The sequence below is a fragment of the Papilio machaon genome, chromosome 14, assembly GCF_912999745.1.
Source record: "Papilio machaon chromosome 14, ilPapMach1.1, whole genome shotgun sequence".
NCBI classification, from domain to species: domain Eukaryota; kingdom Metazoa; phylum Arthropoda; class Insecta; order Lepidoptera; family Papilionidae; genus Papilio; species Papilio machaon.
This window is the reverse complement of record NC_059999.1, coordinates 3,606,577-3,678,665: the sequence shown is the minus strand read 5'-3', so window position 1 is coordinate 3,678,665 and position 72,089 is coordinate 3,606,577. Positions and strand designations below refer to the sequence as shown.

Sequence of the window (72,089 nt, the reverse complement as noted above, 5' to 3'; positions counted from 1 at the left end):
GTCACTTCACATTGACAAATCCCATTCAGGGTTTGGTAGTATTGCGTGGACCCCATCACTTATGAGCACCAAACCGGCTCTTATCAAAGAGAATATTATTTCAAACGCCCCTGTCAACCCCGATGGGCTTTTCGAACCCCAAATCCAGTTTGTTATGAATGAAATTACAGAAATCGAATAAGGTAAACACAACTGAGAGCCAACAAAAGCTTGCTCGGAAAAAAAACCTAAATTGAATTCAAATTGGTTTCGTCGGGTATTAGGGACAGCCGGGGGAGGTTTTCAAGACGCGTATAGGAACGTGTAGCTCGGCAATAATTTAAAGTAGCTTTTTTGTTGCAAGGCGACAGTCCGTTGAACCAGATAAACCTGATGGTGATTCATAAAAAAAGGATGTAAGCCTTACAATTGAAATTGTTCAAAAGCAGTTATCGAACATGTTTAGCAAAAGGGTGCAAAATTTTTTGATATGTGTCATAAGACGGTACGGTTACGGTCATAATTATTTAATAGAAAAAAAAAAGAATTTTTTTGAGGTAAATCATTCAATTATTAAATAGTTATAAAATATGCAAAAACACAGTGTTATTCAAACTATTTAAGCTTAGGCTAAAAGCTCTTGTATTAAATAATATCAACGTTTGTGGTGAATCTAATTTAGAAGACTAGTTTTATTGCACTCAAGATTATATTCAAAAACAGTTTTAGTTCCAAATATTTTAAATTGAGCTATAGTTCGTTCAACAGGTTTTGACATAGTGTGTCTAAATGTTCACTGGCGTTGCATTATTGGAAATATTGAAGGATTGCAAGCAACAACTCGGAGCGTAAACTTTCAAATGCATGGTTTAGCTGACAGACAGCGCAGCGCTGCGGCTAACCGCGCAAAACGATTTCACTTTGTTGCCTCCAGCTTATTTTATAACGGTTTGTTGAATTGAATTTTGCGGTTATTTATTTAACTTGATGTAAGGACAAAATGACGCGATCCAATTTTGTCGATTCTATTGAGAAAGTTTTTCAACCACCTAGATATAACTCAATGTGTTTTATAAATTGTATTTTTATTGAAATTGAAAATATCATTTTATATTATGCAATATCGACTCTTCTGGACAATTATACGTTGAAAATGTTTGATTTTTCTACATTTTTATTTCGAGAAGTGAAATAACTTGCTACAAAAGATTTTATGTTAAACACGCCTGGACAGGTAATTAAAATGACCCTACACTCGCCAATATTATTGTGTGAGTAGCAGTAGATAATCCATCGAACAAGTAGAATTATTTATGATTCATTGTTTTATCATGTGAGTAAGACTGCTCCCTTTCCATCTAATACTCTCTTCTTTTCTAAACAAAAGATAGCTTCCTTATATGATAAAAGATTTGCTCCACTATAAAAAAAAAGAATCCTTAGAAAAAGCAATAAAAGGATTATCCTTTTAAAATAAATTACATCGAAAGTAATAAATAAAACATTGCATTAAGACCATAATGAGTAAATGAGCGGTAAAATTTCAAAGGCGCATTCAATTCGCATGGGATCCTCGACAGAGTAACCGAGTGAGGGCCACGTCTTAATGGTCATAAATTAAATCGTATCTCTTTTATAGTCGATTCCGAAAGCTGAAATAACCTTAAAATGTTGGATCCATTAACGTAATCATTCGGGAGCCATAACGTCATACAAACATGCAAGCGAAGTGACCCCACCAACTACCAACAATTTATGACTGATTTTAAGTATTATTATGTTGAAAAAAGAATTATTTTTACACCAACGCGTTAAACTTTGGCGTCAACAGAAATGGCAGAGCCTTGTCTGGTAACAATCGACGATTTGTTTTTCAAAACAGCGTGCGCTTTCTACTGCTTTATTCATTAACTGTGGTAATACTTTAGACTAAATGTCTCTTATGGCCTGTAATAAAAAATTCTTCTTCCTCCATACAGTCACAAAGCTTTTCTAGTTGTTTTTTTATCAGATCAAGCAGCCATCATACTCGTACCTATGTAACTTTTATTACTATAAAATTGTTTTTAGTTTATTTATTCATTTGCCATAGGATTTATTTGACTACTAGTTCTTATTGATATTGCCATTAAATATAGATTATAGCTTTCGATTAAAACTCTTTAAGCAGCCTATGTGTTCTACATCTAAACCAAATTTCATCTAGATCCATGTAGCCGTTATGGGTGCCTTCTAATAAACATACATACATACATCCATCTAAACTTTCTTATATATCTAATATTAGTAAGATTTTGTAATGACTATAGATCGTAAATAGCTATTATTGGTTTTTATTAGTTATTTACCGAATGGCAGCTGCACACGGCCGCGGTCGTTCCCGAAGCCGAGCGCAGTGTACGTGACGTCACGTCGGCTGCGCATCGTTCGCCCGTAACTGACATGCGTCCGATACAAACCATTTTCATTTATACGCTTTTCAATATAATTACATTACTACTAAAATAAAAATGTTCACTATAAAATAGCCATTTACTAGGAAAATTGCTTCCTCCTTAAGAGATATGAGAGGAAATGTAGATATAGAAGTAATAAACGCTTTGAAAGTAGAAATTCTATATCACAAGTTAAATAGAAACCAAATTAATTTAACTCAAAATACCCAGAACTAACTTACAATATAAGTTCGCTAGCTTTGTTCACTTTCAAATTCCAATTTCATACTACATGTACTAAAATTATTTAATACATTTATTTCACAGTTATCTTTGCAATATTATGTCACGAACCGTATCGTGTTTTATTACAAAATTCTAAGACGTATTGATTACTTCGCTAAGCGAAGATCTACTGTTTATAACCTTAATATTGCCTAAAGAATTATAATAACAAAACTTTTGTTTTCAAATAAAGGAATTTAAAACAAAGTTAAAAGGCAATTTCGTAAAAAAATGATTTTAAATGTAATAACTTTCAATCTTCTTTCGCTCCAAGCAAAGGTCGAAAGTCCAAAGGGGATTAATTTTGTGTTCTTGATAAACAATTCTCATTTGCTCTCAGTAAGCAGATTTGAATTAAATTTTGGAAAAGTATTATGTTAATAAATTTTAATCGCTAGCACTTTAAAGGCTTAGGCCATTAAAGTAAGCTCGCTTAAGCTTTAAGTCTTAAGTTTCATTGAATCATAAAATTTTCTATTTACTTTGAAATAACTTTGTCATTAAGCTATAATTGCCCTGACTTTAACGAGGCAATGTGAGCTTTCTTAATGAAGAAATTGGATACATAAATTTTGTGAAAACAGTTATTAATGTTACTGAACAAGGCGCAATAAATTGGCCGTTATATATTTTCAAACTTTCAAACATTAATTAACTTTAAATTGCTTCCAAATTTATATTACAAAACTTAGAAATCTTACATCAATCAATTAAGAAGTAAATAAATAGTTAATGTAAAATGATTCTGATGATAAGCATAATATTTTAAGGGACACTATTTCCTTTAATGTGTCTTAAAGAAAATTTTGTTATACAATAGTTTTTTTTTTTTAATTCAAAAGGACGATATCAAAGGGAAATGCGGTATGGATATGTTATGCAAAGATAAAGTGTACAGAATAAAGAAGTGATACGAATGCTGATGTCTACGACGACGATAACTTAGTTTAAAAGAATTTATCATAATTAAGTTTACTATTAACTATTAAATTATTAATAGGAAATTAATTAATTTTTTTTAAGAATATATAGTTGATAAATAAGCTGTATAAATAATTCAACAAGTAAGCATACATTTGTGGATTTAGAAAGCAAATTGTAATCGCTTCCTCGACTATTACGCTACATTTGTAAATGTGAATTCCAGAAACACGTGAGCAAAATCGAGCTGATATCTTCATAAATAACATCCGATTGATTCTATTCCAAGAAAATGTACATATATTTTCCTTTGTCGTGATTCCACCTGATTTAGAGCAATTAGTATAATTTAACATTTCAAGTCACGATATATTTGTGAATAGTTAACGTTTTGCACACAAATTGAACGAATTTAAATTAATTTTTCTAACAAAATGTAATATTGAAAAAATATAATATTGTCTTACCACTCGTTCTCTATAAAACAGAGATTAACTAAATATTTTAAATCGGCTTGTAAAAAATGTATTAAAACTTGCGATAATCTTTGATTTAAATATCTCTTTTCATTTGTAAGGCTCTTCGCCTACGCCTTGCAGACGGAGACGCGATTAAAAATAAATTTTACTAATATTATAAATGGAAATGTTTAGATGGATGTTTGTTTGAAGGTATGACCAGAATGGCTCAACGGAACTTGCTGAAATTTGGCATAGATGTAGAACATAGTCTGGAAGAACACATAGGCTATTAATTAAGTTTTTTATTATATCCCCGCGAACGGAGTCGCGGGTGACAGCTAGTATTTAATAGAACGCAATATAGAGATGACATATTTATTTACGAATAGATGTGATTGCGTTGGCGTACAAATGTACTCGAAATATATTAAAACATTTTCTTTCAAAATACCTGGCGAGGTCATACTGTTGGCAAACGGCCAGTATTTCTAGTAATGCAGTTCTTGGTTGCAAGGTAACTACTCTAAGATAGGAACTGAATGTCAGAATGTAGATGTTATGTCATATTATTATCTTACTCTCTTACATAATACTCGTATACAAATTGATATCTGTAACCGTAGAATTAACTGCCATGACACCTTTTGCCAGAGAAAATGAAAGGAGTGACAATACTGTCAAACCTGGAAAAGCAAGAAATCTCTGTAAATTAGTGTCCGATCCCTTAGATTCTCGCTTATCCAGGTTTGACTGTATTATTTATGATAAGTATCACAAAAATAGTATTACTTTAGGTTTTTAATTTTATATTTGATGTTTTGTAAATTAATTTAGTTTATCAAATTGGCATTAAATTCGATAAACACGATAGCTATGAATAACTTACTTTCCTACTAATTATAATTGCGAATGTTTAGATGGATGGATGGATGGATATATCTTTGAAGGTATCTCCGCAACGTATAAACGGATCTTGATGAAATTTGGTACAGATGTAGAACACAGTCTGGAAGAACACATAGGCTTTATTTTAATTCAGCGCGGACGGAGTCGCGAGCGACAGCTAGTTATCAAATAAAATTACATTCGTTTATTATCATGCAAGTAGCAGTTCTTAGAAAATATTATTAGAAACGTAGTAACATTATAGCTTCAGATATGAAAGTCATTTAATAGAGATTAACTAAGTACAATACAACTCTGCGTGGGATTCATTATGAAAGAATTAAAGCTAACACTTATCTTTTAACTTATAAAATACACGATAGTCTGTGTAATAACATTTAAATACATTTGATTAGACAAACAATATCTATAACTAGTTCCATAATTACAAGAAATTATTATATTATTAGGAATAGAGGGACTGTTGAGGGTAGTCTCACAAAAGGTTTTATAAGGAAGCATGCGCTGCTTTCGGGGCAGTCTCTTTCCATCCGTCATTGCGGAACGTCTGGCATTTTTGTTTACGTTCGATTTGAGTTTATATTAATGCGAGGATTATTTATAAGTAGAGTAAAATTCATTATTTCGCTGTTAGTTTATTTCTTTTAAAATACTTTTGTATCAAGTATCTAATAATATAATCTAACCTATTGACAATAATATTTTGTCCTAATATGTTGTGTAAAGTGTCCTTTTTATTTGTCCCTTAATGGTATAATCTAAACAGCAAATTAGTAATATATTATTTACTTATTTTCCAGTCGATTCCTAGTAAATTATTTTAATTACTAAATTCCAATAACAAAATTATCGTTCAACTAAATGCTTTAACCTTCAACTAAGTGTTTGCTTCACATGAAATGTTTATAGTAAATTGTTTATTTTCATTATTATTATTATGTTTATGTGTATACTTTGTAAGCACAACATTCTGAACAAAACATTCCATTCAGCCCGCATCGGTTAACCGCATTGACGAGGCCGACGTGCATATAAATGTGTATGCTAAGAATTTAGCAGTATTATGATGTGGATGAGAATTATAACACATGATCTACGTCTTGCTTGCTGTCGTAAAAGTTATATGTGAGTATCTAGTATTCTTTTATAGAGTGGGAACTGATACTTCATTCAGTAATAACTTTTGTACTTACTATGTTTTGACGATCATTTTGTACGTGGCCTTCGATTAGGCTATGTACACCAGAACAATGTTGGTATTATCTTACTTCTTACTAATATTATAAATGCGAATGTTTAGATGGATGTATGGATGTTTGTTTGAAGGTATCTTCGGAACGGCTTAACGGATCTTGATGAAATTTGGCACAGATGTAGTACATAGTCTGTAAGAACACGTAGGCTACTAATTAAGTTTTATTTTTAATTCCGCGCGGAAGAAGTCGCGGGCAGCAGCTAGTTAATAAATAAAAATCAAGTTAAATTAACTTTACGATTTCTAAGCTTTGAGATGAGGGCAGCTAGTAAGGATCTGATTTATGTTTTAAAATACATACTACTTAAGTGTTGATACTTACAAATTACGTCAAACCACTTTTATTGACCACGTACTAAAGTTTTGTGTTCGTAACAATTGGTCGATTTTTGTTCTTCCAGAGAAATAATGTCGAAACTAAATGAACGTATTAACGAAGTTCTTTCTCCCAAATTTGATTCAGATCGGCTAACAAGGCTTGCCTACCCCGCTACGTGACCGTGATCAGCAGACGAGTAATGAGATTTTCTCCAAATTCCAGAGTTGAGTTTTTACAGTAAATAACATTTTCAAGAATTCTAATGGAATTGCAAAAAAATACTAAGGATCCTTTTTGAAATTAATTCGATGCCCTAAAATCACTATTTATTTTTTTGAGTACGAAACTCAACATTTTCGAATAAATTCTTTTTTCAAAGTTTTTTCTAAATTGTTGAAATAACATTCAACAACAATTTTTCTTTGCTCTCAGCTTCCAGGAACTTGATAGCACATTATACTTAAGTTATGCGTCCTTTTCTATATATTGTCTAAGTTAAAAATAAATTCCAAGAGAACTTTTGTCAAAATATTCAGACTATTTTGCTCATTGCTATTATTAAAAGACTAGGTGTGAAATTATTAAAATAAAATTAGATCGTCTTAGCAATTAAATCAATTAGAAAGTTGTGTTATTCTGTTAATTGTGTTCTATATTAAAATTATTATAAAGGCAACGACACCAAAGAGAATTAACAATAAATACGACTACAAAGTAGTCCGCAGCCTTCGCTCAGGCGAATAGAATACAGACTTAAAGCCAATAATAATATAAATAAATTACATCGTTTTCTATAATTGAAGGCCGTTGTGGAGGACAGAAGGTTTACTGTTGTCCTTACCTGTGTTTATTCTGTAATTTTCATAGCAAATTGTAGGTGAACAAATGGCCCCTTATCTTAAATAACGTTCGTTATGGCCCCCTCTCTTTTAAGAGTTATTGCCTCTAGAAGTTCTTCAAATAACATGTTTATAAATTTACATCCGATTTAATTTGTCTAAATTTTAACGTAAAAAGGAATTTGTGCTACGTCTTACTTTTACACTTAGAAAGAAAAATATGATAAAATTTAACTAAAGTGATGCCCTGATTTACGGACTAAAAGATTTTAATCTTCTATAGTTTTTTAAAATAAATCGTCATTGCTTCACAAGTAGTTCCTTTAAATGCTTCCTTTTTGATTATTAGGTCACATAAAATATTTATTACCAAAATCTTTAATTTTATTCTTATAATTTTAATCTTAAAAGTTTAATATAATGTTATCTAAGAACATGATCACGCTGTCACATATATAGAATTCGATTCCGTGGTCCATAACAAAGCGCGACATGGCGTCCACACATTACCATTATCATTTGCCTCACAATGAAAAGCTTGTCCTGATCCGATTCACAAGAGACACATTTCGTTCCAATAAAGTTAGACATAAAGAAACAGCGGGGAGTATCACTGTCACCCTTTCATACGAGTTCGCCTGTGATCAATGCATCACTGATATTAAATCTACCGAGCGCTGGTGTTTAATAATCTGACGTTTAAGTCACCACGCGAATGTGAACTCCGTTGATTTAAAATCGGACTAGACATTTAAAAACGGCAATATGATGATTTGATTTCGACAATTTTGCATTCGATTTTTAAAATACTATGACATTTCTATTTAATTTTGTGGGTTTGATTGAGTGACACATCTTGTCATACCTCATATTTAAAAAAAATCAGAGACAGCAATGTGTCAACACAAAATTCACAACAGTCGAAACCCGCAGTACACTCGTAGTCTAATAAGGATTTGTAGCATGATGATGCGGCGCAGTTGTCGGTTGGTTCTGTAAAAAAATATGTTAAATCTAAATGGAAATAAAGAAATAAAGACACGACAACTACAGTACTTAAAGGATCTTGTGACACTTTTTTGCAATTACAGGAGCACTAGTGATGTATCATAATTTAGTTTAAGTTAATCCTACCGGGTCAAATAAGAAGTCGGTCTATGACTATCAATGATTTTCCTTCGCTACTTGCTTACAGTTTTTAATAAGCTTGGACCGATTATAAACTGGCCATGTTGAAAATCTTTCGGTGTCTTTCGGAGATTCATTTTTTTTTTTTGTTTTATATTGATACTCATAAAATTTAATAAGCTGTGATTATGATTAAAATTTTCTCTCATCCTCGATACAATCTTTATTTCTTTACGGGATTTTATCAGATTTATGTATTTCAATGATTGCCACTTTTACGCTCATTTGTATATTTCATCGATGTATAAAATTTGTTGAAAATTGAATTTATTATCTTGAAAATTTTGGCAACTTAGAACTTAAAGTTGCCAAAATTTTCAAGATAATCCCTAAAGTAACCTATTTTACTATTGTTTTTGTTTTGTACAGTTTGTGAAAATATTTGTTTATTCCGATATGCTTAATATAGACAAAAGATCTTTAAATATAAATTCCGGGAAATATCAGTTTATATATTTCATTAATCAACCTATAAATCAAAATATAAAGTTTCATAATAATTACGTATACAAAAAATTGTTTAATTCATTCGTGTTTATTGAATTAGCGTACTGTATACAAATACTTACCTAAAATTAGATATTCCCAAAATTATACAATCCAAAGGGACAATGGACTCGGTTGAAATTCTGAAATTCAAATTAGTTAGAAGCTTACTTGTAAACACCACCGCATTTAAGCACGAACCAAACTTTGTATACAAAGACGTATTTTTAAAAGTTTATCACTCAATTGGATGTAAATATACTATGATATAATAGTATGCGATGAAATTAGTTGGTCGTTAAAGAACGCTACACAGCGTGTTTTTATTGTAGTGTTTACAATAATCATAACACTATTTAAAATTTCAATACATCCGTAAAGAATTTCACAGTAGGGCCAGAAGTCAAGGAACATGACCAATGGTTATGGAAATAGTAGAATGGAAATAATGGAATTCTATTTATTTTTGAATATGTTATCTAATCAAAATATGACAAATAAATGACACATAGTGATAATTTTGTCTGTTGACAAGACAAATTTTTAGCATATTTTTTCCCCTAAGATTCAGTCTCGATGACGGCTTGATGTTGCTTGGTGTATCAATTATATCAAATGCACTCCTGGTGGAAGCAGTAACAATATTTTAGAATATAAAGTGATGTTACTAAGGGACGTTTAACAATTATGCAAAAAGCTCGAGGCAGTATCGGATGAAACTTGATCAATAACCACTTATTAAGATATCGAAGTCACATCGACGATTACGCACTGGGGCTGGCGGTAATTTCTTCGCGCCTTAATGGCCGGCTTCAAATTTACCGTGACAATCGCCATTATAATTTTCGTTCCTTTCTTCGACCTTGTACAAGAAATTATAATAACCTTAATTATAACAGAATTTTGAGGTATAAAATGGGGGCTATGAAACTGTTGTTTTTTAATTACAATAATTTTTTTTCATGACTCTTTAATTATAGGTATGTATCAAATTGCTCTATCATTCATATATATGCTGAATTTTAAATTAGTTATGTAATAGTCAATTAATGAAACCTGACCATTACCATATTTCATGGTCATGTTTGATATAATTTTTACCTTTAAAAACATTTTCGCTCTTTTAATGATATGATAAAAAATCTGTGTGACATTAATCACGTCAGAATTAAACTATAGTTAGGTAACAATTTCATAGTTGACATGTTGCGTGGCGCACTGCCGTCCGCTTCGGTCAATTTACATCAAATTACATCAAGCATCATTAACGTGCTTCAACAAACTTATATTACGATTGCTCAAACATATAATGTTCTTTATTCTTCACAATTTAAAATCCAATTTAAGCCGAAACATGTTCTGTAGCCAACGCAGTATCTGGAAATGGTGCACACCAAAAACTGCAGCAAAAACCTGGTCACACGAAAATGGACATCGCAGATGACACCGAGGTGGCTTTAATGACAATTTAATAGCAGTACTCCGCTCGCAGGGGACCGTAATAAGCGAAATGATAACGCCTCCGTGCATCACGATCCTGGTTTTTGTTAATACAACAGATTGAAGTTTCTTAGAATTTCCATCCGGCTTATAATTGTATAAAATATTATAAACCATCTGTCCTTCATAATTCAATCTATAAAAACTTTAGCTGGAACACTCAAAAAATAAATTCAACGTTTCTTTGCAAAGATAAGAGGTTTTTTTGGTGCCTTACGTCATTTACGTGCCGCATCATTTTTATGCCTTAAGAGGTCTGATAAAGGATTTTAGAATAGATACCGGACGCTTTATATTCACTGCGAGTCTTACTTACCATGCACAAGATATCTCTTTAGTATGCGGCTCCCTCGACGACACTTATTAGTCTCAAAAATTCCACGAATCTCCCTACTTTTGGATCTCGAGAGGTTTCAAAGTAAAACGTCCTCGCTCCGGTCGCATTTAAAAGTTAGGTGGGTATCTAATGTTTAATACATAGACGATATTGCTCTTGATAAAGCGATTTAAGCGAATCTAAAATTTAAAGCGCGATCGAATAATGCTTCAAGGTTTTGTTTGTACATCGGTCATAAATATTAACTTAAACAGTGGTCCAGGTGAAAATTTATTTAAGTTTATTCAAGGAACACCGTTTTAATATTCCAGATAGCACAATGCTCTCATTGTTTTGTTACAACTTACAACTTTTAACCATTCCAGATAAAATTCACAATAAAACACGTGAATGTTCGTATCGAATCAGAACAAATTATTCACATCGTACTCATTGTTCTATCATGACTTATCATTTTTAAACACGTCAATAGCCATGTTATTTATTCGAGAACGTTCGAAGTTAATCAATCTTGTCACATTGTTGTACTATTTTTGAATCGAATGATAAAACCTTTATTATGTCTGCATTTTTTTATTTATTTTCAAACGGAAACCAACAAGTCAAATGGTGCTTGTAAACTTGTTTAAAACGTTTCGTAGTTTGAATTGATTGCAGCGTCTACGAACTCTTGAATCCCTCATCAATTGTATTAAGTTTGTCTTAAATGTCGAACGTGCTATTTCTGTAACAATCGTTTCTTGGCTGCCAGGGTTTAGCCAGAAATTACTGGCAGCTACACGTCTGTTCTTTTATAATAATTTTAGCCGATAATGCGAAAAATACGTGCCGTTCAGCGCCTTGATCCTACGTGAGTGGGACTTTATTGCGGCTTATTGCTTTCGAATGAAGCGAAATTATAATCTTAATGTCGGATTATTCCTTTTCATTTCTTTATGCGAAAACGATACCTCAGCAAATGAACCGGTTTAAACGAATAATGGAGTCGCAGAAACTACTAAAATTTAATGTAGTTTTTAATAAAGACTCTTGGGACAATGGAACTGGATATAAATCAAATTAATGCTTTAGATTATGTTGATGTTTTTATGCACATGCTAGAGTTACATCATAGAATGGGATGTAAATAGAAATATAATTGCCAACAACATGATAATGATCTTACCTAATGCACTTGTCTGAATGAAGTCTAGAAAAAACTTAATCGATCACTGTCCGTATTCCGGATTACCTCATACATTATCGTGAATCTGATAAATTTTTTGCATATGTAATTCACTATAAAGCTTCTATAAGAAGCTTCCTTGAGCGTAATCAGTTAAAGATTTAAATCGTAGATTCAATCGAGTTTGAAAAGTATGCGTCGTGATTGACTTCCCCAACCGACACGCAGAAGCGTCGACCTAGCGATATATCAATGATAAATGATGACTTCGATAAGCTACTCACAAAGAACTTACTGCGGAGGCACGGGAAATATCGTATTTCAATAATATCTACTGCAACTTTATTTCAAATATTGACATGTATGCAATCATTGCTTCTCATAAATAATTTCTTTTCGTATGTACAAACAACTCCAAAGGATCAGAATAATATTAAATGGTCGTTATTTATAACAACTTACTCCGCTGGCGCTGCCATCCAAAGTGGGTCTTGGCTTGGCTTATAACACAAGAGATAGCCAGCATTGCGTGTCCTGCGCTGTCACATACCGTTCAATCGCTTACAGTTCAACAACATATTCTATGAAAATTTTAAGTTTTTCAATGTTTCAATATCTCTCAAAGAATAGTAGAACATTAGAAAGAAAGAACATTAAAACAATATATTGAAAGAAACCGCGTAGTCAAGGTAACCTTAGGAATTCGATTGAATAATTAAGTGATATAAAAATGCCTTACAAAATTATAATACTACTGTAGAATGGATTACCTAATGAGAAATATGATGGTAATCTACATAGATATAACTTCTGTGACATAATACGAGTGCGCATCCAATATTCCTTATGCATAAAATATGAGTCGTATCTTTGAATTTGTCATATCGTATAAAATGATAGCGGTCGATCCTGCATCGGGACGTTACACCTACTTCTATTTTTACAAAGTTGTTCCCTCGTATCTGGTTATTACTTTTCAATCGTTATGACAAGCCAACTTCGTGGAATGCACATCATGTTTTATTATATCTTCAGCTTGAATGACTGAATTAATGAAGCTTTGTTCAACTGTATATATTAAATTGATTGGTTGAGGCAATGCTGGTTAAGCTTTCAATTAAATATTGAGTAGCATCTTGAAAATTATTGCGAGGCCACGTTTTTAAGTACGTTGCATTGTTTCTCATGGCATAAAATATGTGGCATGTTGATGTCTGTTATGAAAACCTATGACAGTATGATAGAAGATGCCATTGTTTATTATTTTATACAAAAGGCATCTTACCTTACCTATTAGTACTCATGCAATTTTTTTTTGTTTCTTTCATCTTATATCTATTAGCATTAACACACAATTGTAATGACAGGGTCTATCGCGAATACTCATGAGAAAGTTTTCGTAACGTCATTACAAAATTTGTATTAGAATTTTGAGTACACCAACAAGAGAACACCAACAAATCTATATATATAAAAGAAAGTTGTGTTAGTTACACTTTTTATAACTCAAGATCGGTTAAACTGATTTAGCTGAAAATTGATGGTACGGTAGCTTAGCACTAGGAGACGGACATAGGAACTTTTTTATCTAGTGTGTATTTTTTTATTCCGCGCGGACGAAGTCGCGGGTAAAAGCTAGTATTATATAATCTCATATAAATTTTGTTGTTGAAGTAACGAATACGTTCTCGCTACTGTCACGCAAATATTCGTGATAGACTTTCAGTTATAATTATAAAATCAATTGGAATGTCATAAATCGATTTAAACCTTTATTGCTGATTCATTGCACCCGGGAATTGAATATCCAATGGTAATGACCTTTGTTTGTGCATAACGCCACGTCCGAAAGTGGCAGCCGTTTGGCTTCTTATTGCGTTAAATGTGACACACAGCTGCAGAGATTGCATAAAAATCTGTAATATATATCTTTGCAGTTTGAAATGAAATTATAAGAATAACGAGTAGTGTAACACAAAGTATGTATCAATATATAATTTTACCATAATGTTTTGTCGCTGGTTTATTTCTCTATCCTTATTTCACTGATGTAACATCATACTAAATGAAATGTCTAAAGGCACTCCTTTTAATGGTATATTTTAGTTATTATCTTATATTTTTTTAAGATATTTAGTTTTAGGCTCTTTAGTCATATACAGTTAAAGTAAAATAGTTTATGTAACATAAGTACTAGGATTAAATGAAACATATTAAGTACACATACATAAGTACATTTGATATTTCTACAGAGAAATGTTATTTGAACGGTAAAGCAGTGTGTCTCGAGTATAAGTTTAGTGAAGTTTCACGCATCGGTAACTATCCAATTTCGAGCTCACCGAATACCTGCCGCCCAATCTTTTGTCGTGCCGTCACGTGTTCTCCAGCATATCGACATCTTAACATAACCCTTCCTATGTTGCGTTCTTTAAACTTAAAGCCAGGAAAATACTAGGTATTCACTATTTTACTATCTGTATTCTCTACATACACTTTTTTTCATATTTATATAAACAAAAATAATGAAAAAAATATGTTTCGTTGTTTCATTACAAAACACAGTCGATCCTAAACTAAGAAACTTCAACTAAAAATTTAATATGCAATTCATAGTTCACGATGAAAGCTTTTAAAGCCTACAATTAAGCTGTTCTGCAATACCCATTCGGCATGCCAGCTCCGGCGAAATCCCCACTAACTTCGCCGGACTGACCCTAATCCGCTAGCTGTATCTAAAATGTTGTGTACAACGAAATAGTTTTCAACTCGGATGAGTTTCCCCTCAACGCTGACAAACTATATTCATACATTTGGTATAGAATTATTTTACTTTCATCTTCTTTTAAATTTGCTATTGTATTTTTTATTGCATCTATCTTCATGGTTATGTTCTGGTAGATACTGAAAGAAATGAATTTTATTAAAATTATGCTGCACTCTCAATAAAATAAAAAATTCTCAATTCCATTAAACAACCGAACACTAGTTTTTTTTTAAATTATAATTAAAAAAGGGGCAAGCGGTGAACACCGACAGTTCAGAACAGTAACCTCAATTTCAAAATAAATTGGTTTATAACTGAAAATTCTAACGTGCAAGTGATAACAAAATACAAATTCAATTACGTATAAAATGTTAGTAAAAAACCGGTTGTATATAACAAATTAAAAGCGGCAACTAACAGCGCAGCCGTCAATCGTAGTGAATCTAGATCAGATCATGTTACCGATAAAGCCGGTCCAAGAGTTCTCATCAATGCATAGATAGCCTTAGCCATTTAATTCGATTAGAATTTCATGCGGAGGATAAAGTCACACGTCAATCAGCTTAATAAGCAATTCAAATTCTGTTAATCCTATCGACGCGATGCATAATGAACAGTTTGTAACAGTTAAGCTCTCGCCGACGGATTCCATTTACAGTAAATACATGAGCAATAAACATAATTATTTAACATATACGTTATATCTACGCGTAATACCGTAAATGTACGCGTGATTTCTAATCAGAATTTGCGTTATTAAGTTATGCAAGATTGAATATTGTGAAATACTTCCGCTCTATAAATTGCAATCGGAAATGTGAACATTATAACTGAATTATATTAAATACTAGCTTTTACCCGCGACTCCGTCCGCGTGGAATAAAAAATAGAAAACGGGGTAAAAATTATCCTATGTCCGTTTCCTGGTTCTAAGCTACCTGCTCACCAATTTTCAGTCAAATCGATTCAGCCGTTCTTGAGTTATAAATAGTGTAACTAACACGACTTTCTTTTATATATATAGATATGTATGATCATGAAACGTTTTTTAACACTTCTGTTTACTGGAGCTAAAATTCAATTTCGCGACATATTTCTTAAATTTAGTCAATTTTCTTACATCGGCAAATACGCTATAACTTTGTTGAATGTGTTTCTACGCCCCAGTCCTTATTTCTAACATGATGTAACCCCATAATTAGTATTTTTTCAATTTATCTTAAATAATCTCTTGAGTATCTAAATGTCCGATCAAAAGATATCCGTATGTAAAGTAATAAAATTCAAGGAGCCAAAAACAAGATAAACATGTTCCCGAGCCTCAAGGCCACAATAAAGCACATTATAAACGTAATTTAAATCTTGATAGAATTATCTAAAGATAAATTGTACATTTTGTCATTTAATGTGTGATAGTAGTGATATTTTCATTTGATTCATTTATATCAAAGTTTTTTTTTTAAAAAAAACGAATTTCAGTTATTGCTGGATTGAACAATAGCTATGTAATGAAAAATGTTGTTAATATCACCAATTGTCGTTCTGTAAATCAGTAGTTACAGCTTGTCTTAATATTAATTTTTCTATCTGCAATCTGAACTCGGAAGTAGAAAACATGGAAATTAATTTGCTATCCTTCAATGACATCGAAGTTGTATGGTTATAGATTATTATTATGAATGAAAAATAATATCATACCAACTTATACTATGTTTCGTCATCTAAATATAAATTCATAATTAAAATTGAAACGGTTATATTATCCAAATTGGAAATCCACAAGGACTCGAGTATGCACTATAACTATGCATTTCCGTCTGAACGGTTTCAAATCGATTACAAACCTATTCCAGTACGTCATTTTGACAGAGCAGACGATATTACACAAGGCCATACACCCTCGTTGTTTGAAACAAAATTACCTTTATTACCGGTACGCGAGACAAGGCGGAATGTTAGCCAGGACGATGGCCACGTCCTATAAATCACTGGCGGCCGCTACTGATACAGATTGCCGCCACACTGAACTGGGAAGCGGGACTTTGGACGGTCGATGGTATTTTAATTTTCTATCCCTTTAATAAAAACGCTCCGCTCTGAATATGCTTAATCTTATCTTTTGTTGGTTTTACTTTGTTACCGTGCCAGTTTATCAAAATTTATAAGTGAAGTTTACTTGGCATCACTTAGTAGTACTTACTTGGTAAATACACATAAATTTAAAGATGAATAAAAAACTTTATTATTATCATTTTACTAAACCCGTCAAAAATCAATTAATTTTTTTTCAATTGACCACTATATTTCGTTTTTTCGTTTATCTAGAAATTTAAAAATTGTTGAAGTCACTAACCTGTTGAGGTAGCTTTGAGTAGACATTTAGAGATGTATTTAAATGTAGAGATGTAGTAGTATCTTCATTATCTATAGATAGTATTAAATAAAATTAAGATATTCTAACGTTGCGTAAGTTTTATTGGAAAAATAAAAAATATCTGTCCATTTTACGTTGTCTAAGACGAGAGCAAATCAAGATTGATTGCGCTATACAAGTACAAGGTAGGAGACAGAATGATAGATTGATTGTAATAAAAATAATGATAGGGGATCTGATTATGAATGTAATGAGTGTTTACGCGCCTCAGTCTGGATGCGATGAATGTATTAAGGAAAAATTCTGGGAAGATTTTGATTCCATTTTAATGGATATTCCAGGAGATGAAGAATTGTATGTAGGAGGTGATTTTAATGGACATGTTGGGAGAACGAATACAGGGTATGAGAGAGTGCACGGAGGCTGGGGGTTTGGGATAAGAAACAATGAGGGAGAGTATTTACTAGATGCAGCTATTGCATATGATTTGGCAATTACAAATACATTTTTTCAAAAGAAAGATCAACATTTGATAACCTATAAAAGTGGCGTGAAAGCAACCCAATTAGATTATATCCTTACCAGAAGGGACAAATTAAACAGTGTCAAAAACTGCAAAATTATACCGGGAGAAAATTTAACAAGTCAGCACCGACTTTTAATAGCGGAATTCAAAATTAAAATACAATCAACCAAGCACAAACCTAAAACCCACAGTAAAATAAAATGGAGTATTCTAGAAAGGCATGAATGTGCAAAAGATTTTTGTAAGCAAGTAGTGGATAAAATGATAGAAATGAATGATATGAGTGGGATGACAGTAAATGATAGTTGGAATGAAATGGCCAGTTGTATTAGGAATGTGGCAAAAAGTATACTGGAAGAGACAAAAGGTAAAGGGAAAATTGATAGAGAAACTTGGTGGTGGAGTGCAAATGTGCGTGAGGCTTTGAGTGAAAAGAAGAGAGCATTTAAAGAGTGGCAGGGTGTGGATGATAATGATAAGGATTTGAAAGAGAATAAAAGGCAGTTATATAAGGAGTGTAAGCGATTTACTAAGAAAGCCATCGCAACTGCTAAGGCACAGGCACAAGATAAATTATATGAATCCCTGAACAGCCCGCCGGGACAAAAACGCCTGTTCCGTATAGCAAGAGAGAGAGAAAGGAATGCAAGAGATGTAAACCACATCAAGTGTATTAAAGACGATGAAGGAAATGTATTGACGGATGATAATGATATTAAACAGCGTTGGAAGGATTATTTTGAAAAATTGATGAACGAAGAGAATATTTGGAGTGGAGTGTTGGAAAAAGTGCCGGTTAATATTGGTATGGTGAAAGAGATTAGCGTGGATGAAGTAAAGAAAGCTGTGCAAGGTATGAAGAACGGAAAAGCAGTTGGGCCGGATGGAATACCAGTGGAAGTATGGAAGCTCCTAAAGGCGGACGGATTGGTGTGGCTGACTCTATTCTTCAACAAGTTGTTACAGGAAGAGGTGATTCCAGATGAGTGGTGTAGGAGTTCGCTGGTGCCAATTTTTAAAAACAAGGGTGATGTACAAATCTGTAACAACTATAGAGGAATAAAGCTCATGTCACACAGTATGAAAGCTTGGGAGAGAGTGGTGGACGGAAGAATAAGAAAGGAGAGTGAGGTAACTCGGAACCAATTTGGGTTTACCCCAGGACGGGGGACTACGGATGCCATTTTTGCTATTCGCCAACTTTGCGAGAAATATAGGCGTGTGCATAAAAACCTGCACATGGTGTTTGTAGACCTCGAAAAAGCATACGATAGGGTTCCGAGGAAGGTTTTGTGGTGGGCTTTGAAAGTGAAAGGAGTGCCTGGGAAATACCTGCAGCTTATTCGTGCTATGTATTGTCGAGCCAATACACACATCCAGTCCGCTGTTGGCGATAGTGACAGGTTTGGTGTCTCGGTAGGCCTACACCAGGGTTCGGCTTTAAGTCCGTATCTCTTCCTCCTGGTAATGGATGCGCTAACATCAGACATACAGGAGGAAGCACCCTGGTGTATGCTTTATGCTGATGACATCGTGCTTGTCGGGGAGGATGAATGCGAGGTGCAGAGCAGGTTGGAAAAATGGCGAGATAAATTGGAGAGAGCTGGTCTTAAAATCAGCAGAACCAAAACTGAACATTTGTTCTGCGATTTTGGTGGTCCGACCAGCTTTTCTCCAATCGCTTTAAATGGTGTTGACCTACCAACCTGCTCCGATTTTAAGTACCTCGGTTCACTCGTCCAATACGATGGTGGTGTTGACCGGGATGTGAAAAGCCGAATAAATGCAGGTTGGATGAAATGGCGACAGGTCACCGGTGTGACTTGTGATCCAAGAATGCCACCCAAGCTTAAGGGACAGATCTACAAGTCAATCGTAAGACCTGTCTTATTGTACGGATCTGAATGTTGGGCCACCAAGGTTTCGGATGAAAGAAGATTGCATGTAGCTGAGATGCGTATGCTAAGATGGATGTGTGGTGTGACAAGAAAAGATAAAGTTAAGAATGTGCATATCAGAGGAAGTTTGAAAGTAGCGCCAGTTATCGAGAAATTGAGGAGCAGAAGGTTAGCGTGGTTTGGACATGTTATGCGGAGGGATGATAATCATATAAACAAAAAAGTAATGAGATTGAATGTGGATGGATATAAAGGTAGAGGAAGACCAAAGAAAGTATGGATGGATTGTGTGAAAGAGGATATGCGTAAGAAGGGGGTAAATTCAGATATGACGGCTGATAGAGATGTATGGAGGAGTAGTACATACTGTGCCGACCCTCCATAGGGATAAGGGCAGGTTGATGATGATGATGATACAAGTACAAGGTATAAAACGATGGAGCGAACAGACTAGCGAGTGCCCGAGGCGGAATCCGATAGAAAATTATTAAGAAAATTAAATGATCTACTACACTTCGGTTCATAGATATGCCAATTATTGATAGCATCTAAACGGCCTGTGCCAGTGAAAAATGTGTGGGTAGCAAGTTGCGTGTTGCGATTTACTTATGCTTTTTATCAGTTTCCCATCAGCTTTACAACTAATGGTAATTGATTTTGTGTTGCAGTTTAAGTAATTTCTCTTTGCAACAAAGAAACTCGTTACAAATTGTACGATTGTGGTTTAAAGGAACAAGATTCAGTTTGTTGACCGGTTTAACTCGTGCTTTGCATTACAAGAGGTTAATTGAGATGTGGGAAAAATCTTACATAAAGGTTTATTCTTTACCAAACATTTAAAGTTCAACTACTTTCTATTCAGAAGAGAACTTCAAACAAATGGTAACACTCGACTCGGCAGTTTTAAATCAAATCAAACAACTCGTCACGTACACTAATAAACTAACATCACCGCGAAAGGTAGTTAACATAAAAACTTTAGTGCGAGAACCCGCAAGAGAATTAGAATAATACTCTGTCTTTTGTTTGCCGACACATAGAAGATATTATGGCTATTGTTGCTTACGCTTTCAACTTACTTGCGGGTTTAAGTCAGGTATGTTTTTGCTTTACGTTGAGCGCCCTTTCATCACATTGTTGTGCTGTTAATTAAACTCGACTCAAGTTCTTTTCTTCTAGTAGCTTTTACGTTACTGTATACATTTTACTTAAGTAATAATGAAAGGCAATTTTGTTTACCCTAATCCTTGTTTTGATCCTTTTATCCTAGCTTATACAAAATATCCAAAAAAAAACATTGCAATTTAGGAGAGGATATTATCGAAATATTTGTAGTTAGTAAGCTATCATTTTAGTACTGGTATTTATTTATAAAAAAGGAGGAAACTTGTCCATTTGCAGGTTTAAATAAACCCCACTAAAGCAACAATATATCACGATAAGTCTGAGTATGAAATCGAAGTATTTTATAGCACCATTTATATGGTATCTACATTTGAATCAATAGACAATAAATTTTAATAATGTTTACTATTAAATAATTACTCGATTTCCTAAAACGTGTCCGTCAAACATAAAAATGCATGCAAGCGTGTACAGAGCATGGGCAAGAGTCACGCGCAGCGCTCGCACGAACTGCGCACGCGCACCGCAATCTAAGTGGACTTTTATAAGTTGTTGACCGATTTAAAGTTTTTTTTTTGTTTACTTTTTTGTACTGCTATAGAAATACATTAGCCACGATATCCACTATGCGCTGCCAAACTGATGTATCTATAGGATAAGACTATTCAATTAATCAAGCTTACCGATAAATGTATGAAGAAATAAGCCCTGCTACTTTTGGAACAATCTGGGTTTAAATAAAATTTGAATGACGTATTTTATTTCTTTATGAATCCATCTGCAGTTTATCGAGATTTGTAGACTAGACTTTTGGATGACAACTTTATTATGAACTCTGACAAATACTTCTTTCGGGTGAAAAAGAAAATGTTCAATGTGAGATTAATATGTTGTCTTTTTATTTCTGCATTTAACAAAATATTATTTAGCGCAACCGTTTCATAATTGGAGTCCGTATAGTACTGAATGAAGCCTTAATAAACGAGACCAACTTAAAGCTATTCATGACGATATTCACGCGTTAAATTAAACATGAGTTGGCATCGCCGAAAAGCGACCACGCCTCGTTTCGGGACGACTCGTGTACCGCCCACTACGCCCATTACTAATTATTATAACCGGTTGTTTGTAACCGTCAGTAATTAGTCACCGATTTGCGGCGCCACCTGTTGACTCTGAGGCGCTTTGGAATCGCTTCGAAATAGCACTTGAACGTTAAAGATAGCTAGCTGAAAACGTAATTAACAAGAATTTGAATATTCACAGTTGTCCGAAGTAAATTCCTCGAATACCAGACCATTAATGGTTTAAGTACTAAGTCACTGGGGACTCGTTTTGAATCCTAGGAATCTAAATCGGTATACCTGTTTGTTGAATTAATTGTGGAAATGTCACCTGTTTGATCGTAATTACGTGAAATAAAACATGAAGTCATTAACAATTTTATAAAAACTAAAGGTTTATGAACTGTTCAGACAAAGACCTCTTAAAGTCAGTCTCAAAATTGGGACAATTATGAACATTTTGAACCTAACATACATATTTTTTATAAATCAAAAAATTGTATGAAGCAATACAACGACAAAAATAGTGTTAGCTAACACCGAACATGAATTTCCCGTAACATCGTAATTATTCGGTAGGTGAAGCAACCTCAGAAATGTAATAACTTGCCTACACCCATATCAGATCTCAATCGCATATATAATTTCATATCGATTATCAACAACCATGTATTTTAAGATAATGTTTTGCTTCCGAGAATTATTGATTGATTGGCGTTTCCGAGCGAAGCGTAAGCGCGCTGCATTCAATAAACCTAAGTGTTTTTTTCATAAGCTCTATAAATGCTGTGTACGAACTAACACTTAAATAAAATTGCAAATAATATTTTATCGACCAGTAGTGTACCTTAAGTACCTAATTAAGATTTCAATATAAATAATTCTGTTATGCTTCCAAAAAAAAAAAAAAAATAAGCAATGTAGCTTGGCAAAATAACAAATTTCCAGTCCTTTAATTCTAAGTGAATTCAAGAAAAACATATCCCACAGTTCTCTTGATAACATACGGTTGACCCACATTATGCTTCGATTAAGAAATGGGTCAATTATACTTAAATTTCCAGTGATGTGAAAAAACTTCAAGATATATGTTTTCCAGTCCATACATAATAAACATATAAATTTATTAAACATATAATATTTTATTTACTTATCTGCTTTTTGTATTGACTTTTATTTGGTACCATATTGTATTTTGTTTATTAAAGGACATGATCTTCGTATTGAATATTGAAGAAAACTAATAACGAATCAAGTTTTTTTAATTTTGAATTATCTTTAAGATAAAATGATAATCAAAGGTAATCTTAAAGCTTTAATTTATTTCATCTTTGCTCTAGAACTAGTATTTCAATCCATATTAGCTAAAGCGGAACTTCCTCTTTTGAGGTAAGTGTACCTTGTCAATGTCTACGCGGGGGAACGGGTATAATAATTGTTGCGAAGACAAATATTTGCCGGTATTTACAAGGTAATGTTTAACGGATCGCCCACGCTGACAGCCGCCTATTAGTGTCGACGATCGCCAGACTCCCTGAGGTTTAGTACCTTTCAAACTGGCATTCGCTGAGGCTCTGCCTCTTTCATACCGGCACGCTGCCACTCGCTGAGGCTTTGGCCCTTTCACACTACTGCCCCGGGATATGACAGTGCACTTGATCAAAGCTAACAAGTAGCGTTTAATTAAACTCATTAGATGGGGACGTTGCTCTAATCTTTTGATAATTATAGTCAGTTTTATTTTATTACTCCTCTAGGCGAATAATATTTTTCTTTGTCCTCAACAAATAGAATAGAAAACAATGCGATAATTTTTACAAAAATTGTATTTTGTTCGTTTTTTCGCTTATTTGAAATGTCAGCCCAAATGTATTTATATTTAATTTTTGTAGTGTTAAAGATCTTGGTTTATTAGTCTTTGTCCTTCCTGTAATGGTATTTTGGTTTAATTCTCGCAGTAATGATTTCTTATTATTTCAAAATCGAAATTGCCGGTATCTAAATTTATGGCTGCTCTCGATTGCTTACTGCGCAATTTAATATCTAATAAATTCAACATTGAATGGTAACATGCCAGTTCAGGTATTTCGCTCTGTTCGTTGGCTTAGTACTGTTTTTGCAATTTTAGTATTCTGTAGTATTCTTAATAAAATTTAATTTGAGATTTCTTCTCATAGATAAAGGAGATATGTTTTTATACGAATAATTTTGTATCATTTGCCTTTATACACTCCAACTTAGTGATTACACTGTTTAATGTTTAATTAAAAAATAAAAATAAAAAATACACACAAAAAAAGGAAATCTAAATTTAAGGGAGCATCGGTAACATAGGCACATAAGGAATAAGTAATGCCCTCAAGTTCTGTAATAAATCTTAAAAGAATGCTCTGGCCGCTCCCAAAAGGATACTCGTAGTGGCGTTCACCTTCTATTTTCCTGTTATTTATGAGCCTATGCTTTATACTAGGACCGCGAGCCAAGAATAAAATGGGTAACTAAAATAAATGACTGTTCGTTACCATAATCATACATTTCTTTGCGCTATCAAACTTTATTCTTAATGAAAATTAATGAGCAAAATAAGTCAGTAAAATAATAAAACGATGTATGCTACACGTAAAGCAATAAGATGCGATTAAATCGATTCGAAACAAACAGACCTTTATTGTCTCTATTCTCTATCTCGGAACTAGATTTATGGAATCGAAATTGAGAACATAAACCCGCTATTACAGTTCAAATGTTAGTTTTATCTTTCATTAATCTTAATTTACATAGGCCTCCTCACATTTGCATTTTAGAATAATCATTTCGTAATTATCACATCATAGGTCCCTTGAATTTATTAGAAAAAAAAAAGATTTATAACACAAACAAAATTTCATTTTGAAAGAAATGAGAAAGACAAAAATTAATTGTATTTGTTTAAGCTTTATCCAAGAAATATTTATGTTTTAATGTTTACAACGGACTTATTTTTAAATACGGTGATTAAAAAAAGGTTAAGCTTTTAAGCCTTCGGAGTCGGGATGGAAATAACGGTTAAAACGAAGGGTTCCTTAGGGTTATGTGACGCGCAAATCTTTTTGTTTGATCAGGCGCTTGTTGACAACAAATTCGTTGACGTTAATCCCTAGACAATGGTACCGTTCCATGGGACAAGTCAGATGACGGCTCGACCACCGACGCGTCGTTTTAAGTAATGCTAAATCTCACTGTTAATATTTATATAAATGCTTTTACTCGAAATTATTGCTGTTGAAAGTTATTCATGCGCATAATCCTACGGTTTTCGTTTTATGTTAAGTGTTTTTGTGAGGCAAATGGTTTAGAATCTTGCAATAACGGTTTATTTATGTAAAACCAACATAGCAAAAAAATGCCAATAATTTTTAAATGAAATTAAGCATTTGCTGTTACTATCAGGATTCATTCTACGAACTTATAAAGGAGTTAAAACATTTTAGTATTCTTAAAGCGTAACTTTTTAAAACGTCAAAGTAAGCTGCTCTAAAGATAAATGTCTCAGTGAATGTTATTATTACCACAAATGATAACGATGTCTTTGAAATATATCATCCGCAATGTGTTTAGATAAATGTTTAACGTAGAGTTAGACTGCGTACATTAATAGTCATTTGGTTGCTTCGTGAGTAAATCAAAAAATCTTTTCACCACACATATAAAAGCTTGATGTTTATTTCATTCTTATATATGGTGTAATTTTGTTTTAAGTCAATTAGAGAAAATATATATGCTATAAAATGTCTTAACAGTTAACGTATTTACTTTTATTATATGATCTTGAAATACCTTGGGATAAAATCCGCCATTTTAGTTATTCTATCAATTAAATATTACCGATTATTATAGGTACTAAAATAAGGATGTAATGATTTGTTTTCACCCAAATGAAGAAATCTAAATGCAATTTTATAAACTTACCAATTAATTACGATTTCGTAGTCAATTAATTTTAATGAAGTCATTAAAACACGACATAATTTGGCAGACATGTTTATTTATACTTGTTAAAATTCAGCTTTATCAATCAAAGCAAGTAAATTTTATTTACAAATCCGTTGTGAAAGTTGAAATTATACAAAAATAATAAATAATTAAAAAATAAATGCTTACTTTAATTAATCATAAATTTGGTCAATGAAACCAAATGAAAAGAAAAATCTAGAGCGGAAAAAATTTGGTTTCCACACAATTTTCCTGAAGATTTATGAGGATTTTTTTTAAAGCTAAATTGTAAAGAAATATAAATGCACTATATTATAATAATAATGATGCAATTTTTAAAGACATTGATTATATTTGTTCATTACATTCAAGTTTACGAAATTAAGATATTTATCCGCATATAGTTTTTCTTAACATATTAATACCATTAATTTCCATCAATAACATATAGATATATTAATGTTGACCGAGAAAAATATAAGTACTCTGTTTTTTTTACAATAAATGCTTCAAATATTTACACGTACGTACATCTTTTTATTGCTGAAGAAATTCAAAGTTATTAAACCTTATCATATCATTTGAATAAAGTATGTCTAATAACTATTAACTAAACTTTTATAAGGACTAGGCTGTAAAAATAGTTCTAATTGTTAGTTTAATTTACCAAACTTTTACAATACATAGTAGAAATTCATTTCACAGTGAATAGATCCAAAAAAAAAATAGTAGTGAAAGGTTTATGAATCACACTAATAAAAATATTCAAATCATTAAGCATTATGTACATGTTGCTTGTTATATACTTCAAATGACATCTAGTTATGTAATATTTACAGGATACACGATACAATTTGAATTTAAAAAGTTACCACTTATCATAAAAATGATTCTTAACATATTTACATCTCTAAATTGTCTGGTGTTTACCTTACTGTGTTTCATAAATATATTTTATAAGTACAATTTACAATTTTTCCTAATACTACATACGAACAATCCGATAATATGTTACGCAATCATAGCGAACGATGAGCAGAAGTGTCTATTAAAAGTAAAATAACTTAAAATTAAATCACAAAAGAAACCATCTCACAAAATACAATATTTATTTATCTGCCCGCGTAATTTTGCACACTCGTCAGTATCACATAAGACACTGTTCGTCCACTTTAATACGAAGAAACGTTTGTATTTTTTCACGATTTTGTTCTAATATTTAGGAACTCAAAGCGCGGTCATCGACAGACAGCATATCAAAGCTGTGACGTCACACGATGACGTCATTAACAGAATTTTCATTAGAAGCGATGGCCGGTGTGAGCACGGGCTGGAAACAATGCGACGCAGGAGTAAAATCTTCGACTAGCTTCCGCTTAAGAACAGATGATGATCCTACATATACGTTGGTTCCGGGGAACGTGCCCCGCCGTCTCCTTCTCCATACAATGGCAGCAAGCGCGGCCAAACCAAACGCTATCATAGCTGACAGACAGCCAAGAACTAGCTCAGAATCTGGGGCCCGTTCCGGTACGCGCTCCCCTCTCATTGAGCTTACTAATACTGACATTAAACGGTCCCCTTCACTAACTTCAACATCTTGTACGCTCTCTGTCGAAACGCGTTGAGCTCGACTCGTATCAATGGTCATTGTCTCTGACTTTTCGTTATCTACGCCAGGCGTCCGAGAGACCAGTTCCACTTGAATGTGATAGATTGTATCTGGCCAGAGCGATAAAGTAACACGTGTGGAATCAGTAAAAAGGTTTCCTTTCAGGCCTCCGCCGTCGACTTCCCACGTTACGAGATAAACGCCACGCGCGATCCTCGGTTCCCAGGCAATTTCACCGATCACAAGAACTTTTTGATGAATGAGAGATATTTCTTTTAGAATCCATTTATGTTCGTCGTGGTTGGAAGAGTTAGTATCGCGAGCCAGCCACGTTTCGTCGGGGCTGTAGATGGTGACTAGGCCTTGAGGGTCTACGACTAGAACTCGAAGGAGGGCGCCTTCGTTGTTCGACGGTACTCTGGTGGCTAGGGCTTGGGTCTGTATGATTTGCCGCCAAGGTCCTTCTGCCGCTCGGCGCATGACCACATAGACAAGTGGGGCGGGCTTTGTGGAGGCTCGTGGTGCCGGCGGGGGCCAGCGGGCGAGAGCGCCGCTCACTCTCATTACGCCCTCACCCTTGGTGTGAATAACGGGCTGCGTCTGCGATGCTCTGGCCGCTTCAAGGTGGAATTCGCAAGCTACTTTACAACCCGGGAACTGTGAACAATATTTGCTCCAATTAACTTCTCAAATGAAGAGTAAGTAAACGAGGTGAATCCCTACTACTAGAGTATTACTTCAAACTATGCAGCCGTCTGTAGCGTTATTCATTCGTATTAATTAAGAGAACAGTTTATAATTACGCACAATTATTCATTAATCTGCTGTAACATAGTCCTAAACAAGTGAAAACGTTGTTAAATCTAAATAAATACTTACACATATGTCCTTTTCATCGCAAACTGCACCCCATACTTGATAGTTAGATTGAAGTAGTTCACAATTTTCCCAGCACTGTAACAATAAGAGCTTTGCCTTAATGATGTGTGTAAAATTTAAATAAAAGACGCCAAAATTTAATTGGACATCATTGGCACGGATTGTCACGAAGGGACAGCTTTTGATCTCTCTGAATGATAAATGGAAATTGTGACTATCGCTATCAATTAGTAGAATGCTTTTCACAGCGCGTGCACAGAAACTAAAGGCCTTAGTGCAATGGTGACATTACAGCATTCTTATGCAGCTTACAAAAACAATCCGTTTTAATGGAATGAACTAGTAGAAAAACGATCAGTGAACATATTTTTTTATACCCAACATTTTGCTTTTCTTAATTAGGATTATTTTATTATTTTTAGTCGAAGATCTCAGCTAACAGAGATAATAATTTTATTTAAGTTGACCACGTCTGTTCGGATTTAAGGATGGCGTTCGATACAAATCCAGCATTTGTCATGGGCCACTCATTAGTCGGAACTGACGTTAACTTGACGCCGAGTCTCGCTTCGCTAAGGTTTAATAATTTATAAGAAGCAACGCCAACGCCGGTTATTAATTACTGATATTGACAAAACGTCCTGTCGCCTGGGTGCCCGAGAACGTTTGAAGTGGAGATGTTATTGATTTTACAGACTAGTCACCGTTAATTTGCATTTCTGTATCGTGGAATCTTATCTTTGAATATTGTTAATTAATTTATCGATAATTAATTCGATCGTGTCGTACTGTAGCCTAGGATGCAATTAAAGTTCTTAGTACTAAGTACTTATTAAAGTAATATGATATCGAAATTAAAAATATCATTAAAATAGGTTAAAGTTAATATATTTTACCCTAATTTGAAATTTGAAAAAAAAATGTAACTAAAGAATTACAAAATACAATCATTAATCTTTCATTAAAACAACACGAATCGCATAAATAAAGTTTTGTATGAATCATTTTTTTTTCCATCCGAAGTGTTTCTTTGAATTAAAACGTGGATACTTACCATAAAACAGTCGGGGCCTTGCAAACACGATGACTCCCCGCCGGGCCGAGGCGCCGCGAACTGCGAACAAACACACAAAATGTCAATCATTCACCAATTTATTGAAATACACAACAAAAAATAATGAAAATAACGTAATGATACGGAACGAAATCGATAATTCATTGTCAAATGATTTTACTGGACGTGTTGTATGGGCATATCCTTTAAATTATTAATTCTGTTTCTCTTTTAATACCTTAAGTGAATTATTAAATAGTTGTTAAAATTTAAAATTGATGATGAATTTGTATCCCTGTGTCTAATCCAGTCAGAAATTTATCAAAAGATAACATTGCCATCACCGTTTTGCTTAAACTATCTTTGAAAGGCAATAGTAACCACTGATTACTAAATCCTATTTTCGTATTTTTTACATTGACACTAATATATCTATAACTAAAATGTATGACGTATAACAGGTCATGTTCAAACATCCAAACCGTTACCGGTAATCGGTCAAACAAAACGACCTACTTTATCAAAACGTTCCTATAACATTGTTCGGTACAGAATACACTGATGCTCTATATTGAGCAGATGCACTGTGGTTCGTCATCTTCAATAAAGAACTATATTTTTGAATTTCGCGGTTGAAGCATCGGAAGTCGACGGGAGTAAGCAAAATATCACATCGGACGTGTCTATTATTTAGCGTACAGGAACGCTTAGATTACGGTTCCGCGTTCGGGCAGATAACGATGCATCTATAGCGCGCTTACGGGAAGCGGTGCATCGGCTACTTCAGGAGTGCAGCATTGCTGGCGCCTTTAGACTGAATGACAGTGACTTACTTGACTCAACTGATACCGATAGAGTGACCAGGCACCTGCAGGCGGTGAACGGGGCATCGAGTTGGTAAGTGCCACCTTATTTATTTATAATATTACGCCATCCACTGCAACGCGTAGTCTAAGGCAGGTTGTGCCGCGGTACACAAACCCGTCGTGTACGGTACAATTCGATGGTAGCAGAGCGTGATTAGGTTAACACATAGGTTATAACCCGTGTGGTTATATTCTGGTTGTATTTGTTTATCTTAATTAGCACTTTAGCAATGCATTCAAATCCTAAAGAGGCTACATAAAAAGGGACATTTAATTATACAAAAGGACACCAATACATTACTCGTTATCTGACTCCGAAGTGGGTTTTATATTCGAGAGGATAAAAAGAAGAAGAGAATAAATGTTCGATTCGAGCAGCGAGTTTAATGTATTTGATAAAAGTGACATGCATCTGCTTACCGTCTGCCGGTCGTTTTAATTGCCTGATATGCCAATGGACGCAGTCTGTTGGCTCAGGCTCGGTACTTACGGTGGCTCGGATACGTCAACTGCTCTCACGACTTACTTGATAAAGTGATTTTTAACTTTCTAAACGGACTTCTCTAAAGGTCGTGATTGTGATTTTTACTAGATACACGACTCACTTTTATTGTGATAAATAATGTAACTCTATTGTAATTGAAATGAACCTCTATAATTAGTATTGTTTGTTTTCCAGAAATATTTATTCTTTTCTACTTTACTATGGGTACATACTACAAAGCCAAATGCAATCCATCAACGTGACACGATAAGCCATGAAATTGTATTTTTACGCCACAAAAGAATGTCATTTCTCCTTATACTTTATGTAAACAATTACATAAAACGTTAAAGTCGTGAGTGGTAATCTTTTGAAACGTATAGAATATTGCTTGCAGTTGTAAGTTTAAATCATTAATATTGTCTAGAAGTCATCCAAAAACAAAATTTTACCTGCGTTATTATACAGAACGCTTCATTAAAACGAACATCATACGCTTATCCTTTGAAAATAGACGTCAAATCTTAACCTCAATAATACAAAGCAATTCAAATAGGTAATATCAAGCGGTAGCAGCGAAGAAAAAGAAATTACACTATTAGGTCACTATCATTCCCGCTAATGACGCCAATCTCTAGTGAGAGCCATCAGGCCACTCCGGCCGCCCGTTATTACATGTAATCATCGTAATTTTTCACACAATTTTTTTTTTGGATCACGATACAACGCCACAGAAGTGTTATTTCACGTCGGCTAATGACAACAAAAAATGTGGTCGAGAGCGTTGCACTGGTAGCCAAGAGAGGCGCGTCGAATGTAATACGTCTATATTGAAGTTTTATGCTTTGTTTATCGAGTGTTAGACTCGCTGTAAAGTCTACTTATTTGTTAAGGTAAATAAGACACGCTGCTATGACTAATATTGGTCCAAGCTGCGGACAAGTGAATTAAAGCTACGCGAATTTAGCGCCTTTTTTATAATGAACAGCCTTAGCTACTATCACTGGTGTCTTATGAATAGTTTCACATTTACTCATCATTAAATTTATTGTTGCGTTCTAATGTCATAACCAAACACAACTATCATGTAACTTTCCCCTCTTATTGATTTCTAGTACAAACAGCAAATCATTTTTCATCGGCGACATAAAAACAAATTTAAAGCCAGCACCCGAACAATCGGCTAAGATGAATTTGACATGATATCAATTAGAATAAATTATATTTCCTTCTAACTGTATCGAATTCTACTTTCGCCATTCCGAATGCGCCACAAAGAACGTTTAACCAATTCAATTACAAAGTATTGTATCGCACGATGCCGTCTCGAAGAGTTTGAAATATGAAAGTTAAACAAAACAAAACGGACGAATGTACTTCGCTGACTGCAAAGGGAAGTGAGTGAATAATGAACGACGGTGATTGAAAACAGCTCTCCGAGTGGGCCCGTGTTTGTGTAAGATGCCGCCACAGATTACTCTTTTGTTAATCAAACAGCGCTTATTGAATATTATTTAATTAATCTTTCCTATTTGACTTTAGATGCCGTTAAACAGAAAGCGATGAAGAAAAATGAATGAATTTAAAAGTCCCAAAAGTCGGTTATGAATTCTAATAATCAAAGACTAATCTCTTTTTGTAAATGGTGTGGTGGTGAAGATAAATAGAGTTCAGATTTTTGTTCGCCTTTCTCTTAATTTATCTGGCCTAAATGTAAATTAGTTTTTTAGTTTTATCATTAATCTTATCAACATGCAATAAAAAATTCAGCTTTTGGTCAATCCGTAACTTTTTTGTTGAGTGTACTGCGCTAGGACTATCATGACATAAAAATTGAAAAAAAAAGCAATATAAAAAAGATCACAATTTAAACGAGACTGCATCTCACATACCTTAAAAAAGTAACATAAGCTATTAAATATAATCGTTCATGATCCCAGCCCCAGGCTGCGTAGGCATCGACTAATCGATTGATAGACACACACACGGGCGTTTACAATCAATCCATCAGCGTTTATGTAAAGCGTAACTACCGATGATACTCATTTATCATTTTGTTTTGTGAGTAGCGACCGGACCATGCTTGCGGGTCAAAACGAGAGTTCATACAAAACAAATACACTTAAGACGCCCGCCAAGTTATCAATTTAACTGTTGATTTTTATCCGCTTTCGTATCAATTTATCTTATAAACAAAGGTACTACGTGAATCTAGAATTATTTACGAATGATTTGAAAAAAACATCATGCCACATAATATGTAAGTCTTTTTTCACCTTTACGCCAAAATGATAATGTAAGTAAGTGATCCGTGCGTTAGAATGTACTGTACTTATTGTAATTAAAACGCTACACAATACCCTAGCAAAGCGGAATTCCTGTCAACAAATAATACCCTTGTCACCGACAATATATTACACGAAATGAAAGACGGACAAACATAGCAAAAATATCAAACACCACACAATGTTTTTCAGTGAGACAAGCAAAAACAGTATGAATTATGATTTCTCATAAAGATAAAATACAATCTAAGCCAGCGCGCCAAATGGAGAAGAAAAAAATGTAATATTCTGCAGGGAACAGATACCGCGATTCGATGTAACAAGAACTCGGATCGCATTGTACCTGTATTTGATACGAGACATTAAAAAGCAACGAGCTAAGTCCATTTCTACGTGGATTCGCGACGGTTAATGATTTACTTGCTCATTATGTTGTCAACGCGCGGTTTTATACACTTTTTCAATTATCTACTTAAAATTATCGCTTACTTTGATTTCTTTGACAACGATACCAAATATAATCTGACTGAATTAAATATAGTTTATTTCTGAAATCGTCACCGGTATAATTCACTAAGAAGTCTCTAAATACCACATCCACATTAAATGACTGTCTTATAGACAAACTAGCTGTCGTCCGCGACTCCGGTCTCGCAGAATTAATAAAAAACTTTATTAGTTAGCCATGCGAAATCCCATTAGCCGTTCTTTCGATATACCTTCAAACAAACATCCATCTATCTAAACTTTCTCATTTATTAGGAAGATATATATAAAAAAGTGTGTTTTATTGTTATAAATACTAATAAATCTTAATAAGTCGTAATTATTATTAGTTGCGGGCGAAAAAGATGCAAATATCTCGTCTCATTAAAAAAAGGTATTGGAACCAAGCAAACATAAAGATATATGAGAAATACATCTCAAATGTGTGCGTCTACACTCCATACGTTAGTTGTTATTTCATTTGATGTAGCGAAGGTAAACTCTATTACCGGTCCGTTTTTACAAGTAGAAATTCAATTTCAGCTTCCGCCCTGTTCTTAGTGAAAAGTAGGTTACTGGATACGGAGAGACATAAATAAAATGAAATGAAATGAAGTAGTGCTTACCTTTTAAAAGCGGTGTGCAGTCTCGAGTTTTATACCACGCATCGGTAATTACAATTTTGTTTTGACAAAGTTATCTAATAAAATGCTTTTTTTGTATAATTGTAGAGGTTTGTTCTGAATGAATAGTGCATTTTTATCGTCTTTGGATCATATACGACTGTTTTAAAGTTAAATTGTAGACATTGCATTCATTATTTATCGTGTTACAGAGCATTAAAATAATTTGTGAGAATTTTTCTTCATTTATAATTTAATCAGCAAGGCGGAGAATTAAGAACGTGTCATGATTCAGAATAAAAGATCGGTGAGAGGTATGTCCCCGATGGCAAGAAAAGATCGGCTCTACATCATTAGGTCTCTGTCACAACATGAATTTTTCATGAAATATGGATTCTTATAGCTCACCTTTATTTTCAAAGTACAACCTTCAACAGTATCGGTATTATTATCTTTGTCGATACTTCTCCTTTCGAACTTTTTGCGACAAACCGCGCTGTTTTATCTCGGCTTTTGAACAAGGCTATAAAATGTCTCTCAATAATAGTAGGAAACGTGAGGTAGAATTCATTACACCTTTCGAAGTAAAATAGAAAATAAAAATCGGGTTTGTTGTGAACAAAATTGCAATATTTTTGATTCGTTTTTTTATGAAGTATAGAGAACTTAAAAATAAATGCATTGAACTTGTTTATGTATGCAAGAGAGTCGACTAGGGCCCAGTTACGTATTATGGACATCCTGCCAATTTACTTTATTGATGTTACATTATAACATCATTAAGTTTTTATAAAATGTACCTTTTCCTTTAGACCGCCTATAATTATGAATTTACCTGATAATCCTTAAACTATCTTTAAATTATATGTCTAAAACTACAGAAATTTCTCTTATATTAAAAATTTTTACAGATTTTGAATAGGTTTTTAATAAACGATTATAGTATTTTAAGTTTACGTTCGCTTCAAACTATTAACTAAATTCAAAAACCTATTGAAACACAGTAAATATACAGTATAATTATACATAATAAAATGTTGAACGTCCATTCGCGTCCATCCCTTAATCATGATAATTGCCGTGCTGGTTGACTCTCTGCATTCAATTCCAGAGGTGAATTTAAATAAAATAGCGACAGCGTCGACCGTTTCGGTGCGAGAGGCGACATGTAAAGCTGAATTAAATCAGGCCGCCGCTACAATGATATAAATGGCCACAAACACGTACCAAATTTGATCATGCTGCGAATAAATTAAATAGGAACACAATCAAGGATTAAATTACTGCTCGAGGCTGACTCCTGCCATCTCTTGCCGCCCACGCCGTCGACACACGCGCGACACATCTCGCGCGCTCCGCGTTATGTATGAAGGTGCCCTAACATATAATATTGTAGCACATTGTGCGCTCAGCGACCGCGTATATATGCTCTGAGAGCAAATAAAACGGTGCTATAATTTCAAATCATACGGACAGAGAATGGGTGTGGACGGCGCTCTCATTGTGTGGAAATGATGTAACCGCTATTAAAAGTGTGGGCCGTATCCCTTGAATATTTCTTGCAACGAAGACGTCGTAGGGTCATATCGGTATTTTATATCTCTGCGGAGACAATAGCACACATTTCGAACAAGAAACTGGCTACGTACGTTAAGTGAGTATGGACCTATATTATAATGACGTCTGATTTATACACTTCCTGTACATTTTGGCGCGTATTAATTTCATACGTGGAATATTTCCATACTAGCACCTAAGTAATATTTATACAATCAAGTACGAAGCCTTAATGATAAGGAAGTAAAGAAACTATAATGTAAATAGAGAAATTCACAATATACCTTCATAAAATTTTCCTAAAATAAATTCTTGGGAATTTTCCTTTAGATACCGCTAAAAATATAATTTTCCTTTAACGATAGCGTTGAATAAAGGATTATAGGATACTATTTCGATATAGTTAGTTTCTAAGAAATTTTCTAATTATAAACTATCTTTTTCATATTTTGTAAAAACAAACTGGTTCTTTTAAAAAACCACTTAATCTCCAGTCAGATGACTGAAGTTTTATGAAGAAATGGAGGTATCATTTCTTTAAAAGCAAGATAACAATAATAAGTAAAACAAAAATACGGTAAAATTACACTTTTCCGATACCTTTATACGAGTAAATTGTAAACTAAACAAATTCCTCTAAAATTAATCGGAGTTGAAAGACAGTCGTGTCTCCGCTGGGGATGAATTTATTTAGCACTGTCTCACTCTCACTCGAGATCAAATTCCAATATCCTCGTCCCCCTCTAGCACGGATCGTCGGTTTTTGTAAGTCTCAGAAGTTACGTGGAGCATGCGACAGATGTGCGCATGGATGCGGTTACTAACGAAGCGTGTTTGAATTGGGATAATCAATCAAATCTATGATTCGTTGACCGTGAGCGGCTCTATGATTTCGAATCTAGTTACTACAAAAAGAAGTATAATATTTTTGTTTTATTTTTAGTACAACTTTGGTTTAAATTTCATCAAATCCCACATCTATTAAAATTTCTACATCCAGGATGTAGACGACCATAAGATTTGATGCCCACATCAAATAAGCGCTTCCGACCTTAATTATTATCTAAGAATACAATGTCTTGCCTTGAACACGTTCATTAATTCATATAAAGATCTTTGAGAGTAACAATTTAAACATAAACATGACCCAAAACTCACTTCATTGTTATAAATAAATACGGACATAACCGTAATAGTAAATTTATCTACATATTTACTGAATGGACAACTCCATTTAGCGATAAATGCAAACATGGATAATGCAATGCTGTATCGGAGTAGATTTAAATTGACGGAAAACTAGTAGAATGCAATTCCGATACACAAAGAGACCGTTACAAAGCGTTATCGACACCGAATCCGATAGACGCAATGCGAAAATTATCCTCAACTACTAGCATGCAATTGTAGGAACAACGAAGGCGTGAGGAGGACATCCCAATGGTTATGTTTCGCTATGTATCTGATTCAAGTTGTGACGTGTCGTTTATTCCGTTTACTATATGCCGGAGATGCGATCAATTTATTTGTGTTCGCGCATTGGAATATTGGCCTTAACATTTGATTGTACGTTGTTTAGCACTGCAAGTGGTAAATGCTCGTAATAAATAGGTATCACATTTGAATTTTACATTTATTAGTGTAGGTAGATCAAAATCACCAGTTTTAATTCCACCTTTAGATGTACCAAATGCTCTGTCTTGAGTGTTAACCTAATAAACATTTTTGTAGCAAAAATCCAGTTTAATTTAAGGATATTTGAAAAATAGAATAAAATGGTTTTTTAAAAATTTTATCTCTTCTCGTCATATCTTCTATGAAACTTCCCATATAAAGCTACGATAATATTTTAAATATATAATTTAATAACGTGTCATCTAATAGGTCCCGTTCGCAGAAATCAATCAGGAATCTCATCTGAGATGCGAGCTACGACTTTTGCTCGGATGTATCGATTCAAAACGTGAACAATACGGGTATGATTAGTTCAAATGTACAGTTAGCCGGAGCTCAGTGGCTGAGTCTAGAGGCACTTCCTTTGATCTCTATTGACGATGAAGATATTACGATAGAGCAGCAAACCCCGCATCAATTCGAGGCACATAATTTATGTTAAGATGGGGGCTTATCGTTCAACACTAATATCTATTAAAGTAATCTGGAACAGAAGAGTTTTTACGACTTTATTTACGACTGCGGCGAGACTAATTTCGACGGAGAAAATTTAAAAGTTATAAAGTACGAAGAGCAATTAAGGGATCCGAAAGCGTTGAAGTGAATGGTCGAATATTCTAACAAATATTTACACAGGCGGGTATACAAACGGTAACGCTAAAAGCGAAGACATGAGTTTAATCCAAGGCAAACAGGCTGAAAGAATTACAGGAGCGGGACACAAACACCATAAATGCTCGTCGTTCCCCCGGGGCGAGGCTCACAGGAGCATCGCGCGTCGAGTGAGGTAATCCTTCCTAGCGTACGGTTTACACTAGTCTTGTTAAGGCGGCGCACCTCGATTTAAAATGGAAATGACTCGCTTAGAAATTCTCAACTGGATTAAGGTGTAATCTGCATATGTATGATATACTTACGAAGAGACGATACTATATTTTAAGAAAGGAATTTACTGGTATATTTTAAGTTAAAATACGTTTGAAACAAGCTATGTATTGTAAACCATAACCGTAAATACCGAACAAAGTTAATGTCGCAATAAGTTCAAATAAAAATACATTGGCTCCATCGATTTCAATTGAACTTGTTTAGATTATGATCTTAGAAACTGGCACGTTTAAGTGTCGTGGAACGGTATTTAGAAGTCGACTGCCGTTACGATGTACGGGAGCTGAATCGTTAGTAAGAATAGCGAGTACATACTATATTTAATACCTATTATTTTCCCCACAGTATTTAAGAACCACACGCAATCATCCATATTTAGTAAGAAGCAATTTGGTTTGTTATTAACGTAGACGCTTATTTTCATATCATATTAAACTTGATTATAATTTATGTATAAAACAATGGTAGCTTTATTTAAATTGTTATTGTGGTTGTATGTTGAAAGTTGTTAATCAGTTAGTTTCAATCGAAAATAAAACCATGTAAATATATATAAAATAGTAAATAATTAAAAATAGCATTCTGTTGTTTAAAACATGCTATTCCCCTTAACTATTCTTAACCACCCCAGGAACTGTAAGTGGGCGTATATCACGAACTCTTTTTGCTTCATCTCCGCTGCTAATTACCACTCCACCGTGTTGTTGACTAAAGCTTGGTAACATGGAAATGGACAATAAACAAGTACAAAAAAGAGAAAGATTTATATTGTTTTGCTTGAGTAAAAATACTTCAGTAAATAAAATACTTACATTTATGTTGTTACTATTACCGCTGTTATTACTATTTTAAGGTAATTTTAAGCTGTTGTGTATGTAGATAAAATAAATAAATAAATTAAATAAATTTAAGTATGCAAGTTTTTTTTAGTAATACACGTAATTTTCCCCATTATAATTTTCTTATATGTGAAATGTATCTTAAAAATTGTTCTTTGTTGCTTTATATCGAAATTCTGAAATTACTTGATAGATTTTTACATACTACGAGACTACACATTATCTCATACACTGACTACTATTCTATCCAAAGAGAAACATGGATATTCCTGAAACTCTTTAGAACAATGAAGTGAATAAATCAAATTACGATTAAAAGAAATGACAGTCGATTACATTTACTATCATAACTACAATTATTAAAACTGTAATTTATAGGTACAGTAATAAATGAAATGTTGCGAAGTAAACAGCATGAGATAGGAAGTCAAATAATTATAGAATGAAAATTAGTTAGTGTGCTTTATCGCCTTGTCAACTGGAGGCGGCGGAGTAACTGTTGCCTATCAAAATAACATAATTCATTCGTTCGATACAAGCTCGATGAATATTGTTTATACACGTAACTGTGCATTTAATAAATTATTATTAATGAGCTTCCGCTAAAATATTAATATAGACACATTCTTATAACTTTAATATGAGTGTCGGAGGCCACGTTTCCTTCTCACCCTTTTCTTATAAGGAAAGGATGGTAAGGGAAAGTGGATTTGATGGAGGAGAGGATAAATACTCTTTCTTTGCGTCCTCTCCTCTGACAATTAAAGGTAGGCAACGCATCTGCAATTGTGGATGTCTATAGGCAGCGATCACTTCACTTTTTATGCGTATTCAGGCTTGTTTGCCACCTTATGATATAAAAAAATAATAATAACGCATTTGAAAACATTTTTCGACAAAACTCGATACATAGCCCTTGTTTTGTTTATTAATAGAAATGTTTAAAAGTAAAGACTAATTTAAATTCATTAAATAATAAACATCATTATTCCGATCGGCCTGTAGCTGAGATATAACAGATCTACAAGAGGAAGCGTATCGTAAAGGCAAGAACTGGTCGACTTGCCTCAAGTGAATTTATGGCCAATTAAGACGGTGTTAGCCAAAGCAACTGACATCAAGCGCGACTTCTAATAAAGCTGCAATCGATTATATGCTTCGGAAATATTTTATACTAACGAACATACTTTACAGTCTTTTAAAATGTTGATTTTTTATTCAATTCATATTTTGACATCAATTATAGCAACATACTCTTACATCTGAGGTAGTTACTAATATTATAAATGTAAAAGTTTAGATGGATGGATGTTTGTTTTTATGTATCTCCAGAACAACTAAACGGATCTTGCTGAAATGTTATATGGATGTAGAATGGTCGGACACATTGGCTGCTAAGTAAGATTTTTTTTTTTAATTCCGCGCGGACGGAGTCGCGAACAAAAGATAGTAGGTAATAAACATAAATTTTAATACTCATGGCTTAGTACGAAATATTTGTTCCTTTAGGATTTGTACGGTAAAAATAATAATAATCAATTAATTTTTTATGTACCCATTTGAATGAATTTAAATAAAAATGTGTCGTAAATTTATACAAAAAATGTTTATTTACTTTTTTAATACTTAACAACATTCTATGTTGAAGTTATCGTAAAGACATTAGGTAACTTCTTAAACATAATTTTAGGAGGAAAGTTTAAAATAACAAAGTTGTGGGAAATCGCAAGTAAAAAGTGAACTAAAGAAGCCAGATGCCGCAGACAGTTGGGAACAACTGGCCCCGAGTTGCTTTATAAAAAGTTAGCTTTTAAAATCCCCCCGCTATAAATCAATAGGCAAGAGTTCAGAGGAAGTGGAAGGCGCGAGACGGATATTTACTGTGATGGTGCACCCGCGCTAGCTGCGCGATAAATCTCGGAACCACTCTTTGTATTTAATGCTAGTTTCACACGGAGACGGAACTGTGAGGCAGACCAGTAAGGCAGTACAGTAGGTACTACTATTGTTTTATTATTGTATTTTTAGATTAGCGGTATCGTTTATTTAGACACATATTGATGAATTCAATTACGCTAGGGCTAATTGAAAGTGAATTTGTATTTGTGCCAATTATTATCCGTCAATTAGTGTGCGTTCAAACAACATCAGCACAGTCAGCTTCTCTGCCTTAGTGTGTAACTAGCTTCATAGTAGACTTTATGAGAACAGTAATCACTTATGTAACATGACAAAACGCTTCCAGGACTTACTTTATAAGAACTAATAGAGCGGAAACTTTGTATTTTACGCTAGGTTTCCTTTAAACTCGACGCTCCGTAAAGAACTGTATTAGTGGAATAACTAGTTTAGTGGACGGCTTTTTATTCTACGAACCCCTGTTAAAAACTTGCAGGAAACGTACAACGCATTTTTAAATTCATTAACTATGAATAAACCAAGATTATCTGCAAACATAACATCAGATTAAATAACTTTTGCATTTTAAAAAGAGATACATTTTCATTGCTTCCTTTACGTATATTATACGTATAATATTCAAATGTACATTTCAATTACGTACAGAGATGTATTATAATGGTTAAGTATATTGAAAATTTGCGTTTCACAAACTCGCAAAAGGCACTTGTGGCATCAATGTCCCAGTAACCTTAAAGTCAGGTAATCTAGCCGATAGGCTGTTCGAAGAGGAGTGCCCCGTCTACTTTCTAACTTAGAGACGCACCTGCATACAGAATTATCTGTACGAGGCATATTATTTCATTAAATGTATTTGTATTTTCAAATAGAATTCGTTTCCTATATTTCAACATTAAGTTGGCCGTACTAAAATCTTCGTTTACTCATACATACCTAAATGCAAAGACTCGATTTTTTTATTTTTCATTTGATTAGGTTCGATTAACAATACTCGTAGGAAGCAAATGGAACTAAGTAAATCTTTGTTAAACAAAGAATAACGTTAAATTACTAAAGGGAAGGGAAGGGTTAGAACATTTTTTTGGTGTCAGAAAGTGTCACGGTTCGATCGCCATCCAATTTACTCGGTGAGCCACCGGCCGGTAGGGTCTCAACTCTTTGTTGCTCGGTCACGCCCGCATCTTAATTCCTTTCCTTAATACTTTATTATTTGTATACTTACTTTCTAATAAGAAGACGCTTAAGAACAAAGAAATTAATATATGGATACATTATATACAGAATATATAGTATACATAAAAATTAATAGTCTTATAAAATTTGAGCGTTTCATCTTTTGCTACACTTTTCAATCTTTAGCCCTCATTCTCACGGGCGCTTTTTATGACGCGTTAGAAAGCGCCCAAACAGAATAAATGCATTCACATGTATCTGTTCATACGGCAGCGCTTTAAAACCACGATGCTTTTATACCACGCAGTGTTGCCTTTTTAGCTCTGGACAAACAAAATAAGAGTAATTTTAAAGCGTTCGTCGTTCAAGAGACGAGGACATCAAGTTTTAACGCAGCTTAAAAAAACACCCGTGCGAATTTGGGCTTTGGTTAGTAAACTAGACAAGAGAGTTCTTTAAAGAAGACGTCACAGTTTATCTGCAACTTATCTTTACGGAGTAGAAAGTACAAATGCAAATAGTACAAGAGAATCAAGAACAAGAACAAGACTTAAGTTGCGCGACGGAGGTGGTAAGAAACATTATTGTTATCTACTTGCATAGTTTGAGTACCCACTTAGAGTATAAATGCTACTTAATTCAGCAAAAACAAAAGCGGCAAAGTAAACGCTTTCTACCGACGCCAACATTGTACCTACATAATGTACCTACTCGACTACTTATCTAGGTTAATAGCAAATACGTACACTAAGCTAGCTTCCCAGTGAAGTTTGTGCAAATAAATTTCTATACGGACTACGCATTGCGACGAAGCTTTGTAAATACATTTATATCACAAAACTTGCTAAGACGTGGGAAGGTCTTCGAACAAATAATCGTAAATAAGATCATGTTTATGAACTAACATACTTTACACGACATGTTATATATTTTTATGTACTAATAAAAAATATACCATGTATTTTCCAGACTTATGTGTTATAATCAATTTAAGTATCAGTAGACTAAGTAGTTACTTTGGTTTTACTTGGGAAGTACCAGCACCACACAATACTGGGGAAATATTGATACTTCTAGCAAAATAATGTGATAACACTGTTGTCACATCACAGAAAAATTTCGTTTCAACTGTATAAATTTCTACCTAATATGTTAAACTACGTTTAATTATTAAGAAGTGTTGAATATCTTAAAGTAAATGATTTATTGTTTAAAAACAAAAGCCGACGATGCAATTTGTATTCACATATGAATAAAACCATATAAATCCGAGGAAACAAAGTATCCAACAATATAACGTAACGAGAGTTATACATTCAGCCGCGAGAGGCTTCGACCCGGTACCATTTATATTACAACCAATAAATCCATAGAGAGGCACAGCACTGCAGCTCCAAGCCATATCGAGTCGGGTTATTCAGTTTGATACGATACGGGACTAAAGCCAGCTTTCTTAGATAAGGCGGGTTCAATGCAGTGTCGGCTCAGCCTGACAAATGGCCGCATCTCTGTGACGTCACCTCACAATAAATACTGTGAGATTATAATAATATGCAAGGAGATGTAACGGGAATAGTATATAAATTGGAATATTTATTCATATTTAAGGTATATACTCAGCGTAGAAAGAAATACCTAAAGATTATTTATCTGTGATATCTATGATCGATATTGTTCAAGACAAGCAAGTACATAATACAAAAAAAGATCTTTGCTTTTTATTTGAATACAAAAACAAACTTTAACAAATAAAAAAAACACTAACACAGTACAAGTTATTGAAAAGACACGACGGCTAATGGTTCTAGGAAAGTGTTACTTACACTTCCATTGTTCTCAATGTTAGCCCTGCAACTTACAAAGTACCCACCGGCGTTACATATTCAACAGTTCTCTTGACATTGTTAAAGCTTACGTGTTACGTGTTCAGGATACAAATTACAATATTTTTAATAAAACTCACAAACTGTAATAAAATTCTAATAAACGGTTTAACGTCTCACCCACGAAGCGGTCTGCAAGTAAAGACGATGGTAAAAACTCTACCAGTGTAACTTGACCGATCAGCTTCTAGTATTTACTTAAACAATATTATAAAAATACGGTTCTTCTTATAAAAGTTAGTTCGACAGTGATCCAGTTTTATTATCTGATACAGATGGGAATAAAGATACGTTGATCACAAAGTGTTGAATAAATTGCGCAGTAATTAATAAGCCCCATATTATTATAGATGTATAAAATGTTATAAAATATTTAAAATACAACAAGAATATTTTTTTTCTTTTAGAGATATAGCTTGTTTTCCGAATGAATTTTTTAAATATCACTAAAACGTAACAAAGTTGGTATAGATTTTAATTAAATGACAATACTTAAGCATGCATTTTGGTGCAACAAACTATAACAAAATATACGACTAATACTTATTACAATGGAGGTTGTAAAAAAAGGTTTTATTCTAATTAAGAGTAATATAACAATCAGCGGATATAAGGTAGTCGTGTCCGATTTGACAATAGAATTTCACTTTAAATGCTTTTTAGTTTCAATTAATTGGTAGAAAATTTTCATTACTGGAATCTTTTACTACCATTTATAGTTGTTATACAGTTCCGTCTAAGTATGTAATTATTAACTTCGTTTTAGAAATTTAAAAAATCCTTTTTTAATCTCCCAAAATATTAGTTAGACAGTTATAATTATTCCGCTTAAAATTAAAATGTAAATTACGTATAGCTGAGCATTAACAGCGTTAATTTGAAGTGTTCAACTTCCTCCCTTGAAATTTCAGTAGGGCTCTCATCGCGCGAGATTCGACTCGCACTAGACCACTTTTAATTACTTTTAAAATTGAAACGTCAGTTTTGAGCACTTATTGGGCAAAAAAAAAAAACATTGCCAAATGTCGAAAATCGATGCTATTCCAATCCCTATAATATTATGATTATGCTTTAGACTTTGGTTTTAACATATTAAAGTGTCCATCTTTTTATAGCAAGCAATAAAAAAAAACTAAATCTACCATTTTTCGCACGAGTTGCTATATTAATTTACTTATGATAATTCTATACCAGGATAACTATAATGCTATATTGCAATCTTGTATCGCATTATCTTACGCGAAATAAAAATAAATGGGCTCCCATTATTCCGGTCGTAATGTTGGTATGCAGAAGGTAGCAAATTGAATAGCCTAAAAGGGATCTTTGTATGCGCGGCCACTAATCCGGGCGTCAGTATCACGCCATTATAGCCTCGCGGATGCCATCTAATGTCGCCATAATCGTTTAGCTTCGATATTCAATCGTGTAAAAAGTCAATTAGAAAGAGATACAGCGGCTCGCGCCACACAATGGCGTAGCGGGCACCGGGCATCGGGCACCGGTCTCGTTCCATTATAACCGGACAATGCACAAATTATAAACAGTCCACTTGCCTCAATACTCGGCTCACACTTCCTGTGCCACCCATTGTCAGTTTTCAATACAATAACTTTTATTGAAATGATCCTAGGATATGCTTGTTGGCAATAGAATAGAAATTGTACTCCGTTAACATTTTATTTGTGGGTTCTACTGACATTGTAACATATACGTAGCCAATTTCAATTACGACGATTTCCGCTCCGTATCAATAGAAAGGTACGGATGTTCACGAAATGTTTGCAAAATGGTTTTCGGGATACTTTCGTAACAAAGTCGCTTTCCTTCAATAACTTGCCGCCAAATTTATGTCACATGGAAATAAGGGATGGGTGAAGTCATTGTAATGTGGATTTGACAGTTGTCAAATGCGTGTTTTGGTAATGTTACATATCAGAAACAGATTCTTTTTCCACTATTTTTAAATCACTTAAATAACGTCTGAACTTTGAAATGAACAACAAAATATTTTTGGTATAGGTTGGAGTAATTAGTATGTAAGTTACGTCCCTACTTAGGAAATCTTTAAAGATGGTAACTTAGTCGACCGGGTCGTTCGATTATTACACATATGTAATAACTTACTTCTCATTCACAACGCTGATCGAGCCAGTCGCAGTTCATTGACCCCTACTACCGTTATGTTAGATCGAGGAGACAGACAATGTTATAATCACAGAAGTGGAGTAATTAGAAAGTTTCGAAAGGGCACGGGTTAAGTTAAATGATAGGCCATCGAAGAGGTCTACTGTATGCTTAAAGAATGTATGTCGAGCTATCTCTCCCTTGTTGGAATGAAAAGATTATCTAGAGAATTTACTTGGCTTGTGGATAAAATCTTGTTCTTTGGTATTAATTGCTTCATGGACTCGATTTACGTATAAAGATTATTGTATATTAAGGGGGTGGAAAGACTATGATTGAACATTACATTTATTTATTTTTCAATTTTTTTTATATTCATACGTTTTGCTATAGCTGCATTTAATGCATACGAACGGATAAAATATGAGAAGTAATTTTACTAGAACCTAATACATCCGGGCAAGTAATCTAAAGAAAATGTCTTAAAGAGCTATAAATTAAGGTAATTCAATAGTCGACCGTTTGAATTATCACAGGCGACAACAAGAACTTAATTACATAAAATTATAACGAAGCTGCGAGAGATTTGTTGGCGAAGCGCGTTCTCTGACCGAGCTTCAGACGCGTGACGAAGTTGACTTATGTGCGCCGCTGCCTAACCTGACTTACACATTACTTCCTGTGCATTATATCTAGTGAAGTGCACAGGTTCTAGTTAATACTTTACAGACATCACGCAATTAACACGTTCAAATAGTCTTAAAAATGTGTGCATACCTCTAGAAAGTTGGGTACTGTTTCGATTCCTAATTTGCTATAAGGATTTAAAAATTATATATACTATTTACATTTATTTCGTTTTCGTGACAAAAATGGTCACAATCGTTTAAAGTTAAGTGAATCTAAATTGCGGTCGTTGATCATCTTCATTATATAAAAGAACAAAACAATAAGTGACCACGAGTACAATAAAGCCCTCGTGCAAAGTTAATTTATGCGACGTTGCGTAAACGGAGCCAGGAACAATAAGGACGCCTCATTCCGAACTTAACGTCACATAAAGTCGTGGGCGAGGAAGACAGCTCGAATAAAAACAGAATCTTTTTTTAATTTAAGGCGAACGGACAATGAGCAAATACAGCTGGGGGAATGCAAAACGAAAGCAAGCGAAGAGAGGAGCCACCAACGCCGTAGTGTCGGTAGTGGAGCGCTCGTGTAATTTATGTTGAAACAAAGTGTCCGAGATGAAAGAATTCTCTACTAATGTACTTCAAAGAACCTAGACAAAAAAAATCATCATTGTAGATAAAGGTCTATGGCTTTTTTAAAGAGTAGATAACTAAAAACGGGACAACGAATGTCTGAATGTAGCAGATATTAGCGATACTACTTACGACATCAGATAAACCTCGGTAGCCCCGACTCCGAGAAAGGAAATCGTTCGTGATGTATTATTGTTGTGACTATCTCTTACCATAAACATTGCTTGAGAAGTATTTAATTAACAGCGGGAAGTTTTTCGTAGAGCTCGTAATCGGATGTGGTTTTAGAAAATGGTGAACGATAACCATTAACGGGAATGTAAACGAGAGAGAGAGATCCAGATGTATTCCAATAAATACGTCCGAATTAGAATCGGAACAGAAATAACAATATTTAAGAGGCGATTAGAAATAAACACGCTGCGACGGGCGGTGTGGCTCGCGTAAAGAACGCGTGATGGTCGTTTAGATGGTAACATTAGCAGCAGGATGCCTACCAGAGCACGGCATTCGCTGCAGGCGACTTAGATACCAAACATTTTTATGACGCTCTTGTTTGTTTTGAGCTCAATCAAAAATGATCAAGGGCTATGACAAATTAAAGTCACCTTCTTGTGTCTGTTTTTTCACACTAACAACGACAAATAATGATTTACAATTAGAGATCACGGAAACTGTTCCAATAAAGTAAAATATTGTGAAAAAATGATATCAGTGAGGAAGATTTGGTAGAGTTAGCTACATTTGGTTATTTAACCATTACTAATTATTTTTTTTGAATATTTTGTTATTATTTCATTCAAATTAATTTATCAAAAGTTCAATATTAATAAATTCTACAAGACTTAAACCTAGTGTAACGCGGAAATTGAACGTTATTTTATAGAAAACGTTCCGTATCCGATGAAACAAATGATACTCTCACAATGAAAAATGTCAACAGATTACAGGAACGAAGAAAGTTCAAATAAAAAGATTTCACGGACCATTGTGTTATCTGATATCGTACGACTTACGAAGCCTTACAAGCTCGCCGATGCGATGCAGCCGAGTGACATTCCAAAACAACAAACAAAACATTAAATCCAACTTACCCAATTGTTATTACTTTGTTTTTTGTATCGATACATTTCATACCGTAAAAGGTAAAGTGCGATTGGAATTTCCTTGAATCAGTGTAATAGTGCAGTAAACTCGAGATGGACAAGCCATTTAGTGCAAGTGTTTATTTGGAGAGTTAAGTCACAAATTGCAAAACCCAAGAGATTCCAAAATGCGATGAAGGCTATATTTTACATGAACAATCAAGACCTAAACATTACTTGTCTGAGATGTAGTCTATCTTTTTGATAAAAGTACTGAAAAGACTGGTCGACAATACATACCTACAGTTGCATACTTTTATATATACGAGTACATATACTGCTGGTGCTATATCTTTGCTTATTTTGTCTAACAAATTTAAACTTGGTCCAAAAAAAATCCCATACTAAATAAAAAATAAGTAAATGTACATTATGTTAATATCTATCTTATTTCACTTTTATGAAAATATTGTAGTAAATTAAATTGACTATAAATCAAGTTCCTTTATTACGTTGACAATGTTTGTAGATGTCTAATATACATAAATAAATATCCTCTCGGAAAAAACGTTGTAGCCGCTCAAAAGATGTGTCAAGTCGTCAAGCGTTGCCTCCCTTCACAGACTTTACTCGAACACGTCAATTTGTTTACGAATTACGCATAAATTCGTCCCCGAAGACAAGACATCTCGTGCGGCGATCGCTGTTGCGACATTTCAATAAAATTTACGATTGTGACTTAAATGGCGTGTCGGATGAACAAAAAATGCTTCGACATGTTCCGCTTTTATTTTAGACGTATCTTGAGTCTTGAGTTCGTTAAAATATCTGGATGATGATAATAAACCTGTCCGTTCTTTGTGCAACTAAACGGCAATGAAATTGAATAAATTATTATCGATACAACCACGGATAATTAAATGTTTGAATAATGGTTGTAAAGTTTTAATTTATGAAATAATAAAACACTAGTTTCGCCATGGGCTTAGCTTGTTTAAACGCTATTATAAATAATAATGATGTTATCATTACTTTATCTTCTTGGTAGATACTTTTATCAAGATTACAGTAATTAATTCGTTACGTCGAGAAGCGATTTTTGAATTTCGAACATTGTCTTTAATTGGAATACCGCCTCGGCTTCTTATTAATAGCTTCTAGAATCATCAAAACAACATTTTCAACATCAGTGACATGTTTATTTTCAAATAATATTGAAGACTATGTTGTCTACCTTGTATGTTATTGTAATTTTAATATAGTAATAAGAATTGTATGCAAAGCATTGCAAATTATTGCTTTTACAATTCAGGTATTTCATCAATTTCATGGATGTAGGAATCTCGCAATCAACGATATTCGTGTCAAAGTAGTCAAAGTCCCTCATTGTCGCATTACATTTAGAAAACGTATTTGTTTTTTTGGCGAACTTGTCCGAGCGTCGATAGAAAACGTCGCTGTTTAGTAAGCTGAGCCAAATTGATAATCAACTTGCTAATTGATTGTGAATGTTCTCGGTAATATCCGACCGGTTAAATTGGACATTGAAACAAAGCTATTCTCTGTTGTTTGATTAATTATTTCAGTCAAAGAACAATGTATCCACAGCTAGTGGTTCCGAAATAGTTTGTTTAGAGTGGCGTGGCCAAATGCACGCTACATTGATATGTGTTATTGGGCATGACATGCAAGGCGACCGTTGGAGACAGATCGTTCGGCACCCTATTGGTATTTTTGTCAACGTTCCCAGCACCGTTTGTTCGCATCGTGTTTACTCACATGACTCGTGGTGACTTTAAAATTAGTTTAGAAACCATTCTCTTAATAAGAATAGGCAAGGCATTCCGTAAATAGTTTCCTACTCTAATTTATTTTATCGTAACGAGGTCTACAAGTCGAAATCTCAAACGAGACAATAATTGTTAAAGATTTTTACATACTTATTATTTTCCTCCTTCTTCTAAGATCTTAAAAAAGATACCGTGCTCCTCTGGGAGAAGCAAGGTTATGTGTGGTTTTACTCACAAAAAACCCCTCGGTGGTCATTCTCAAGTGCCTCTAGCAAGGCTACTGTATCTCCGGTGGAACGCACCGGTGCGTATAGTTGGTGACTATACAAAAGCGTGTCACACAACATCTACTAAAACAGCTAGACTGTTGTTAATATAATATGTACATTGTTTCTGTTATTATAAGTCCTCATAATATGTACTATACCTAATGTATTTTGTCTGTATCGCGGATGTTTCCTGCTTACCTACCTTTATAGTATGACTCCAATAACGTGAAAAGAGAAACACAGTGGAAACGCTTCATCGTAATAATTAAATCACTTTATATATCACCATCAAAGACTCCTTTTCGACTTACCAGATTCAGGATATATTTTGAGGGTGGTCCGTAAACTATAGATGATTGTCGGTGTGAAAGTAATTAAAAGCATTTTGTAACATTACATATCAATTTCCAACAGCGATATTTGAAAACGAGTGATATTGAATTTTAAATGAAAACGCGGACTTGTTCGATCTCAAATTTTATTACACGCCGCGGGTTGTTCGTTATAAATACAACACTTAAAACTCTCAACGTTTTACATAAAAAACGTTATAAACAGGCATATTTCATTATTTTTTCCCCCTAAAACAACGGGGTGCCTCATGCTTTTTTTGTAAGAGGAATACCAACTGCGCGGCCCACGCGAGGCCCATGATCGGTTCACACTTTAAGTGGTTGTACAGTAGTGATATATACGTACTCGAGTTATTATTAGAAGTTCTCAGAAGGCATAGATAGAACAAAAAACTGTATAGGAATTTCTTTGTTCTCAAATGATAAAACTTTTTGTTACTTTACATAAATTGTACGTACCATATTCCTAAATGTATTTAGAAGAATTAGGCTTAATAGGAACTTTGCATCTTTGCTTTTTAGTATAAAATTGTACCACTAAGATGCTTATTACATACATTAAAGCTTATTTTCCTGCATCGTATTATTAATGAGAAATCATGAAATTTATTATGAGGCAAAAATAATTCAGATTTTTGTACCGCGTATCGACACCTCAAAGAATTTTGATCGCCGCACGTAGATTTGAGCCTTAGATAAGTGACGGTCTCTCCATCAATTTCGTACAAAATATTTGTTGAGATCCAAAGATTCGTTTTTATGGGTTTTAAAAGATTAATGCACAGATAAAGAGATTTGGGCCGGCTGCGACCGAGTGGAATTTTAGGGGCACAATAAATTTTGACACCTTATTTGCTGTTGAACAAAACAAAACCGCTTCGTAGGAGAGTGATTTGTGTTTTCTAATTAGGAACTTTGTGGAGGAAATGTTTTAATTAAAAGCAAAATTAATCCTTCCCCACTTTCGTCCATCCCCACTCCTTTTAAATTTCTTTAAAGTCAGTTGCGTTTACGCATTGCATGGTATTGGCTCCGCCCATAATGGGGCATCCTACTGTGCTTTGTTTAAGCCGAATAAGCGATGCGTGAAGTGGGCTCAGTATACTCCTTTATTGCTTGCTGTAGTAACATAATATGTTACAATTTAACACACATGCAAACACTTTTATAACAACACAATAAGAGTAATAAACACTTTGTAATACGTCATCAATTATCTTTTTAATATCAAATTATTGTTACTTTTAAGGCATTTATGTTTTTAGCAATTATACATCATTACAAGATTAAAGAAATTTATATAAAATGGGACTTTTTTCTTTCATTTTTTGATATTTCAAACAAAATATCTAACTCGGAAATTGATTGTCGATTATTTAAACTTTGGCGAAATCTATTAAAACCGATTAGTCGATCGAGCGTTAGTTTCGGTACGAAATTTACGAGCATTAAAACTATCTCCATTCTATCGCACACTGCAAGGCTTAGTGGACGCCTTTACTGAGAGCAGCTGCTTCTAATCGAATACCAATCAACTAGGAATGATGTAGAATAGTTTACTGGTGTATTGAATACGTAATCAAAATGACCGCTCGAGCTCACACAAATCGAAAAAGTTACATCATAATTTCTAATCATTCCGATCGTTACCTTGAATATTTTAATTTACTCATAGTTGAAATGTATCGGATATAAGAAGTTTTTGATTTAATTTACCGATGTCAAGTGGGGCTAATGGCCGTTTGTCTTCTTAATTCGAAATTTTAAAATTCAAAAATTACTTTAATGGATCAATTTAAATTCTTTGCTATTAACATTTTTATGAATATTTTAATCAAAATAGTTTTACTAAGATTTGTGACAACTTCGGCGGTTGAATAAAGATCCTGGTACTTTCTTGGTCTATGAGGCGATTATTACAAACTAGCAGTCACCCACAACTCCGTCCGCGCGGAAATAAAAAAAAACATACTAAGTAGCTTATAGCCTATGTGTTCTTCCAGACTATGATCTACATATATGCCAAATTTCATCGAGATTTGTTGAGCCGTTCTGGAGTTACCTTCAAACAAACATCCATCCATCCAAATATTCGCATTCATAATATTAGTAAGATTTTAATTTTTTTGTTGAGGATTATGTATACATTAATTCTGCTTTGATATATTTGAGATGAAAATAATTATTTATTGTATTAAAAAAAGAACCTTCACATCGACACCAAAACCTTAAGTGTGAAATATAAAGGTATAAAGGTATATATAGTTATAAAGGTACATATCAAATCATTTTAAAAATAAATGATTATTTTTTTTAAAAATCACCCTAGAACTCTTTGGAAACTCTTTTGATAAATACATGGGACCAGTTCACTGAAATTAGTCGTACGTCACTTGCTTGAGGATTGATTTCGAACGGAGATAAAGTTGAGGGCGCCATTAATTTACAAAAAACCAACGTAGGTGTCTGCGGAGGAAGGAAACTGTTACTGTCAAATATCGGACGGGACACAATGGTCGTTTGAGGATTAAAAGCGAACCGTTGTAGGAACGGGCGCATCATTTATCAGGAGCGAGGCGTATCTCGCGTTCACTTTAACGTCACTGAATTCAACCCGTAAGGGATATTTAATTGTTTCACTGCCACCAACAATGGCCGCCTCGTATTGTTACATTTAGTAGAACATACTACTAGTATTTTGTTAGCGACGTGTGAAGTCTTTGGTCACTAAAAAGTTGTTCTTTAGTTCCTGTTTAATAAAGCTTGATATACTTGACCTCTTTGGGAGTCAAGGAGTTTGTACCAAAGAGATCGTACTGGCCACTAAGAATGTTGCAAATTTTTAAATACGAAAACGATTAGTAAAAAGCGAAAAAATTGCCCGGGGGTGAATAAAAAAGTATTAAAAATAGTTTTGTTTTAGAAATATAGGTACTTTGTTTGATTTAGCACTGTTTCTTTGAAAATTATGAATTTTCTTCTTGATGTGTCAAAGAATTACTAAATTAATGTATTGAGATAATAGGAGATTTATGTTGGGAGCAATGTCCCACAGTTTAGTAAAGTTTGGGCGTTCGAAGGCATCGCGTGACTAAAGTCTCTTTATCATTAGCAGGGCTAAAGCGACATCATGTAATTTCTAGTTAGGTACTATGTTTCTATTATTGTCAGAAGGCGTCGAACTATTTTAGGTCGTGTATGGGTAATGGCGCATTCCTGTGTCGCGTTCGAAATGAATTACGGTTTAATTATGTTTATAATGAAGCATTGTGATATTTGAGCACGATTTACGCGCGCTAAATTACCTTTTATTATTAAAATACTGGAAGTTCACTTGTGTGTGAAAATAAGTACCTATAAAGTGACTGGGAGTTCATCTTCTCTCTTAACTTTTATTATATTTTATTTTTAATGTAAATAAATTCAACTTCGACTGGCTGTAATTATGTTAGGTATTCTTTAGTGTTTCTCATGTGTAAGTAAGTCTTAAATTGATTTTATTTTATAACTTTATTCAAACGTCGACCTTGGTTCGTCCACTCGAGTTAGTTTTGATACAGCTGTTAACAGCCAAGACTTACAAACATTCAAAAGGAAGCCGAATCGTTGTTGTATAGGCCACCAAATCAAAAAATTCCAGATTTAATCTCCATAGCTTTGTCTGGATTAATACAGGTAAAGGTTTACAATACAGGTGGTCCATATAAATTTTAGTAGCTTGCTTTTGATAACAAAAGCTATGTTTACTTTGTTATTTACAACTTTGTGTCTTTATATTTGTCGGCCCACCCATGATTTCTTTTATAGATCATAAATGATTTCTTATAACTGACTCCTAAGATGTTATTATATTCTACCAAGATAACATCAAGCGATACCGAATAGTATTCAAAAGAAAAAACGAACGCTCGAAAATGAAACGTATCAATTTATAAAAGTATAGTCTAAGTTAAAGCTCCGCTCGATTGTAACATCGGCTTATTAAAGCTAAGCAAATAAATTCCGTCACCTTTCCTTATCCAGGATCTTTAAGAGAAATCCGAAACCGTAAACATGCGCGTTGAGCACACTATGTTAACTATTCATTCGGTGTCTCCGGAGAATATATTGAACAAAAGACGGGCTCAGCATCCAAGCACACTATTTCTCACTACATCGGCGCGATGTAATCAGAGAAGACGACGTGTCGCGCTTATTTATGTATGAAAGGGGCGCGGGCGAGGGTGGGCCAACGCGCGAGCTACAAACAGAATAATATTGATGACACTGCGCTGCGAAGGGTCATGAATCATTAATCGCCCGCTCTCCTACGGCTCTATTACGACTGCCTTGCTGGATTAGCCACCCTTCACGAGCTGAGCTCCTGAGACTACTTCCCGCTCTCTTCCGCCTTCTCGCGTTCGCCTTTTTCCTCACCTTACGGGTATTCCACCATTAATACAACAAAAAACGGCTAGTTAATAAAACATTTGACGGGTTTTCAAGTTATTGTGCTTTGAGCGAACAACAAAATAATTCCTTTTGTTTACATTTGCAAAGGTTCTTTTAAGGACAATAAAGAAAAGTCCTAAAAATTGCATAATACTTGGCAAATAATTCTTTTCATGTTTATAAATATTGCCAAACAACAATCAACGTAGGTATGAACCGATGTAACAATACAAAACGTAAACAAAACAAATAGCTTTAATAAAAAGACTAAAGATGCAAATCACAAGAGCAAATCAAAAAACTTTTAAACAAAAAAAAACACTGGAGGCAATTTAAGTTAATTCAGTAAGCAACGGACATGGCTACTTCCAAATGAAACCAAACGTAACAAAAACGAAAACAAACCATGGACAAAAACGCAGGTCATTTCGGCTGGGACTTTCTCGTTTATTTTTTCTAAACGCTCCGTGGCCCGAGGACGTGCAGCCGAAACCTTGACTGTTAATTTTTTTCTCACTTTTGTTTCCATCATAATTTCTACCGCACCTCTTATGTTAGGTTCAACTATAAGATAATAAAGTTGGATCGAAACCTGACCGACTTAAAAAAAGACCGTAGCAGGAAGGCGGAACGTTCCTAAATTTCTAATCGACATTTTATTTCGCGATCATGGCAGTTATTTATTTTTGCTATATTCAAACCGGTTGAAGCGGTTATTGTTCTTGCCCTTTTTATAAAGCAACAATACTTTTATTAAATTAATTTGATATTTAACAAAACCATTATCTAGCAATTAATAAACCTAGATAGAATGGGTTTCAATCAGTAGTTTTCGCCAAAATCTAATTTTCTGAGACTAAAGTATTGAACAAAGCTCATAAGATAATTTTTACGGTAAGTTATATGGGCTAAAGAAAAAGGATAAATAAATACCCTTAAAAGTAAAGAAAAAGTAAGGATATGAGCACACAAACTCGTGGTGGTTCGTACATAGTTATAAGCATATCTTGGCACTTACTGCAGACACTTGTTAAAATTCATCACATGTCTCCAAAGTCCGCGTCTACATCGAAGGAGGCACGCTTTAAACAAAAAAAAAAGATAAAAAAGTTTAAGAAGAAATAGAAAAACATGGGTCGATGTTTAAAAAGGACCATGTTGCAATGAGATACAATAGAGGAAATACTTTCTGGCGACAGCGCAAGGCGTTACAATGCGCCTGTCTATTTTTTTTTTAAATAAAATCTTTTGTATGACTCCTTAAATGAGTTCCTTCTAGCCAGTGTTAGCATTTCTGTTTAAAAAGCAGCACAAATTTCAGTTTTTGTAGACTCGTCGAGCTTACAAAATAAATTGCATTGTAGTTAAGTTTTTATGCAGAGCTTCTTATTTTCTTTAAACAAAAATTACAATGTTTTTACAACTTGCTTTCTAGGTATACTTAGTCATAAGAATAATTTTATACAACTCAGGTATATTTATTACCCGAAATTAAATATGTAGGTTAATTAAAAATTTTTGACGCGACGGTTAGTAGTTTAACTATAATTTGTTTTTGTGACAAATACATTAACTTTTGGTCTTTAATCTTCTTACAACGGAAGCTGATATAAATTATAAAGAGCAGTGTACAGTGTTTTCTTTGTGTGATCGTAAATTATCTAATGGTATCCTAATAATCCGGACAAAGAATTCAAGGCTGTCTATCCTTCCGTCCTTACAAACGTCACGCACATCCTTCCCTAAGCGAGCGGAGAAAAAAATGAGCATTGAACAGCGCATTGTCGGAGCCTTTAGTCGCAGGTAGACTGAACAAAAAAGATTCCACTAAATGCGAAGGATTGCACAAAAAATCCGACGACGCGTGATTATAGCGAACGGCTCGGATTATCAGCAGATGTCAATTTTGGAAATATTTAATGCATGATATGGGTAACATGAAATTAATGAAAAAATACCCAACAATGAAACCTCCAAAACAATTCTACGGCCGATTAGCTTTGTATAACGATACCTCTACCTGACAGCTTTGGTACATAGTCACGTACAATCGAGTGGTTGAGTTCTGACTTCTAATCAGAAGCCAAAGAATCCAATTAAATAAATACAAGAAAAATTGTTTTCAAATTAGTATGAGGAAATTGAAATAAAAGCATCACAATACAAAAATATTTCTGTATATTGAGTTGAATTATTATTAATATGTTATTGGCGTTTTACATAGCAATTTAGATTTCCAATAAAGGGTCTAGAAAATTTAAATGCAAATGTTGTAAAAAATATGAGACCGACAATAAAATTTTATTACATCCTTGCTTAATGGCTGTGCAGAGTTGAAACAAATAGGTTTATTCCGATTTAAAGGGGATAGTCGATACAAATTACGTTTATGGGCGCATAGTCCCGATAGCGATAACAGCGGCAACCTGTTTCGAATGGTTCAAATAAATAACATAACCTGTTTAGATAAATTTTATCCGTAAATATTGAGCGATACATTGCATCGGATCATTGCACTAGTCTGTGAAAATACTTCAAATCGTGAAAAATGCGCTTTTATGATAACACTTTTATAAGCTGAAAAGTTAAATCTGTTCTTGAAAAAATACCTTACACCAATATCCAAAATTATTTAAAAGAGACATCTTCCTAACCTAAAACGACTAATGCTTAGTGTTTAATTATAATGCAGTCTTTTCTTTTCTCATGACTGCTGTGGCTTTTATATCCTCAATTTTAAAAAGGTGTGTAGTTGGATTGGTGACATCTATGTGTACATGGATGATTACTAGATTAAATACTAGCATCCAAAAAATGCAATTTCATATTTCATTTAAAAAAATTAAGCGTTCTAAGACTAAAGATGTCTGATAAAACTGTAATATACAGCTATAAAAAGGAAAAAAATCAATTTAAGTTCTGTTATAAAATTATTCATTATTAATCTTGATATATTAATGTTTTTTCTTTATCAATTGAGTTAGACAAATACTTGAACCAAACCACTGAGATAAGAAAACAATCTTACCTCATAAACTAGACGTGAGTCAGGAGCATAACATAGGAATTTGTTATCTCTACTTATCCTGTTGTCAAGAGAGTGTGAGAATGCTTTTATGTTTGTGGGTAGTAAGTAAATATTTGATATAAAGGTGTAACTACTGTACCGCGGTGATTGCGGTTCGTTAGCGTCGCCGGCCAATAAATGTTGACATTAATGAAATTAATTCAAGTTGTAACCTCAGTGAGGCTTTTGCAAATATTTACCGAAGCTTCTCTATGCGTGGTATAGATTATAAAACCAATGCATGGAGTTTTTCTATGTTGGAATAAATTAAAAAACAACATATTGTTCTTATAAATGTTACTATTAAGCATTTTAAATTAACGCTTGCGCTACCAGATGGTTCAGGACAATGGTAAAATAGTTGTTTTAAACGGATGAACATCTTTAGGAGATTTTTACGATTAGAGGTTTTAAAGAAATCTTAAAAATGTAGATATGTTATTGAATAGATTCGCATTATTCCATAATTTATTTTTTTATTTATTCCTTTTGATGTTATGTTCCGTTCTTTTTCCAAAATCAGTCAGGGATCCATCAGAGTGCCAGATATAGTAATTTGTTTCATTAATTGTTATAATTACAAAAATTCTGAACTAAATTAAAGTTTACTTTTTTTTATTAACGCTGCAATAAACATTTAACATAATTATGTGAAAGAAATTACTTTTGATAGGGTTACGAGGGAGTTATAAAGAAATGTAATTGTCGTTTATGTTAAGTCATCTTTTAATATTACGGAATACTTCATCAGGTTCGTGACGAATTTAATGTTCAGACTGTACCTACGTGTAGCGGCCGCTGACGGCCTAACGGGCAGCCTCGGTGTGATTGATTGAGGGACAAACGAATGGAATTAATATTGCCCTGACTATACATGTATACGAATAATATTCATTCGAACCAGTAAAATCATTGATTAATGTTTCGTAAACGAGCAAAATAAAATAGAAATAATAAGGGATTTGGTTGCTAAACAAAAGAAAAATAACAGCATGTGATTAAAAGTAAAACAAGGTAGAAGTCTATAATGAAATGTAATCTTACCTTTTGCAAACAGGTCGCTCTACATTGCGCTACCCGCAAAGGAGATGAAACTTCCTCTTCGGCGAGCACTCCAATCCATAACATTACAATAGGCAACAGCGAACTATACAACATTTTGGCACACATTTTCTTTGGTATTCCTAAGTTAAGTCCCGTTCAATGTTTTTGCTTTATCATAACCGGCACACGGATCCCGCAAAAATAGTTATCATAATAACTAAAACAAACTGAAAATCCTAAACTTCGCTAATCTTACTGAAAAGCTTTCGGCACGAAAAACATTATTTGAAGTTTGAGTTGTTTCGTAGAAGATAACTTAAATCGCTATCAAAAATATGTTAATTAAATAATACATTAACATAAAGTAACACAAATTGTAACTAATACGATGTCGCACTAGAAAAATGTTTTCACAACTTCAATCGTTCGCTTTGAGATTCGACGAGAGTCGACGCGAACTGTAGCGCGGTCGACTGCGGACTAACCACCCCGCCTGAAGAAGGTCTGTTCCACTCCCCTCTGATGGTTAATTTTGTCGCCTTTCTCACTCGCGCAAGAGGGTTACCCTCCTCTCGCTCGCTCCTAACACGAAGCGTACGAGTTTACTACTACATATAGCGCTCTCTCTGTCGTCTCTACTAGTGCATATATTTTATTCTATCTCGTTTCATCTCGGGTGGTTTTACGTTGTTTTTCCTTGATGCAGTTTAACTGATGGGAATGTAGTGGTTATCGTTAGACAAAGACGGTTGTAGTAGAAATTTTAGGGTCGTTCAAAAGGGGTGACAAAGAATCGAGCTAATTCAGGGCTTGCGTTTTTATGGGACCTCGAGTGGTAAAAAGTATCCCGCCTCTCTCGTTTGTTCAACTTTATGGCTCTCGCTTTGTGATGCCATATTAATATTATTAATGGTCGCTACATCAAATACAATCATAATTTCGTATCATTAAAGGGTTTCATATTTTAATTTGATAGTCGCCCTTTTTAAAAACAAAATTTATATGTTCATAAAATTATATGTGTTTGCCGAGATTGCGATACATTTGCTACTTCCGCGTTTTTTTCTTATAACATTCATTATTTGTATCTCGGAAACATTATTTTGCAAGAGGCAAAGACTTGTTCACAAAACCCTCGCAGCAAAAAGATTAAATAAGAATACAGTGTACGTGACAGCGCACAAGCCTTTCTACGTAAAGGCATTTTTCGTTTTCTTTCTTGAGCAACTCTGGGCCCGTTCTATTCATCCCCGCTGTCTTTAATCTCCAGTCTCTCTCCAGACTTTGTCTAGACGAGTCCACAGCCGTGAGTCGAATGCACACAATTTCGATACAACCGCGGACGTCTGCCCTCAACAGACCTCGAGTTATCGATCCCATAAAATCACCTTATACAACTTTTCTTCCAGTTGTAGCATAAGAATTTGCGCAAGAAGAAAATGAATTTGTAATGAAAAACGATGTATCATGAACGACGATTACAGTAGTCATCAAGTTAAATTTCACTGATTTATTTTCTTCAAAAATGATATTAAAATTTCTCAGAGCTAACGTAATAGAAATAACCCGGTTTTCGCAAGCGTTTCAATTCTCTCTAACAATCCCGTCTTACAAAAGGAAACAGTTCTAGATTTTCATCTATAAATTTTCACATGAAAAGGAGTACCCATAAAGGAGAATAAAGGAATAAACCCTTATTTGTTGACGTTATTCCTTTTTCAGAAGGCACGGGACTTTATATTGTTGGCAAACGCGATTCGTCTGTCGACAGTTTATGGCCAGCCGATGACAGCCACGCGAACGTAGACAATACTGAAGGGTTCAATGCGGTCTCGTAAAATGAATTCGCTTTTCAAAGGTCAAGGTCCGCTGGCGAAGGTTGAAAACTGTCAAACCAATAAATGTGAGATAGCTATCGACATAGACGATACGAATTATCGAAAGCTCGTTTTTTTCTGATCAATCATATTAGATTTATTTAATTACATTTCTTTTAAGCTATACACTAAGTAAAATCAAAATAAAACTTAAGTAATTAAAAATATGATTAATATAACAACTAATTTGTGAAGTCATCAACAAAAATTGTCCTAAAATTTGTGAAACGCGCCCTACCGGGCTTTAAGTACGCCAACAAATCTCATAACCATAACTAATTTTGACATATTTTGTTGATGACGTTACGATATGCGTATCACAAATATTCGTACTGCCCTCTGAAATAGTTAAGGTCAAATTAATTCTATATTTTTACAATAGATCTATAATTAAAGGTATAATAAAATATTGTCAATCGAATGTCAATAAATTGTGTGTAGTATACTTTACTTTGAATAAAATGTAAGTAAAATGTAAATTGCTGCTAAAAGCTATATGATACAGCAATATATAACTTAATTTATAGTTTTGAACTGTCCAATAGTTATTAACATCTAATGCTTAATTTGTTGTAAAGTTAATAAAAATCAAGTTACGTTGATCGTTTTTTTGCAACGAGCGTTTATATACTTTTATTGGATTTTAAAATGTTATTTTAATGTAGATTGTGGATCTTATTATATAATTAAATACACGTTATTTTATAGCCATAAAAAACATTACGAACTTTTATATAATTTATCCAAATCTTATACAAAATTTTACAGCAAGTTCAATAATTTATTTGACAAATAGTTACATTTGAATATGTGTTTAACATTACAATATAAAATTTAAGTACCGTTTAATTCATAATTATTCCGTTTGATTTATTAGAAATTTTTTCTATTAGGTATTTTTAAATGTGTTTTTCTATCGATATATAAAAATACACAGTAAGTAGTTCTAGATAGTACCTATATTTTAAATATGTACGACGATGACTATAATACTACAAAAAAGTACAGGGACACTATTTAGTTAAACACGTGTTTTAACCCTTACACCGCCGGTGATTGAAATTATGGACGTAAACGGAATTATAAAAGAGTATGTTTTACCCTTACATAATAATACCAAATCTGCTTCCGGTATAAATGTTTTGTTATTTATTTGTCAAGATGGTATTCCGAAAGCTGAACTCACAAACATATTTCAATAATCATGACATGCAAATATCATCGCTTGACGTGCGATAAAATGGTTGACATATTCTATATTACTCCAAAAATACTGTTAGACAATGTTTAGTAAACACGTGTTTTAACCCTTTGATATTATTGACGTCAACATGGTTATATTTTTGACCATAAATATGTATCACCACAATGCTTTCGGTATAAGATTCATTATTTATTGGTAAAGATCGCATTTCGCAAGCCTACACATAATATTGTTTCAATAACCACGATTTGTCAAAAATCCCCGCCGGGTGCTAGAGTCACGGTATTAAAGGGTTGACGTATGTTTAAGTTAAAATTTATTTGAAGGACTGTCACAGTTTTTATGGTTAGGGATAGAAGCCAAATTTATTAATTTATCTAGTTTAGTCGAGCAAGTTTACGCTGTATATATTCCGTACAAGCAGTACATAACTCGGAAGTGTTACTTACTTCGGACATCTCGCTACTTCTAATTAGGTATCTTGTTGAAACAAAAAGCTCTTGTCGACGGCAAATGCAACTCTGTACGTTGCGCTTTTGTTTCGTATTTTTTCTTTTTATGTTGAAATTATAAGTTATTCCCGTGTTAAATTATAAATGTGAAAGTTTCTAACCGCAGTAAAAGAAAAAAAAAGCGTAGTAGGAATATGCATACCAAATCTAAGTATAAATCGTACTAATAAATGTATTATAAATGAGAATGTTTAGATCCAGAACGGCTGAACGGATCTTGATGAAATTTGACATATAGGAAGAACATAGTCTGGAAGAACACATAGGCTACTTCTAAAATTTTTTTCTATGCCGCGCGGACAGAGTCGCGGGCGACAGCTAGTGTTAGTATAACAAGGTTCGTATGTTTTTTTTTAAATATGTGTTTTGCAAATATCAAATATGATGTTTAAAAATATCCTCTTATACTTACTCGAGTTGGGATATCCTTTGATACAAAAACCGTTGTAAAGAAAGCCGTTTACACGTGGATTGTGGTTATCTTCTCGTTCGACGGAAGAGCTTTGTTTAAATTTCCATTATTGAAGAGGAATTTTCAAAAGCAGTTTATTCCTGTTCCCTCATTTTTAAATAGTTTCCATTATAACTTTTACGATCATGCAAAAGATAGTCCAAACAACTATTTTTTCTTAGTTTCAAATGTATAAGTAGGTGCATTTTATACGTTTTTTTTTTATTTTTAGATTTAATGTTAGTAATTAACTAAATAAATATTAGCTTCTCATTGGTCAGTCGAGAATCAAAATTTGACCGTCGCATTGTAAGTCTGGATAGATTAACTAAATTAAATTGATCAGCAACAGTTTACTGAAGTTAGGACCCAAGAGAAATCTCCTGAAAAGTCCTATTTAAAATTATAATAATGTATACTTTCGTTTATTTCTTCTCGACTCGGTATTTTTATTTCACTCGCTTTGTTCCTCATACTATTTCACAGAGTCATAAAACTTCAGAGGCTTATTATCGACGAAAAAATGCGTTTTTTAGATTTATTCGTTTTGCATCGCACCTTCCAAAATTTAAAATTGAAAGCAATATATACCAATAATTACGCGAACTAAATTCGTTTAGTTGAGGTTCTCAAAATGACCTTTAATTAATAGTAGTTTCTGAAACAAAAACTAATTTCTTTATCACTTTTTGTTAATTTTGCTGTTGAAAATATAATTCAAAAATGCACTTACGCAAGTACGTTGATATTTCAGCATCAATGTAACTATCAGATTACAATTTACACATGTTTACTTTTTTAATTGTACTATGGTTATATTTAGTTTCAGTACAATTTTCATCTTAAATAAACATGACGTGATGCATTACTCTGTGCACAGAAACGTACAGTTAAGAAGATGGAACTATAACACCGCAATAAGAACAGAGCCATCTCTCCTTATTTAACTTTTTCATATTATTTTTGCTGAAATGAGTTTTACAGTTTACGCATTCATAGAATGTAAACAAAACAGCTAGCATTTTACATTTTTGATTGTTAAGGGTAAACTTTACGCAAATACTGGCTGGTGAATTATTTATTTCTATTGTAAAATAATAATTGTTATGTGCTATGTTATTTTGCATATTTTCCTATCTGAATATATAGTAATCATTTGTAAAATTTAAATGAAAAATGCCCTATCTTATTATTTTTTACCAACACTCACATTGCAAAGTTGTAAAAAGTCTCGATATACTCAGCGACGAAAATTATAAAATATTAATAGTGAGGGACCGTAATAAAACTTAAAGAGAAACACAACAGAAAGTTTTCGATGAATGTATTTGTACTGAAATAATGGGAGCCGTTACTGAATACGTTGAACTTTGATCTTAGTGTCTACGTTGTATCACAAGTGTCGAGTACGCCGGTAGCTGCCAGGTCCAGTATTACTTGGTCCCTATCTTGGGCTAACTTTAATGAAGTTTCCTTTTATTACTTCGGAGCTGGCCCCAAGGATCTTTGTGTTTATGATCCTGTTATAACTTTAAAGGGATTGCAACGCCGTAATACTTCCTTGTTAATTTTTTACCTTCTCCAGAATATATTTCTCTTCAGCGGCAAAGTTTAATAAGTCAGTCATGGTTTATTTACTAAACAACTTTCTTTTACATTTTAAATTGCATTTAGAAATTTTCTCAACCAGAAGTAAGGATACGAATAATTATAATTTTAAGGCTTAGGGTAAGGAATGGCTTTCAACGAACGTGATTAATCAAAAGACCACAACTTTAGTAACATAGTAAAATATTTACTGATTTAATAATAATTAACGAACCGAAATATTGATATTCATTATCGAAGTTATATTTTAAAAGAGTGCATTGTAACCAGTACTCTAAAAGAAAACGTTTTTTCCCAACTTAGAATTCACCCTCTTGTCGGACATAATGTGGAAATGCAATTTCCATAAATTTTACAGACTGTGAGCACAGTTCCCATCCGAAAAGATTGGATGTGGCCGCGTCATTATGATGGAGATTACGACGGCCACTTGACAAAATACTTGAAATTGTGTAACATCGTAATTTTGCCATAAACAGTCAAGTAAACTGAATTTCGAGATTTTTTAATCCCAAAATCATGATTACAACTCTAATATTTCTCCTAAACGTCATCGCCGCATTTAAATTAACACCATGATATCAAACAATCCCACTCAAGTTACGTTAATATGAATTTTTTATTTCATGTTTTATTTTCACATAAACAAAATTATTTAGATACAGTTATTTGTACAAAAGAAATTGCGTTGTTTTTTGTTTAGTAACCTATCCTAAGAATTTATTATTTAATCCAAGGGCTAACTTGATACATATTACATTCACGACAACAGAAGGGACGTGCGGCCGTAACAAATCAAATAAATTATAAAAAGAGATCTTCGGAGGACATGGCTTTCCTTGGGACAAGTCGTAAATTTAACGGTCGAGGTAATCCTTATTTTCCTTGGTTATTCACATGGACGCGTTAACAAAACTATCCTTCTTTATGAGAAGCAATAAAATCTAGTTACAAACAACACTTCCAAAATAGGTACACTAGCATTTTTCTTTCTTTTTACAAAATTCGGCATATCCATTTATCTCGTGCATCTTTAACCTTAGGTTTCCTTTTTTATTATCTTCCTTTTCTTCTTAAAATAGTTGACATTCGATGATCGGTGATTTTTAGGGCAACTTACACTCTTGATATCGAGACTCTGAGGGCTCTTGACAGCAACATTATATTTATCTTCTGATTGTTGCATACATTAGTGGTTACATAACATCGGGTTCCACTTTCGTTCGTTTTCATCCTTCGACAATATAAAAACTCCCTAATAAACGCAGTCTATTTCTCATTCGCTTCAGAAATTGCTGCATAATAGGAAATTTGTAACGTAGTAAAATTCTTCGACCGAAACAGAATTACAACGAATTATAAGTATAATTTAATTAAGACATAACAGCACCTTTAATGCCAATTAGTCACACGATCCGTGGTTTGGGCGTTGTGGGTAATTTGATATCTTAATGGGTTTAGTGTGGCTTTCAACGTACCTCCTACATACAGCTTGTAGTGTATGTAAACAGAGTGTCGTTTGTCTCGAGCGTATACGTCACAAGTGCAAGCCAGTACACCTGTACTAAAGGTATTACCTACCGAGGTAGGGAGGCAGTCGGGGTCAGACGGTTGGACCCGTAGCACGTGGTGGTACGTAGGCGAGCCAAATATAATGGACGAATACTACATTGGCGACGAGGATAAAACTGTAAGTACGATAATAAATTGTATTTGAAAAAAACGAAGGAAGAGACTAGTGTGTATGAAAAGGAAACTTCAATAATTGACCGTCAAAATTATTCTTAATATTATTTGGCCTTACGTGCACCCAATTAAAAACAATTTGAAATGGAAGCTATTGATTGCCAAAATGAGCAACGATTTTCTTTGTTCGCATATGATACTTATTTGTAAAATGTGGCTTAAAGACGTTACTAGCTGTGAATATTTTACAAACGGTTGAAATGTAAACTAAACCAAATATCGAAATAAGATCACAATACAGTGCAACCAATAATATAACTCTTAATCTTTTAATGTGATTCATGTCTTGACATGTTTCGACACGCTTTTGTTTGTACAGTAATCATTGTTGTTTTGATGGAAAGTAATGTAAACAGAGGGCTCGTCACAATTGTTAACAATTGTCAAGTTGTTAAAATGGCTCAGAAACGTAAAAAGTGTTCCTTACCGGTCGCAGAAAAGCGAAACATCATTAATTATGTTGACCAAAATCCCATGACGAAAAAATTAGACATAGCTAATAAGTTCGGGATTCCCGCAAGTACATTGGCTACAATTTTAAAATTTAAAGATAAGTTTTCAGAAGAAAGTGGTTTGAATGTAAATTTTTAATGTCTGTCCTCGGCGGTATTTCCAAACCACTACGACTTAGGGTCCTTCAAGAAGCGAGCATATATCTTTCTTAAAGGCCGGCAACGCATCTGCAATTCTCCTAGTGTTGCGGATGTCCATGGGCGTCAATGATCACTTCGGTGTTCGCGCAGCTCGTTGGCCCTCTTCTCATAAAAAAAAAAAAAAAAAAAAACAGTAAAAGATTAAAATCATGCGAGTTCAAAGACGTAGAGGAATGTATGTCTTTAAGCTCTTTATAACGAATTTTTGGCCAATCTAACCTCAACATAACAAACCTCAGTTGAACGAATTACTTGATATTACAGATATTTTCTTGTTCCCCTCCGATTTGTTGTATCGAGGTTGCACTGTAATTGGTTATCACAATATTAATTTTGGTTTAAGTTGTTTACTACAAAGTGCACTATGATGAGTCATAATGAATGACACGTGCAAGTGACAGATTGATTTCCGGTGTATTGATAAAAACTTACTCGGATTAGCAATTGACGAATGATGTTTAAGAAAATATTGAACTATAAATGATATAATAAATATTTATTTACTACCCTAGTGGTATATCCACGACGTACAAATTAATTAGACATACACATATTTTATGATTGCACGAACGACCTAAAACAATAATCAAATGCATTTTTAATAATTTACAACTACATCCTAAGACTGTCTTCGACCTTTGCCAATAATCACTAACAGTGTATTGATGGACTGTAGTATGAATTAAATAATAATAATATCTTTCAAACTTAAGTTATGTGTAACAAACTAGGTACACTAAAGTGTAAATTTGCACTTAATCGTAGATATCCACTTAATCAGCACTTGCGCCTGATTACAAAGCAGCACAAAGTTGATCATTAAATTTATGTCATGGATATGACATGGAAGCAGCATGGCTGATCGTTAAATCGATGAATTCATGTATATATATGACATGGAAGCAGAATAGCTGATCGTTAAATCGATAAGGTTAAGTAGATAAATGACAAGAAAGCAGCATAGCTGATCGTTAAATCGATAAGGTTATGTAGACATATGAAAGCAGCATAGCTGATCGTTAAATCGATGAGGTCGTGTATTACACGAAAGCAGCATAGCTGATCGTTAAATCGATGAGCTCGTGTATAACACGAAAGCAGCATAGCTGATCGTTAAATCGATGAGGTCGTGTATAACACGAAAGCAGCATAGCTGATCGTTAAATCGATGAGGTCGTGTATAACACGAAAGCAGCATAGCTGATCGTTAAATCGATGAGGTCGTGTATGACACGAAAGCAGCATAGCTGATCGTTAAATCGATGAGGTCGTGTATAACATGGACGCAGCATAGTTGATCATTAAGTTGATATTATTTCGTAAAAGAAAACTTAAATTTTAGATACCACGCTAATTTGGCCCAACTTACGTTGGAAAAGTTTGAATACGAAGGAGAAACTACATCCTTCAGAGTAAGATGGGAGAGCTGGAAGCGAATACTATTTATATATATGAATGCAACGGGTATTGACGACATTGGGTAGGAAATAGTCAGTTTATTACATTTTGGTTGCTTGGAATTACAAGAATTATTTTATAATTATAATAATGCTGAATGAGTTAATAAGTGACATTTCATATTTGAGATGTCTTAGACCGAGTTCCGTTAATGTCCCTACTTAGGCCGAAATTGACTCCAAGATAACAATAATTATACAATATAGACATGTTTCTTACTTTTGAGAGTTTTCATGACATTGTTTTGTTACTTTTTAGTGCATTTTGTTTGACACTGTTTTTATAAAGTCGACTTTCATTTTTTCTTAAAAAAAAATGTATATAAATTATTTCTCGATTTTTAGGGAATTTGAAGTTTGGCAACAAAAATTCCTTAATACGTATGAGGACGGAAGTAGGACATAAAGAAAGGGACTTACTTCAATTCAGGGGCTATCTTTTAAACAAAGAAATAGTTATCAAGATCTGTATACATAGCATTTTTCGGATGCACGTAGTTTTTAATCATTTGATATCTTCCAAACTATTGATCGGAATTACATTGTTTGAAAAGCAAATGTAATCTGCATGTAATACTCTAGTCTTATAACATATTTATTTTGATAAGAATTCATATCAAATGTGGTATAATAGCGCCGTAAGCTTATGACGCTGTTTTTCGTGCACATTTTAAAAGACGTTTTTCACAAAAACATGGCTATTGCGAGACATCCATAGATGATAGATATATGCCACCGTAGACTTTTATTTAGCAAATTTAAGGATTTATAATTGCTCCATACATCATTTTAATGTAGATAGTTTGACCTACGTAAGCCAGAAAGCGAAATTGTTTCTTTTCATTGTAACGCGATGTAGCATTTATTCGTTTCCGCGTAATTTTATTCCTTCGATATCTCCTAAACTATTAGACAGAATGATATAGTTTCAAGGGCAAATATAGTCTAAATTAAATTCTCTTGATAATGAACATATTTATTTACATAAGGGTTAATACTGAACTCGAATAATAGCGTCGGAAATAGAGCATGAATTTAATTGATGTTTCTAAAAAAAAAAAAAAAATGGTTATTGTGAGAAAACTAAAAAAGGTAGATATGCTATTGCGGAGTTTTATTAAGCACATCTAAAGTGCTGCAATTCTTCCACACTAAATTTTTATGCAGGTCCTATAGTTTAGCCTACGTAAGCGCTGGAGGCAAAAAATGTCCCTAATTTTCGCAACGCATTTTTAAGCTTAACTCAAAATCTACTACCATCCCCATGCCAACGAGGGTCATCCAGGAATAGTTCTCATGAAAGCTACATTGAGGACCAATGTTTGGTGGCATAGGTAATATCAGCTCCAACCCCTCTTAAGTCCCCTTACGCGACGAGAATTACCGAATGAACCTTAGGTCGACATAGCCATCGATTTAATGGAACCTCTTTACTCGTCGTTACTTACTTGACATTATAAATGAGAACGTAACTCTGTCTGTCTGCCTGTCTCGTTTTCACGCCAAAGCTACTGAACCGATTAAAGTGAAGTTTGGTACACGGATGGTCTAGAGCCTGAGGAAGGACATAGGTCACATTTTGGCGCGAAAAAGGGGTTGTAAAGTGTTGAAAGTTGGGTAGAAATTTGTATGGAAGTATCGTCATTTTTACAGTTAGAATGTGGAAACTTATTTTTAGGCTGCTGATCTGATATAAATAAATATGACCACCAGTCCCACTCACCCTGATGAAGGGCCCCCGAAGGGCTCGAAACTAGTCGGTGACGACACCGGATATATAGACGTGAGTGTTTAAGCTGTTTCTATATAAGTTAATAAATATGACATTTGAAGTTTGTAAAAGTTTTAGCCTCAAGGTTGCAATGTAACAAAATGGAATAGGGAATGAAAGTTTTTATGGGAAGATGTGTTTGTGAATATTTTGTAAGTTTAATATTTTTGGCATAAGTTTTTATAAGTTTAATTAAAATACCACAAGAACAACATAATTCACGACCCGTAACCCAGAGGGGTAGGGTGAGACACAGGACCTACATTTGGCGCGGTCCTGGCACACGTCTTTCTATGTCTTCTACATTCATACGTCAAAGCATAGCACGTCGGTTAAGTAAAATAATTAACAAAAAAAAAAAAAATGTTACCCGAGAGGGTATTTCACGCGGACACAGCTAGTCTAATATATAAGTTTTCACATATAAGTTCTCACTGAGACATACATAATTGCAAAAGAAAAAAAATATTACATACTAAGTGTAAAGTGACAAGTGATAATTAGTGATGTAACGGATCTCTGCTCCTGTTTCCGCTACTTTTACAGCGGAGATACAAACGTAAGTTTACGACGACTGAGAGTTACACATGCGCGGTTCGAGACGCCCAGTCCGTGCACGGCCTTACGGCATTTGTTTGTTTATGTACTTTTTCGTGAATTTAAGCGCGTATTATTTTGCTGCTGTTTGAAGCAATCGGTTTCTCTTGGTGGAGTAAACTGTCTAGTTATTGTCCATATAAAATTTGACAGCTGGCAACATGTGACTATTTCATACTTACGAGTTATTAAATGTACTTTTGAATAACTGATAACCACGTAATATGTCATCATCATTATTATCATCAGCTCACTGTGCGTCCCTGCCGAGAGGCTCGAAGCCTCTCCCGTGTTGGGGGTGATTGGGCCATGGTCAACCACGCCAGCCTTTGTAAATATGTTTTTCATATTATTTACACTGCTGTTTCCGTTTCGGGTTCCGCTAAGACGCTCCCGTTGCATTACTAGTAATAATATATATAAGCTCGGAATGATTTTACGGGATTAGTTCCGTTGAGTGTGATCAAGGCGAAATGTAGTTAATTTAAAAAGAATTGAGGGACTCTGGCGAGTTCTAAATGACAATGAGAAGAAAGAAATAATTTAAATAAGGAAGATAATTACAATATGGTATCAGATTAAAATAAATATGTATGTGGTTGTTGTGAAAACATTTGTGAAGTGAATTTATAACTGATTATTGAATCAAAGTTAATCAAATTAACAAAATTAGTTTATATGTAAAAGTGTAGAGAAATTTATGATATCAAATAACAATGTTACAGAATAAATAAAGATTACTGCTATACCTACACGCCTA

General features: G+C 33.9%; 1 protein-coding gene across 1 annotated transcript; it reads right to left on the bottom strand.

The window, feature by feature from the left end:
• Window positions 1–26,712: 26,712 nt before the first annotated feature.
• Window positions 26,713–59,927, bottom strand: LOC106720072. The gene is made up of 4 exons (XM_014514654.2): window positions 59,454–59,927; window positions 29,348–29,407; window positions 28,294–28,368; window positions 26,713–28,071 (listed from the first exon to the last, which is right to left on the bottom strand). The coding sequence occupies exons 1-4, from the start codon at window positions 59,577–59,579 to the stop codon at window positions 27,073–27,075; spliced, it is 1,260 nt and encodes a 419-aa protein (XP_014370140.2). The 5' UTR covers window positions 59,580–59,927; the 3' UTR covers window positions 26,713–27,072.
• Between the last annotated feature and the right edge of the window lie 12,162 nt (window positions 59,928–72,089).

Excerpts from the sequence above, each read along its gene's own strand:
- LOC106720072 (XM_014514654.2), bottom strand. The coding sequence starts at position 59,579 with ATGTGTGCCAAAATGTTGTATAGTTCGCTGTTGCCTATTGTAATGTTA. Across the intron at positions 29,408-59,453 it reads GAGCGACCTGTTTGCAAAAG|TTCGCGGCGCCTCGGCCCGG; the intron begins GTAAGATTACAT and ends GTTTGTTCGCAG. Across the intron at positions 28,369-29,347 it reads AAGGCCCCGACTGTTTTATG|TGCTGGGAAAATTGTGAACT; the intron begins GTAAGTATCCAC and ends TTATTGTTACAG.